This window comes from Danio aesculapii, chromosome 9, assembly GCF_903798145.1.
Source record: "Danio aesculapii chromosome 9, fDanAes4.1, whole genome shotgun sequence".
Classification (NCBI taxonomy): Eukaryota; Metazoa; Chordata; class Actinopteri; order Cypriniformes; family Danionidae; genus Danio; species Danio aesculapii.
In genome coordinates, this window is record NC_079443.1 from 19,243,795 (window position 1) to 19,315,883 (window position 72,089).

Sequence of the window (72,089 nt, forward strand, 5' to 3'; positions counted from 1 at the left end):
AATATTTCATTTAATTATAGTCATTTTAACAATTTAGGCATCGGAATCAGGATGTGAAAACACATATCCTAAATAATTAAATATTAATAATAAATGTAACAAAAAAGTGCAAGGTAAAAAGTAACAGATGCTTCAATATCTGCTACCAGATCTATTTTCAGTTGTCAGGTTTCCACATGAAAATATACCAAAGTAATTTATAGTAAATTCTATAATGTTTTCTTAACCATTGAAAACCAGATACTGATGCCTCCAATAGTGAAAGAGATGTTGCACAATCAGCTAAAATGTTGTCAAAGTTGGCCTTTACGTATGGGCTATATATATATATATATACATATATATATATAATATATATATATATATATATATATATATATATATATATATATATATATATATATATATATATATATATATATATATATACATACATACATACATACATACATACATACATACATACACACATACACACATACACACATACACACATACACACATACACACATACACACATACACACATACATACATACATATATATATATATATATATATATATATATATATATATATATATATATATATATATATATACATACGTACATACATGCATGCATACATACATACATACATATGTTGTGCGATAAGTTGATATGGATTTTTGTGACAGGTCTACTATAAAATTGAATCTTTGAGGAGATATCAAGACCAATCAATATGCAAAAAGGAATATGTTTTATAAGAACGTATTAAAGCAGAGTATGTTTTAATGTTTTCATTAGTTTACTCATCCTCCACTTGTCAAACCTGTTGGAGTTTCTTGAGAAGATATTTTAAAAATTGTTTGAAATAGTTTTGAGTTGCATTTGTTTTTCCTACTACAGATATCAATGGCTACCAGTTTGTAACATTCTTCAAAATATCTTCTTTTGTGATCGACAAATACACGTAGAAAGGTTTGAAACCATTTTATGGCCAGTGAATAGTTTTTTTTGCTTTTGTGTGAAATATTCCTTTAAGGCAGGACTGTAAATATATGTTAGAAAGGTTTCAATTATTATCAGAATGTACATTCTGATGGCATATTCACTTCAAGAGCGGTTCATATAGCTAGCATAAATACCAAATTCAGGATATTGTTGTTTGTTGTGTATGCACGTTCAGCGATTCTGTCGTCTGCTTCTTTAAATGCTCAGCTCCTTACAGCAGGTTGCATTCTGATTGGTTGTCAATGTTTTTATCGTTCTAAAACAGATTTCAACCATTTCCTCTGTGCCTCTATCATTAGAGTTGTGATGTGGACTTTGCTGTTCGTTTAAATGTACAACCATTTTTTCGAACTGCATCTTTATCGTTTATTTATTGCCCTTGGAGTGAAGCGAACGGGCCCCCAATAGGGTAAGATTAACCTCATACTGTTGCAGATTTTATATCCAATTATCCCTGAAGCTTTTTATAAATAATTAATTTATTAAACATGTAATTTGTCATTTAGTGTGATATATCTATATTTAAATGCAATAAAAAGCCAGTAGCCTAATAAAATCTCTTAAAGTAGGAAAAAGGGACTTGATATGTATTTTATTATATATAAGATGCAGACACGACGTTCACATTCACAACCCAAGAATGAATTTGTTGTGCTATATACATACATACATGCATACATACATACATACATACACACACACGAGCATTTTTTATAATAATAAGTCATGCTTGTAATTGGACAGTATTTCAAAACCCAGGTCTTTCATATAGGCTACTTCATTTCAGAAAATTACATTTCCATATAATGACTGCGAAGAAATAATCCTGAAAGAACCGATCGTAAATCACAAAAAACATCATCATTAACTCTGCACGCATTTCTTCTGATTCTTTAAATTGCAATTGAACATTTTCCCAGCGTCATGCACTGCACAAACATGCATTGTTCTCCAAGTGTTCTGAGGTCAGTTTACTGGAGTATTTAGGTGGGGAGTTCATTCGTTCAAGGCAATTAATAACCATTCGAACTAAATGATTGGTTTGTTTTATGCTCATTTTCTCGTTCTTTATAATGTAGACTGACTGAATTGCGAGGAACAGTCGCCTAAAGTCGCAAGTTACTCTTTGCTTTGAAGTGTCATTCATTTTTTGCCCTGTTCAAATGCACTATTTTTAGCTGAAGAGATTTGTGCCAGTGTTGTAAAGCTGGTATAGAGTCCATATGCGCGGCACAATTGAAATAATACTCAAAGTGCAAACATGCTTGCTTGACTTGCAGGAGTAAAATGACAACAAAACCTGTGCGACGTTTAGTAGGTGTTTTATAATAATCCACGGACAGTGTGCTAATCGAACACAGTTCTCTGATAAAGCGATGCGCGGTCAAGTGTGTGTTGAGTTAGTCGAGTAATGGCTCATTTGATGTCAATGCCGAGAGAGCTTTTTTTTAATGGCAAGGGTCAACCTTGTTCTTTAATTTTGGCAATAACAACCATGGATATATATTGCAATAAATTACAATTTAAATTTGCTGTCAAGTCTGACATTTTCTTTAAAACGAAAACCTCAAGTTTGGAATTTGTTTTAATCAATTGACAATAAAGCCGAGTACAAGCTAATGAAATATTTTAGGTTACATCGGGTTTTTCACACTTTTCAAAGTTGATGCTGATTATATTCTTTTAGCCTAATAATAATAGGCTAATGTCTATTTCACTTTTGCCGCGACATTCAATACAGGGCTATGCTAAACTATTAGCATAAACCCACAATTTAGTTAAATATAATTAAAACAGTAATTGAAACAAAAATTTAACATTCATTAAAATAATTAAGAACGTCTTTGATTTGTGGTAAAAAGCGCACAGAAAATTGTATATTATGCAATTACATATAACGTGTAAAATGTGCATTTAAATAAATAATATATATTTTTAATTAGAATAATTATAATTATAAAAAAATATTTTTATTGATAAAATGAAAACAGGTAAAACATTCGATTCGAAAATAAAATCGCAGTCAAACTTGGGTTAAATAAATTAAATCAAGCTAGTAAATCAAACAAATTAGCTAGTTATATTCATGCTTATTAAATTCGAAAATAAATGTAAATGTGCCAGTGAGGCTGATACACGTAAGAGAAATGTCTGCGTAATTAGCCTACTATATAATAATATGCAATAATGAAGGGAAGTTATTATGGACTTTTAATCATTTTGTTACCCCACATATAGAGGTTAGTCTATACTTTAAGCAATTTGGGTTTAAATAGTCCAGCATATTTTAGAGCGTGTAAAAGGTTATTTTATTCCCTGAACCAATTCCTTTAGTTTTTTATGTATAAATTATATTTTATGTATAAATTTTATGTTAAATGATTATACATTGGACTCGTTTCTAGTGTTTTTAATGTAATTTTATGTGATTTAGATTGTATTACATTATTTATATATTTTTTGTTATTCCAACTCATTGACTCATTAAATTGTCTTTTTATTTTATGTTGGCTACCTGTCAGCAATACAATAACCTATTCTTTATTTTGCAACACTAAAGATTATAAGCTGAACACTGATGCATGTATTCTTAATTAAAAAATTAACTTGTAATAAATTTGGAAACAGCACTGATAAAACGAAACACCACTGATTTTACCGTTTTAACTATCGCTAACGTGACATTTTCCCCTCGCTATTGCACTGCAAAAAGAAACCAAATATTTCCTGTTTCCAATTCATAGCAACCTCGATTTCGGGAGCCAGCAAGACTCGTGTTAACTGGCCTTGACACTTTTATATGAACCTTACAACCGTAACTGTAATTTTACTTATGTAAATTAAATCAACATAGCTACAGATTTTTTTTCTTCAAAAATCTAGATTGCACAGTAATACAATAGTAGTACAATGTAATCAGTGTTTAACTATGAAACTGGTGTAACATATGCGGTCTAGATGTTTGATTGTGGTGAGAAATTATGCATTAATAAAAACCAAGCAGTTTCGCGAAATCTAAGTAGCTAGCTACATTTAATGAATCAGTGGCCCAGTGGAAAAGTCTTAGATAATTTAGTCTACAAGTTGTGCTGTTTATCAAATAGGCCTATTGATTTTGAGCAAAAATAAACTAAATTAATATCAGCCGTGAAGAAAATGTAGGCTAAGATTAGACATTAAGGAAAGAAATATGCATTCGTATTTCTTAATCATAAACAACTGGACATGCTTAAAGGTCAAACTAATTTTACGATGACCTGTAGAAAAACTGTAGGAATAAATATTGCTAAATTAATTTGTCACGGATTTCGGTTTTAAAAAGGATTAGGCTATTATTTTTATTCATTGGTGAATTTAAGGAAAACAAACGTTTTAAGAAAAGGTAGCCCTTTATCTGCTTGTTAAATCGAATGAGGTTAATTCCCTGTAAGATGGCCATCTCCAAACTTCAGCTCAGAGTTCCTCCACCATGCTTATTTTCCTCCTCTTCCATTGGACATCATATTTTGGCTCTTTCTCTTCCCGCACTTCCCATTGGTCGCGCTGGGTTTGACAAACAGCAAAAGGGTTGCCCTTAACGCTTCGAAAAAAAGTTTTCCAGAAGTGAATATCAATCAGAGAGGACTCCACGACAGAAAAAGAGACGTAGAGAGGTTGGAAGGAGACGCAAAACATTGAGATATATTAGCAAACTGTCTTCTCGGACAATGTATTGAGCCGTAGTCCCTGCGTTGAGAATGGGTTCTTTTATTTTTAAGCCTTTACAAGGCATACATTAGACTTGGGCTTGGATTACCGTCGTCACCGGAGACCTAAATCCACCCGTTATAAACATTTTGCGCGTGCGGCATTCTTGCGCTGCCACCCGGACGGAGTTTCTATTCGCCCTTCGTTGGATTTGCAGTGGTAGAGATGAGTGACAGGAGACGGTCCGCTGCTGCGCTGAGTTCACGAGCGCACGCCTTCTCGGTTGAAGCCCTGATCGGGACAAACAAGAAGCGGAAGCTCCGTGGCTGGGAAGAAAAGGAGCTGGAGCTGTCTATGGAGAGCCTCGCGAGCAACGGACAATTGGGGGACGGAGAGGATCCTGCTAATTGTCTGGATATCGACCCTGGTTAGTGCGTGATGACATGGCAAGCTGAATTGTTTACACTCCGATCAAACTTTTAGACCGCATTTACAATCGTTTTCCTTGCACAAAATATGGTATTTCATAGTCGCAGGCCTATAGCCTAAACACTGAATTTCGCAACTTACAAATTCATAGAAAGTTTCCAGAAAAAGACTTAATAAAACATAATAGACATTTAATTCCTCTGTATAGCTAACCAGACTTCCTTTATTTCAAAATTGAGCAACCTGTAGAATAGGACATTTGTAGTTTTTGTTTGTTTGTTTGTTATTAGAAAGAAATATGTTGTGCTTTAATTCAGACTATGCACATGCAAGTGAAATATTGGTGCGTTAGTCTAAATACCGAGTATAATGCGCCAATGGCCTAACAAGTCTATTTATGTTTCATCAGGTTAACAGAATACCATATTATAGAAATTAATTGGAAACAAGAAAGAACAAATTGAAACTATTTCAGCATGCATCCAGATCTCAACAGATAAGTGCACTTGTAAATATACGCGAGCAGGCGCTTACGCACATTACTGTGTGTGCGTGCGCGTATGTGTGTTTCTTGGTTTCATCGCTGTAGTTCAACTGTTGCAACGTTAGTCATCACTTCATTAGTCTCGCTTCAGAAGCATTTGCCATTAGGCAGACCATTAAGTTCTGCACAACAGGCTGCTGACTGATCATTCTGTACATATTATGAAATAGTCCACTATTGAGGGCGGTTTTTAAATGTGATTTCACCTCATTTTTAAAAATAATAGTGAGCACAGATAGATGGTTATAGTTGGGCAATACTGTAACAAAAGAACAGCTTTATCAGAGGACGACGAAAAGCGCGACAGGTGAGTACACTGAATGCAATTGTTAATAACATTTTTATTTTTAAACAAAAACGGTCAAGAGGCTTTTGTGACATATTATGCATATTAAAACTGGATTTCTACGAGATTACACGGTCTGGGCCAACAGGTCAAATAGGCCTGCTTGTGTCAACATTGTTTTCATACTAAACCAGCAGTGTTATTCAATTACAAGAAAGAAAATGAATTGTGTTTGCTTATAAATAGCCTTGTTAATTTAACAATTTGACCCAACGGTTTTTAGGTTACAAGCTAAATGGTAAATCCGTTTTGATCCAAATATTGCTATTTAATATAGGCCATTTAAACCTATTTAAAGTCATTAATTTAACTGCTCAATACCCATGCTCAATGCCCATGCTCAAAACAGCCTACATCAATAATGAAATAGAGTAGTTGTGGCTCGACCGTTAAAAAAAATTGGTTTAGCCGTGACACAATAAGGGATTATAAGATAATATGATAAAAAAAAGATAAGATAAAGATGAAAAAAGGTTAACATATGTTCTTTTTTTGTAAAATTATTTCAATCATTCGATCGCTCTATTATCTTGTCCCACGCGCTTGCATATAGGCTACAGATGACTTTGTCATCTGTTCAAGGCTTAAACATGCAGGAGTTGACTTGATTCTGTTTTTCAGTCATTTCAGTAAACACGAATGAGAACGTTTCCACTTCTTTTAATAACAACAGTAATTACCAGAGTTCAAGAAAGATCATACCTTAAATAATTACTGCAGAGAAAAACATTTTTTACTATTTAATATTGCATCAAGAAATAGACTCATTGAATCACCAGCAGACTTTAATCTTTTAAAATACATCTTTATTTAAAATTAGAAATAACTTGCGAATTAAGCTATTTTCGACCCCAAAGTATTCTGGGGCATTGTTTTTTCCGTCTTGGACGTTTCAAAAATGTTGGATTTTATTTTTTACCCCTTTAATAATTTAATTACTACCAGCCTTCATTTTAATATCCGCAATTTAAGATATCCATTACATATTTTCACATCAGTTTAATGTAGCCTATGGATTTAACCTTTATCCTCTTGCGCATTGTGCTTTTCAAAGCATATACCTGTAACAAACCAAATTAATCAAACGAATGGAATATTTATACTACCAATTGTCTACTATTTATACTAATTGCTACTAATTTTCCATATTAAAATGGTGTTGGCGTGCCAAGTAATGAAAATGTTACAATTGGACCACTGAAAACGGATGCATTATGTATTTTTTTCCTCCCCAAATATTAATGTTAAAATTCTTCAATAATTTACTTTTCCACTTAGGCTTGCGTTGTGTTAGTTATTTTTTATTTACGTTTCCCACTTATTTTTTCAAATTTTACACTAATTTAATTTTTTGTTTTTTCCATATGATTTTCCTTCGATGTCATTCAACTCGTAGTGTTTTTGCCCTTTCTCTTGCATAATTCCCAGAGCGACAAAATCAAAATGAAAGACGACAGATGTGTACATTTAAAAGGAGTCTTAATCTTTATTTTTATTACCTCCCTCTTACATGAGACTGAGTGAAGTCCAGCGGAAACAGGTGGTTCTGGGCCTGCTGGATTGGGTTACCCTGCAATTTCATGCTTAGTTCGCCTCTATCCCCACCAAAAAATTAGGTCATTCACAACGAAGTCAAACACTGTGCATGAAGGCTAAAATATTCACGTGAAGATTCTTTGTTGCAATTTGTTTCAGCAACAGAAAAAAATGTAAAGTGTTAGCAGTTCTGCGATCGCCTATCAATTCGGTTTTCTGTTTGGTTCATTGCGCCAAATCGGTTACCTTAAAGTTTACGGGTTTAGAGTTATCGTTTCCAAGCTAAGCTTATGCTATGATAATGATACCTCTTGTCTTATTATGAGGATATCGTTTGTAGTGTTCGGTTGACGCTGGTAGGCAACAGTTTGTCGTGTTATGTTGTAAGTAATTCTGGCAGAGCTATTAGTCTTGTGGAATGGCTCACTGACAGCATCTCAGAAACGACAGCACATTGATGGCTTTGGATAGAGTTGAGGACATGCCTGAGAGATTGCATGAAAGAAGCGACGGGGTTCATTACTATAATTACACTGATTGAATCTCTCAAGAGGTTGATGAAAAGTCAGATTCGGGCTCTGGGGCTCCGAAAGCTTGCCCGCGGCTGCAGAGGGTGCTGTGCACGGGGTGCTGGTGGTTTGGCTCAGGCTGCTGCATGGCCAGTCTTTTCGAAGCTCATGGTTACACAGTCTAATTTGCTTGACATCTACAGCCAACAATCCAGCTGATTTGAATAGCTTATGGTTGAAGTCATCTGAATATTTTAAAATTATATAACGATATCTTGTGGTTTGTGTTTAACATAGGCCAATTTTGCCTATAGGTTACTAACAGTGCCAAGGCTTAAAATATATCTGCTGTTTTCTTTGCTTTAATCCCTGTCAAACAAGTTTATGATAATTAGTTTTTGTTATTATAATTATTTTTATCGTAACGTTCAAGGTATAAATCAAAATTTGCAGTTTCCTTCAAATCCTAATAAAAATCTTTAAAAACACACACTAAAAATGCAATTATCGTAAAAAAAATATTTTAATCAATTACCAGACATTCGTGTTGTGACTTACATTTATTAATGCAATTAATGTGCAGGTCGGTTTAACCCCGCGCACTTACCAAAATAATTAGACCAGAAGTAGGCTATTTTCTGGAAACAATATGAAATACCCACTGTTCGCACTGTTTTTTATTCAACAGTCCATCGTGAGTCAATCCAAGTCGTTTTTCTTTTACGTCTGCAGGTGATCTGGTTCTACCGTTCAGTATTGTCAACGGGCCTCTAGAGGCCCTCGTCCTGCTGCTGGCGTTTATGATTTTATTTATTCGTTGTAGATTCGGAGGCCAGCCCGGGCTCTGACGGCGAGGGTTTGGCGGAGAGGACGTCCTGCTCGTTCGGCTCCCCGGCGGACCTGACCTCCGCCGCCTGCGACCCTTCACCGTCAGCCTCTATGGAGGAGATCCAGGTGGAGCTGCAGTGCGCTGACCTGTGGAAACGCTTCCACGACATTGGCACAGAAATGATCATCACAAAAGCTGGAAGGTAAAACGAAATTATAATTGGCAACATAAAATATGTTTTGGTCCAATTAAAAGGAATTACTTTTATTTTTTTAAAATAGTTTGATGTTATCTCTCTTCTCTGACGTACTTAAAACTACATTCAAACACTGTATAAACTGAACTAGACCTGCTTTAGATGAACGTTCTCAACAGTTTCGATTCTAAACCAAGTTTTTAATGCAGAGTCAGAAAGTGTTGAATATTGCTATACTTTGCATAGGCTAGGTTTCTATTAAGTGAAAAGAAAACCCCTAAAGAGGACCCCTGTATTATTATGATAATAACAATAATAATATTAATAATACCCTAATTATTACCCTAACTATTATTACTTATTTATTTGTTTATTAATTGAATATGTTTTCTTTTAAATATTGATTGAAACTATGGACTCCCATGTGTAATAAATGTGCAAAGAAAAAAAAAAAGAAGAAAAACCCCCCCCCAGTATTTTCCCCTATTTTAACATGTAAAGCGTCTATATTTAGTTTTTGCTGAGAGTGAGGTGAAAGTTTTTGCCTATATAACAAACCAAAAACAAAATATTATTAACAAAAAAAAAAAAAAAAAAAAACGATAACAGAGCATACATTTAAATTCTGTTCATTTTATTTAGGTTATTTATTTCAAACAAATAGAAAATAAAATATTTTGAGCGTTTGTAATAGACCCATACAGACAGCTTTCATTTATGCTGAACACACGCATACGCAAAAAACATCTTAAGGTAGGCCTATTGTTCCAAGTGTTTGGCAAGAGGAGGTGGCTGCGCGCGGGGACTGAAAACATGAAAACAGTGTTTTGGGGCGCTAATGTGTTACATATGGGCAGAAGTACCTAATCACAAACCACAACCAATATATGGCGAGCTACGGTAGGGCTATTTCACTACTTACTCAACCCTGTAACGGTGGGCGAAACAGCACAACAACTGTTTCTGATTAATGTATTTAAAAATATGTTTTTCGTTTTCTTGCTCTTTTGAGCGTCAATTACAGCCCAAACCGAGCATATAACTTAACCTGCACAGTTCACGGTAAGACCTTTCGCCCCTTTTTTTCTCGACGGGATTGCTAGGTATTTCCGTGCCATTTTTACACTTTACGATCAAATCAACATGAAAACACGTCTCCGTTTATTGGTGTAAGTCCTTGTCTTAAAACAGAGGGTAAACCTGTGCTTAGGAACACTTCCTGATTGCACTGGATGGTTGTAAAGTAGTGATTATTAATAGAAGTCCATGTTATGGTGGTTTAAATGAACTTTTTTTTAACCGCCGTTAAAAATATAGAAATATTAAAAAGTTTTTTTACATAACTACGTAAAATAGCTTGTCTCCAATTCACGCAGAGTAGCCTAAAACTTTATTTTAAAACGTGTTTGGAAAAGACAGCTAACGAATAGTTAATAGATTAAGACAAACACAAAATGAATTAAAAGAAGTAGATGTAAATTCTAAAACTATTATTTTAGAAGACTTTTTTTCTCAGACCTTTCTCACTAACTTTAAATAATTTTTTAGGCCTACACCACATGTAGACTCTTTTTTTTCTGATTCTTCGCACTTGTGTAATAAATCACGCATGTAGCAATTTTTCATTGAAACAGTAAACAATTTTGTTTGTGCCAGAAGCCTTTATCAAACCACGCAACTTGTCTCCAAAATATATAACGTGTAATATAGACTGCTGGTGTACATATCCAGTCAGAAATTAAGCCTGAAACAATTGCTTTTTTAATGCAAGATTCATGAATAGCGGCGTGTATTTTATGCCCCTTCTAATAATAACCCTATAAATTTCGAAGTGTAGGGGGTGCGGCTGAGCGACCAGACACTTTCTCTCATTATGAACAAAGAGATTTATGACGCCTAAATGAAAAGACAAAGAAGTTGCTTTTGAAGTGTAAAATGAGGAATTAGCCAAAAATGTCTTTTTAGACGTGGCTAGCTCTTTAAACATCTAGCTCTTTGTTCAGTTTAGTTTATTTGAACTTTTTATATACATTTCTGAATACTTTGATTTGTCTGCTGTCCATTTCTTTTAATTTTGCAAAATAAATCCTGTTATTATTTGCAAATAGGCACCAAATAAAGACAAGAATGATTAAAATAATGCTTTTATTGTTCTTATACACAGTATGGTTTTGTTGGTGTCTGACAGTTGTATATTTTTCTTAACATCAATCACTCCAAATATGTGGCACACACTTTCATTTTTAATTTAATTAATTGAATGTAATGCTTACATTTCACATTTTCAGTCTAATTTTTCTCCTCCTTAAATTCTGCAAAATCATCTTATTAAATTCTTATTAAATTAAATTCTCAATTCTTTCACTTTAATAAAATAAGGTTTCAAATCAGAGTTTTCCCAGTGCTTCCATGGAAAAACAAAGCATGAATTCCCTTAAAGACATTTCAGTAAACAGCTTAAATTTGTTTCCTAGTGTGAAGAACATATTAATAATCATTATTGGGGGGGAAGTTACATAATAATATTACTTTTCTAAGTAAAAAGTAAAGTAACACATTACTTTTAAAATTTAAATAATAATATTTTAGTTACTTTTCTGAAAATGTAATGTGAGTTGCTTTTTAGTTTAATTAATTAGCTTTTAAAATAAATTGCTGAATTAAAATTAAAGTAGCCACAATGAATCACACAGTCAAGGAGAGAATGTGTTTGAGAATGTGTTGTACTTAAGACAAATAATACAAAAGCAGCAAACACATTGCTTTAAACTTTCAGTAATCTGTATATATATGGCATAGCTCTGGGCTCAGGAAGTTCTCAGAACATTATCTTAAAATATTATTTTTATGTGTTTTTTTGAATACATTATTCATAGGAATTTTTTATAAATTTGCACAAAACAGACAACACCAACAAAAACAAATATACAAACATCCCCAACACTAATTTCCCTTTTGTAGATTTAACAAAACAGACACATAGCTAACAGTTTGCAAACATTAAAGTCCTCAAGCATCATACAAATACACAGCAATAGGGTGCATACACAACTCAATACAGTTATGACAAACAAATAAGTAAAATAATAAAATGTAAAAAGGAAAATGCAAAAAGATATATGATACATATAAGCAAACCATTCAGTGTGTAATAGAAGGAAGGTTCTGTATGCCTTTATTTCAAGCAAGCCGATTGTGAGAGGCATTACAAGGTTATAGTGAGAGGAAAGAGGGATGATTAAAAAAAAACAAAAAAAACAGAGGGTACAGGGGGATCTTTTGAGATTGTATTGGATTAAATATCCTCCCGCTTTAAAAATTGTAAATTGTCAACGTATGTAAGTAAGGTAGACCATGTTTGTATTTTTTTAAAGGTAAATGAAGGTTATACAGTGTGTTGTTAATTGCAGAGTTCCTCTATTAAAAAAAGAGAAAAAAAAGTTCTGAAAGAGATCAAGCCACAGATAAGTAATAAAAAGTAATGCAAAAGTAACTTAAAAGTAATGAAACGCATTACTTGCCATAAAAAGTAACTACTGTAAGTAACACAGCTAGTTACTATTTGGGGGAGTAACTCAATATTATAATGCATTACTTTCAAAAGTAACTTTTCCCAACTCTGTTAATAATCCAAATCATATATATATTTCACTGTAAGGAACCTCTTGTAGAATGTAAGTTTCTTTGGATATTAAAAGTCTTTTAGGGAACAACCAATGCCAAAAGAACATTTATATTTAAGAGTGTAAAACTTGAGGAATCTAGAAGATTATACACAGCAAAATATTGATTCCAATAAAGAGCCTTTACTTGCAAGAATGCATTTTGTTCTCGACAGTGTTTAATTAATATAAATTTTACTCTGTCTTAGGAGAATGTTTCCTGCTATGAGGGTAAAAATAGTGGGATTGGATCCACATCAGCAGTATTACATTGCCATGGACATTGTACCAGTGGATAACAAGAGATACAGGTAAACACCACTCCAATAAGTGTGAAGCAATTTGACAGAGCATTTGTATACACTCTGGAAAAGCGATCCCTCTTGAAATGAGCTGGGAGATTTACATGAGTAAGCAACGGTGACTGTAACCCTGACAGAGTTGCCGTATCAGCACTGAAGCTGGTGTAATGTATCCCTATGATTTCGCTCTCACCATGACAACCTTCCATCACACACGCTTACAGACAAGGGTTACTTAAATGCAACTAAAGCCTGCATGTACAGCTTGCTGTTGTGCACTTGTCCGTTTCATTGCAAGTCATGTATGTCCAATTATGTTGGTTTAATTTAATAGTAATTAAAAGGACATAACGATCAGCATAGGCTAGCTCTCATTGCTTCTTCCTACACTCACTATAGATCAGTAAACGCATCTGATCTTTGTTTGTATTCTGTGAAAGTATTTGAGCCGTGTTTATCCTTTAGTTTCACATGCTGATGTATGAGAGCAGAGGTGGAAAGGGCTGAAATCTGAACTTTTAGGGAATAAGAGGCCGTGAATAAGGATATCATTTTCAATTGTCATACACGGGTGCATCAGATCTGTTTTTAAAGTTGTTCCAAGTCTGCTACAATTAATGCATAGATCTCAATGTTTTAAAGACAATGAATGCTTTAAACAAAACAAAAACAAAGCAAACAAAAAAAACAATGCACAACATTGTGGGTGTTATGATGTTAATGAATCAGTGTTTGTGACAGCACAATAATCTTCCAAGTCAATTACGCTCAGATTAATGTATGCATTTACTGAAAGCGAAACCACAACGGCTTGAGCACTGGCCTTGAAGAGAGCCATTTAGAACCCCCAAATATCATGGAGGATTTTAGAAGCCAGAAGATCTTGTAAAATTAAATAGGATTTTCTTCCTGGCTGGGGAATTTACCACAAGGCTTTGCAAACGGAGCAAAGAGCTGTCACTGGAATGCCTCATGTGTCTCGAGGGCTCGGGTCTGGAAACGCAGCCTTTATTGGAATTTACTCACTTTACTTAGGCCCGCTGCCCTTTTCAAGGGACACAGAGTTTGTAGTAGACTTGTTAAATCTTTCTTTACGTGTTACTTGAATTACTCTACGCTTTAATGTGGGCATTCGGTATGGCTTATATTTGAGAGAAGAAATAGGAAAGTGCAGAGTGGCCCCGATTTTGGGATCTGTTGCAAATCCTCGCCAGCTAATTTATTCACAAATATCCTGCATGCGCTGGCTGCCGTTTTTGTTTCTCCATTTACATGCTGGCCTGTTTGCCTCTCTTTTTTTTTCTTTGTCCAGCTGTCTGCTTCAGGCACGCCAGTCCTCTCTCTTATTTTATATATGCACTCTAATACACACAATAAACGCACATGGTGCAGAGCACATGCTCTAGTCCACACTTCAGGGTATCACTTACTCTGTCAGTAAAAGAAACCCAATATATGACTTGGTCTATTTGCTGCCTTGTATAAGAAAGCACAAGCATAACTGAACTATACTACACTGTGAAAAATGATTAGTTATTCCTTTACTTTAAACAAAAATCTGTGTAAAATCTTTGTAAATTTGAATTGTTAAGCTGACTTTCACAATCTTGCACATAGTTTATTTACTTAATTTTGAAGACAACAGGTTAAAATTGTAAAGTCAACTAATCATTTATTTTTACTTATTTAAATTTTTATTTAGAAGAAAAAAAGGACAAAAGAGGAGAAAAAAAACTAAAAACAAAGAACAAAGCTGTTGTCATATGTGTTACAAAATCAAGTCACAATACATTTGAAGCACATGATCACATATTGTCTACAATGACATACTCAGTCCATTTTTGCCATTACTTGTTGCACTTTTTCGAATCAAATCTTAGCTTAAAAGTCATTCTCTCCATACAGTGTATTTCCTTTACAATTTCTATCCATTAAGCCCTTGTTGGAGAATCAGCATGAAACCGTTTTTGAGTTATGGATTTTCTGATACTTACCAAAGGGATTTGAATTTGGTATTTGTCAAAAGTTGAAATAATTTCTGGTATTTTCCCAAGGTATAATGTAATAAATGAGTAGTCCACTTCTTCTCCAGTCAGCTAATCATTTTAAAAACAACAGTGTATAATAAAAGCAGTATATGAACTCAAAATTAAGCACATCCATCATTATCATGAATTAATGTCTTTTTTATTGCTTTGACTTAACATATGATAAAGATGTTGTTATTTTGTGCCATAATGATCTAAAAATGTGTTTGTGAGCTGATAATAAATAATTTATTCAGTTTTAACAATGTAAAAGGTAAAAAAAAAACATTCTAAATAAAACACTTGAACATTGAAGATTGACTCTCGTAATTGTTTATCTTAATTTCCTATGACCATTAAAAAGCCCAAATGCTTATTTGAATTATTGAAATATTAACTTATAATTTCAAAGTAAAAGTAGCTCAAAGGTGTTCAGCCAAACAAAAGTGTCTATACTAGTTAACATAAACATTAATTAAAAAAATTAATTACTTAATTAATTAAAAAAACTTCACAACCAAAGTTGGTTAAAACCTTCCAGGTTTTAAATTAGCTGTTCAGATTTTCAGATGTACAGAATCCATAATCAGTATTTCACAGATATAATATTTCACTGATTTGTTTTACTCATTTTTTTTGTTAAAGTCAACCAATTGCCATTTGCACTCTTACCTGTCATCTAAATCTATGTAAATACATCTGCATGTGTACAATGTTCTGCATGTGTTAAATATCGCTGGACTCTAATGGGCAGTCGCTCCGCCATCTGTCCAAAAAGGTGTCACATAAAGTTGGATCTTTATTGATTGTGCTAGAGCCAGATGGCAGATTTATGAAAGATGAAAGAGGCCTAATCAAATTTCCAGTCCTATTTGGTCTTAGGTTTCCCTTTTCTTTAACACTTTCCCTGCTACATGGAGCATAACCCTAAACAGGACTCCAAACAGGAAATTGCGAAAACGCCTGGTACTGTATGCGTATGTGTGCGAGAGACAGACAGAGCACGAGTGTTTGTGTTAAAGCGCACATGTTTTAGAGCAGATATATAACTTTAGATCCAGCAGATTAATGCCTATGAATGTGCGTGGCACACACGTGTGTTCATGTCCGCAGTGGCCGGGTGATCTGGGAGAGAATAAGACAGACACAGAGGATGTTTAATGCTGCCAAGCAATAACAAAAAGGGGCCAAATGAGAGTTTTGTCCATGTTTGAGAGTCGGGTGATGACTTTGGCAGAGGCGTTGCAGTTAAGCGCTTTCAACTGTGCGCATGGCCAGAACTAAAGGCATCCAGCTGTGCCTCAAGCTGTCAGCTGAGGAAATGCCCTGCAAACAATACACCAGAAGTGCCCAAAGAGGGTCTTTTTAATGCTTTCTATCTACTATGTTAATGTATACATACTTTCTAGTATCTTCTGATGGGTTTAAAAGGATATTTTGTTTGTATTAAATTTGTTTGTTTAATATGTAGGGATGCATGAGTAATTTTTTGGCATTATAAACAGTGACCTGCTGGAACCGAGAATATCATTGAAATTATGTGCTTATTGTTTTTGCAGGTATGTGTATCACAGCTCGAAGTGGATGGTGGCAGGAAATGCGGATTCACCAGTGCCGCCCCGAGTTTACATTCACCCAGATTCACTGGCTTCAGGAGACACCTGGATGAGACAAGTGGTCAGCTTTGACAAACTCAAACTCACCAACAATGAGCTGGATGATCAAGGCCATGTGAGTTTACATTTAATTGCTATTAATGTCATAGCAATGTTATTAAAAGTTTGGGGTCAGTCAGAATTTTTAAAATGAATACTATTTATTAATGAGACACACATAAATTAATCAATTTTCATAGTAAGTTTAATACTTATTAATACTATTTCTGCTACTATGGATAATAATACTAACAATAATTTTCAATAACAGAAAATCCTCAAAACATGTAGTGTTTTAGATATTGCCCTTTATGGACTTTTTCTGTCCTCTTCAGCAGGCTAAAACACCTGGAAACAAGCATAAATCTTTTATTCCATCAGCCTAAGTAATTAAAGTCTCTTAAGGGGAAGAATGATTCAAATCAATAATTAATAACAATGTCTCAATCCAAAATTATGTATATTCAACATCATCATGAATTGATGTCTTTGTGATAACCTTTTACATAAATTATTACATAAGTTTGATTATTTTATGCCAGGTTAATAGTTAATAGTTTGTGCGATGATGAAAAGATTTATTTTTACATTTTAAATTAATTGATTGTTTCTAGTGCTGGGCAAACATGATCATGACTAATCACATCCAAAATAAAATCATGATTAATCACATCCAAAATAAAATCATGATTAATCACATCCAAAATAAAATCATGATTAATCACATCCAAAATAAAATCATGATTAATCACATCCAAAATAAAATCATGATTAATCACATCCAAAATAAAATCATGATTAATCACATCCAAAATAAAATCATGATTAATCACATCCAAAATAAAATCATGATTAATCACATCCAAAATAAAAGTTTGTTTTGACATGATATAACTGTTTGCGATGCGCTGGCTCAGTAGGTAGTGCTGTTGCCTCACAGCAAGAAGGTCTCTGGTTCGAGCCTCGGCTGAGTCAGTTGGCGTTTCTGTGTGGAGTTTGCATGTTCCCTGTCCCCGCATTCACGTGGGTTTCCTCTGGGTGCTCCGGTTTCCCCCACAGTCCAAAGACATGTAGGTGCAGGTGAATTGTGTAAGCCAAATTGTCCGTAGTGTATGAGTGTGAATGAGAGTGTATGGATGTTTCCCAGAGATGGGTTGCGGCTGGAAGGGCATCCGCTGCGTATAACATGTGCTGGATAAGTTGGCAGTTTATTCCGCTGTGGTGACCCTGGATTAATAAAGGGACTAAGCCGAAAAGAAAATGAATGAATGAATAATATAACTGTGTGTACTGTGCATATTTATTATGTATATATAGGCACACACATGCATGCAGATATTTGAGAAAATACTGATTTATATTTAGATGTAAAATATGTGTATATATATTAAAATGTAAATATATATTAAACAAAACCGTTTTGTATAATTTTGTTTTATGTGTGTGTATCACAAATACATAATAATTATATGGTAAAAGGTAAAGTAAAAATAGATGGATTTTTAGCCCATCATTGAGTCTATTTATTCACTTGTGTAAATTTATTTTTATTCAGTTTAAATTTATTTATTTTACTTTTTCAAGACAGTTAAGAACAAAACAAACAAAACAACAACAAAAACAACAACAAAAAAAACTTTTTCAAAGGAACGTGGAAACAAAAAAGACAATTCAACTACAATACAACTGTCAAAGGTCACCCAATACAATCTTATTTACATTCGTATTTATGGTTGATAAAATATTGCTATACACATTTTTGTTAAGGATTACATATCAAAAATCATCAGGCTCCACATATATATATATATATATATATATATATATATATATATATATATATATATATATATATATATATATATATATATATATATATATAAAATATAAAAGCACCACAATAAAATTAAAACATTACATTTCCTCTCAACCATTTACCCCAATATGCAGAAATTTTATAGGCTTGTTGAAGGAAAATATCAGTACTTCCATGTCAAATACAATATCATGTCATTCACCTTCAGATGGAGGATTTTCCTTGAGCCATTTCTTTGTAATTGCCTTTTTGCTAGTTGTTAGTAGTGTATTAAGAAGATATGCATCATTTTTTGGTATTTTTAAAGAGTAAATGCCCGTGTACATAGTTTTAAAATTACATTCCAAATTCAATCCCATTATTGCATTTATCTCTTTATTTAAATCTTTCCAATAGGTGTGTATAATATTACTATTCCAAAATATGTGGAAATGATCAGCCAATACATTTCCACATTTCTCCAGCATTCACCATTTTTTTGATCTCTAGTTTGAAAGTATTTTATTTTAGTTGTCATAAAAAACCTGATTACATTTTTCCAAATAAATTCCCTCCATGAATCTAAATTAATAGTGCTCATTATGCAGTTAACCACTCCTCATTTGTTCTAATTATATTTTATTCAGTTTTTAAATTAACATGAAAATGTTCATATGATTTATTTACAATACAGTTTGTAAAGTAATATTTTCTGTCTTTTAGTGGATATATGATGTATTGCTTTGTTTACCAAATGAGTGGATCTAATTGGATTGGCATTGTAAACATTAAATAAAAGTTAAAAGTGTATTCATATATTAAGTTTTTAATAACAATACTCCCAAAATCATTCCGCAGAAATACGTCAATTCCCCCCCCAACCCCCCCCAACACACACAAAATTCTGCACAGAAATAGCAAAAAATGTCCGCAGATTCTGTCTGGCCCTGGTTATAAGTAGAATCTGTGGACATTTTTTGCCATTTCTGTGGAGAATTTTGTAAACAATCTGTGGATTTATGTGGAATGATTTTGGGATTATCATAACTAAAAGCTTAATATATAAAATAAAAAACAATCCATTTTTAACTTTTATTTAATGTTGACAATCCAAATCCAACTAGATCCACTTATTTGGTAAACAAAGCAAGTCTCTCATATAATATCTCTACTAAAGACAAAAAATATTACTTTACAATCTGTATTATAAATGAATCATATGAACATTTTAATATTACTATTATTATATCACAATAATATTACTTAAACTAATTTAAAACTAGATAAATATAAATTTACACACATTTACATAAGTACTTAGACTAAATGATAGCCTAAATATCCAACACAATCTCACGGCAATTCGTAACTTTTTGATTTAGTGGCTAATTCCTATGAATTCGTACGATCTAATTCGTACAATTTAGTACGATTTGCTCATCCACCAATGACGGTTGGGTTTAGGGGTGGGGTTAGGTGCCACGCCTCTTTTTTAAAATCGTACAATTTCGTACAAATGAACTCGTACGAATTAGCCACTAAACTGTCAAAACGTAAATACTTACGTTTTCTCGTGAGATCAGGCTGAAATATCTGCGGAGATCTGCGGATTTCTGTGCGTGCAGCATCCGCGTGGGCCTAGTTATAAGTCATAACGTGATCATGTACAGTAATCAACAATAAAAAGCAACTGTGATCTGATTATGTGCACTGAAGATGACAGTAATGATGGTGGAAAACCAACATTATCATCATAAGATTAAATTCAGTTTGAATATTATGTTAGAATCAGTTAAAATAAAAATATGTAAAACTGTTATCTTTAAATGATAATAATATTTCACAACATTTGATCAAATAAAAACAGCATTGCTAAACTCTTTCGGACTCTTCCTGCTTTCTAAAATTAAAGCCACCACAAAACATGAAAAACCTACACATTAATTATTTGTATTTGAGCAAAGAGACAAAGCATACACCTGACTATCCACCATCGCTGTTTTCGTTATGCACGCTAGTTGATGGATAGCAAACCTCGTCTCCCCTGAAGACATCTGTATATCCTCTTGAGCAAGAAAACCATTATTCACTGTATTCTCTGAAGAACTGGCAAAACTGGACAAAGAATGATTTTAATGTACTCGACTGTGATATTCCCCATGTGGTGTCTGTGCTTAACAACAGCTGAATACAACTGGAATGTAAGCACATGTTATTGTGTGGAAATGTATTCACCCCCCCACTACCAACATATATTTCTTTTTTATTTTTCATTTGTATGTCTTGTGCCCAGTTGCTCTGGTGTTTGGCATTGTGCTGAAGGATGATTTTATTATCAGACCGTCTGATGACACTCTCATCCGCAGCACGCTTTGTTATCTTGTCTTGGTTATGTATCGTGGCCGTGACAGTGACTTGAGGAATGGGGTTATACGTCCAGCTCTATCCAGAATAATGGGAGCCACAAGAAGAATGGGCTTAATTTACTCAGTATGGTTTTAAAGGCTTATAGACCTCATGTTTCGTTTTAGGAGTGAACAGACGCTTTTTATGTTTTAGGGCCTAGAGAATCCAGTTTAAACAGTGTTTGTAATTTTAGGGAGCTTTTGTTGTGCGGTCGATATATATTAATACATTTCTTTAAATGTTTAAGTTGGCAGATATGAATATTTCAAGCACCTAAATGGGGGATTGTTTAAGAGTGATTATGTTGAGATATTGTAAAAATATCTGTTAAATGACAGCTTGTGATTGACTAGTATTTTCTTAATTTTGCTCTGACAGCTTTTGTTGAGGAAAATATAACTACACTTTGACAAACTGAATTTTAAAGACATTTTTTAAAAACGATGTCTTGTGTAAGAAATAAAATCTGTATATAATAATTTTAGTACCGGGAAAATACTAGTAGCTCATTATTAGGTTGCAATAATAACGAGCTATTTATATTTATATAATTAATATTTTTATCAATTTTCGAACTAAATTACTAAAGTAATTAAAAGTTACTTTGTTAAATTTTACAGCATTAATATTTGTTGGATAATGCAAATAAATAAATAAGAAGAAGTTCTTAATTAACAGTTGTTTTTACAGTGATAAAAAGTGACATGAATAATTCAGATTAATAGCTAATTTAATGTTAATTGAATTAGTGTTGTTGTGTTTACATTTTCTTTCACAATTTTTTGGAGAAAAAACTGTTTAATTGCTTGTTTGCTTGCATAATTTTATTTTATTTTATTTAAATTCTGTTTTAATTTAATTTAATTTAATTTAATTTTAATTTATTTTATTTTTTATTTTATTTTATTTTATTTTATTTTATTTTATTTTATTTTATTTTATTTTATTTTATTTTATTTTATTTTATTTTAAATATATCCTATTTTAATTTAATTTAATTCTATTTTATTTTAATTTAATTTTATTCAATTCTATTATAATCTGTTTTAATTCAATTATATTCTAATTTAATTTAATTTAATTTAATTTAATTTAATTTAATTTTATTTTATTTTATTTTATTTTATTTTATTTTATTTTATTTTATTTTATTTTATTTTATTTTATTTTATTTTATTTTATTTTATTTTATTTGCTTCCTAAAAGCTGAAATAGCCTTTTGTGTTTTCAAGTACATAATTTTAACAGTGTCAACATTATGTATTGTGTATGTGTTCTCCTGAAAAGTTTTCACTACACAGTCAACGGTAATGTAAAAACAATTAAATAAATACACAAGAATACATATATACAGTTGAAGTCAGAATTATTAGTCCCTCCTCCTCATTTCCCAAAAATTATGTTTAATAGCGCAAGGAATTTTTCACAGTATGTCTCATTATATTTTTTCTTCTGGAGAAAGTCATATATGTTTTATTTCGGCTAGAATAAAAGCAGTTTTTAATTTTTTAAGAACCTTTTTAAGGTCAAAATTATTAAAAATATTTGTAATATATATATATATATATATATATATATATATATATTAATTACAAATATTACAAATATTTTTTACATAAATGGATGATATCTAGAAGTGGCTAAATGGTTTTACATTTGTACAACAAGAGTATGTAAAATACTTTTCATTACATTTTATTTTGTAGTAAAGCAATACAATTTATTTATTTTTTGGTCATTGTGACTCTAAATTTTAAATTGATGTCGATTATCCGGCAAATGCATTTGCTCATAACCAGTGTAATGGCGCAATAAAGTCAGAGAGGAAGTCGAGAATAATTGCAGATGACAGGCTGCGTTTTCTTGACCCAGTGCTGCAGTGTATCAGTGTTTTAGATGCAGGATTGATGTGGGTGAAGTAGTTTGCCTCAGGCCACGTCTGTGAACTTCACTGCTCTCTATTGGCATCTCGTCTGCATATGGGGCTGTTTTGACTCGAGTCGCTGATGCTATCACTTCACTGTTCTGACAAATGTAATAACATATGGGTGTTACAACTGCAGCAGGCTGGTGTTTTCTCAGGAAGAGGAGAGGGGACTTTTCTTATACCACAACCTCGTAAAAAGAGACTTTATTTTTTGTTCGCCTGGAGGGCAAGAAAGGGCCGGAATTGAAGTTAACCCTGGAACGTCCTGTGTGGGACCTCGCCGCCATGAAATATATGTTCCTTACGGTTGTTTCGCACTTCCATAGCAATATTTCAAAAGAACGGCATTTATTGGTATTATTACTATTAAAAGTCTTGAATGCTTTATTAGATAGATATATTTAATAGTCTTTCTTTTATTCTTTTACTGGTAATGTATAATGTAACTTTTTTTATGTTGCTTTTTGCTAATAAATGCTGTGCTGTTGAACTTTTTATTCATCCAAGATCTAAAATGTTCTCAATAGAAACATTTATAGAAATAGAGTATTTTAAAGCAGAAAATCAGCATATTAAAATGATTTCCGAAGACTTTCAATCACGAGAATTATTTGCAGTTTAAAAAATAAAACAGAAAATAGCCTTGCTGAACAGAAGATAGAAATATACACATCTTATTATTCTGAAACCTTTGAATATGTACAGTTATGGAAAAGATTAAGCGACGCCTGAAAATTTCTCTTCAAGAGTTTCTCTGGATTTAACATAGATTTTTCTGTAGTATTGAAAACTTTTCTTCTATATTTAAATGTAAAATGTAACCATGATTTACAGAAGACACCCTAGTTTATATACAGTAAATGCATATTTTATCAAGCGTACTTGCAAAAATACTTTATATCATGGGTCACAGTGCAGCCCCAAAGTACTTATAATTGCCACTTGTCAAATACTTTGATTTATTCTTCAAACCACTTAGTTTTACCCATTTGACAGCAAGTGGTTTTAACAATTTAAAATATAATAATATTTGGTATGAGCACTAAATGTTTTAAATATTTGAATAACATACAGGTCCTATAAGTGCACTGTAAAACATTTTATGATAAAAAGTCATGACTGCAAATGTTTTTATGTTACTTTAACTTATTTTAATAGGTTAATTAGGTTTTAACTACATTTTTATTTTTATATTTTAGTCAATTTTATTGATATAAGTTGAGATGACAGGGAAAGTTAATTTGATTCAACTAAAAAAAATGAAAGCAGCAAGAATTATTTTACAGTGTGATTATTTTTCACGTTAAGTATGTCTCATACGCTAAGTATGATAAAATATTATTAAACTAATATTTAAGTATTTTCCCCCCATAATTATTTGAAGCATTAAAGTAGACATATAAAATGATTTTGCTAATTTAAGTTGATGCAGAAACTATTATAATATATAATATTATAAAATATAATAATTCTGTCAATTCATAAATACAGTATTTACAGTTTCTTTCATTATTAGTCTACTTTGAATTCTTTTCATATAAGTTTTTTAACAATAGTTTTAAAAACTAATTTTGGTATACTTATATTTTATGATGAATTATAACTTTGTTTATAGTTATTTTAAAATAACCTTATACTGTATTATAATGACATGTTATAGCTACATTTACAATAGTTTTATTAATACTTATTAGTGATGGATTCATTGTCAATATACATGTTCATATCACATTATACAGTGATTTATAAATATTACTTAGTCAGTCAGGATTGTATTTATTGATAAAGATACAGTTTTCAATTTTAAAATGTTGTTGTGCTATAGTGCAGTGTTTCCCAACCCTGTTCCTGAAGGCACACCAACTGTACACATTTTCAATGTCTCCCTAATCAAACACGCCTGAATCACCTATTTAGAACATAAGAAGAGACTCCTAAACCTGAAGTTAATTAGTCAGGTAAGGAAGACATCCAAAATATGTACTGTTGGTCTGCCTCTAGGAAAAGGGTTGGGAAACACTGCTATAGTGTACACTCTTTTTCTGCTTGTTTAAACTACTTATTTAAAATGAGGTGAAACAACACAATTTCTGCAAGAGTTTAATTGTTTTATTTCAATCCACTTAAATTTGTAAAAACTAATAAGTTAACTTAAAGACATCAGTCGATTTATGTTAAGACAACATGAAAGAACTGTGTGCAACCTACTATTTTTTACAGTGTAGATTTATAGAATGATTACCCTAATTTCTTATAACTAATTTCTTTTTTCTTGCTACGATGACAGTACAGATTTAGTTATTCAGTTATTTTGTAAGATACTAGTGTTCAATTTAAAGTACAATTTAAAGTTTTAAACACTGTCACTGGGGTGGTAACTTTTCAAAAAGTACACATTTGTACTTGAAGGGTCCATATTGGTACCTCGAAAGTATATATTAGTACCTACAAATTTTAAGAGGAACGCTTTTGTACTTTTTAGCTACTAATATGTACACTTGAGGTATTAATATGGACCTTTTAGATACAAATTTGTACCTTTCGAAAAGGTACCACCCTAGTGACAGATCACGTAACTTTATTTCTGAGAGTGTAAATTAGGTTAACTTGCCAAGTTAGGTTAATTAGACAAGTCTTTAAACCACAGTGGTTTGTTCTGTAGCCAATCGGTAAAAAATTTTTTGAGGGTGCTAAGAAGATTGACCTTAGCAGTTTTCATTAATTTGTTTTATTCCTGCAAAACTAAAAGAAATAAGAAAAATATAATAGGAAATACTGTGAAAATGAGCCTTGCTGTTAAATATAACGTGGGAAATACACCTTAAAAAATACTGGGTTCCACACTATTCCTTTATGCTGTCCCAACACAAATCGATTAAACTAATTTAATTGTTTTCACAAATTTAAGTGGATTAAACATAAAACAATTAAGTTTTGTGTCGATTTGGCTCATTTTAATAAGTAGTTCAAACAAGCATCAGATATCTTTTTTGTGTGTGTATTTCTAAAATAATTTAAGTTACACAGAAGGGCTAATCATTTTGTCTCCGACTGTACATATAATTATAGTAACTCTTGGCAACTCAAAATACAGTATTGCACTTCCAGTAATATCACCTGCGAATTCCACAGACGCTGCTCTGGGTCTCCATAATGTGTGGCTTTAAACATTTCATGGATCTGCTGTTGTCTGGCCTCGGGCAGCACTGGCCAATTGGATTGGATAGGAAGGGGCAAGCAGGAATATTAAATTTACTGTCATCAAGCTGTTTGGTGAAGGCCTCTCTTCTCTCTTCTCTGACCTCCTCGGTTGCGCTGGACCCAGGAGACACACATACACACACACACACACACACGGACACTGCAGTAATGAGAAGCAGACCGAGGGCCTGAGGGAAAGTTTCAGCCTCCTCGCTCTGACGCCAGCAGATCCTCGTCTGATTCATATCTCATCAACACTCTCATACAACATCTTCTCATATTGGTCCAAGCAGCTTTGATATCTGCAGCCTCATTAGATCAGAGATTTAAGGCAAGACACTGCAGGCAAAAACTTTTTTTAATGTACCTGTCAATTTTGAGATTTCATGAAGTTTTTAAAGGCTATAATGTGAAACATAAAATACTGTGAAATGTTTGTTTTGTCACACTTTATCATTTTGTATCTGCAAAATTCACTTACTGTATTTTTACAGTTAAGTCTTTCAATATGAGTTTTGTCTTCAGCACTGAACCATAAATCTAAACTTTAGCATCTCTTACATAAACCAAACTTTATAGTTTTATTTATATCCATATTCTGACGAGTTTTTCATGTTGTTTTTACATAATTTGACAACATTTTATTCTATAAACACATAATTTTCTGAATTATGTAGTGATTAAAAGAAATTCCTAAAATTCATTCATTAATTTTCCTTCAAGTCCCTTATTTATGAAGGCTTTTCACAGCAGAATGAACCATCAACTATTCCAGCATATGTTTTACACAACGAATGCCCTTCCAGCTGCAACCCAGTACTAGGAAACACCCATACACACTCATATACACACACTCATACACTACAGCCAATTTTGCTTATTCAGTTCACCTATACCGCATGTCTTTGGACTGTAAGAGAAACTGGAGAACCCGGAGGAAATCCATGTGAACACAGGGAAAACATGCAAACTCCACATAGAAATGCCAACTGACCCAGATGGGACTCCAACCAGCGACCTTCTTGCTGTGAGGCGACAGTGCTAACCACTGAGCCACCGTGCCATTCCTAAAATTCTCACTTTCAGTACATTTGACTTTAATTTGTCTAAAACAAAGGAATAATATCTTTGAACCTGACTTCATCCAAGGTTTAGAGTTTTTTTGTGTAAGAACTGTGCACAAATGAGCATGTATTTAATGAAATAGCGGCTCATTTGCATATATAAATGTAACATTTTTGAAAACACAGGATATTTGAAACTCTTAATGTTATCTGTCAATTGGGGAAGTATATTAATAACTACACTGTAAAACGTTTCACATTGATTAAACTTACAAACTCAAGTTCACCGGCTGTCTTGAAAATCAACTCGCCTTGTTTCAACTTAAGATGTTGAGTTTGACAATATATTTAACTAAAACTCAACATCTGAAGCTAAAACAAAGAGTCTCTCTCTAAGTTGATAAATCTCTCTAAATCTCTCACATTTTCAAGGCAGCTGATGAACTTGAGTTTGTAAGTGTAACCAATGTGAACCGTTTTACAGTGTATAAGTACATATGCTTATATCTATACAGCTGCAGAAATGTGCTCTTTGGTTGCAGTAGAGTAGTTGATTTATAATCACTTTCTTTAATTCTAGATCATCCTGCACTCGATGCACAAATATCAGCCCCGTGTCCATGTGATCCGGAAAGACTTCAGCAGCGAGCTCTCGCCAACCAAACCTGTTCCTACTGGAGAAGGAGTCAAGACATTCAGCTTCCCAGAGACCGTCTTCACCACAGTCACTGCCTACCAGAACCAACAGGTCCATTACTGACTGTCAGTGTGCAGAAAGAGAAACGTGTGATTCAGCTAGGGATGCACTACAATTAAAATCCAAGCTGATAAGACAAGTTATATTATATTATATTATATTATATTATATTATATTATATTATATTATATTATATTATATTATATCATATCATATCATATCATATTATATTATATTATATTATATTATATTATATTATATCATATCATATCATATCATATCATATCATATCATATCATATCATATCATACTAATACTATACTATACTATACCATACTATACTATATCATATCATATTATATTATATTATATTATATTATATTATATTATATTATATTATATTATATTATATTATATTATATTATACTAATACTATATTATATTATATTATATTATATTATATCATATCATATCATATCAGATTATATTATATTATATTATACTAATACTATACTATACTATATTATATCATATCATATCATATCATATCATATCATATCATATCATACTATACTATACTATACTATACTATACTATACTATACTATACTATACTATATTAAATTATATCATATCATATCATATCATATTATACTAATACTATACTATATTATATTATATTATATTATATTATATTATATTATATTATATTATATTATATTATATTATATTATATTATATTATATTATATCATATCATATCATATATCATACTAATACTATACTATACTATACTATATTATATTATATTATATTATATTATATTATATTATATTATATTATATTATATTATATTATATTATATTACATTATATTACATTATATTATATTATATCATATCATATTATACTAATACTATATTATATCATATTATACTAATACTATATTATATCATATCATATCATATCATATCATATCATATCATATCATATATCATACTAATACTATACTATACTATACTATATTATATTATATTATATTATATTATATTATATTATATTATATTATATTATATTATATTATATTATATTATATTATATTATATTGTTTAGGCATCACCATGGGCGTTGCTATGCCTATTTTAGGGGGGCTGTAGCTCCCCTATATTTCTACTCAGCCCCACTAAAACTTTTACGATTAGCTCATAAACTGTTAACTAAATTATTGCCTCAGTCCCCTTTAAATTTGATATGAAAACGGCGGCAGAATTCAGTTCCCTCCTGTCTTTTGTTTTTCATTTGATCAGCAAACCACAGCCGTGGACAGCGAGAGAACAAGGTGTGTGTTTGATAAATTGTTATAATATCTGCTTATTTGCAGTTCTTTGCTATAGATAACCTTGTATCACTTGTATCCCAACGTCACGGAGGAGCAGTCAGGGTTTCTCCAATAGTATCTGGATACAGCCGTTATGATGTAAGCTGAGATTGCATCACTCAGCGATGTAATGTCAGACACAATGCACTCAAATGGAGCTAGTGACGTCACTGTGAGGGGTAGTGTTAGGGGTGGGGTTAGGTGAGCCCATTAAAAATCATTGGATGCAGCCCAGATTGCACTGCACCAGGTCTGCATCCAGACCTCTCTCAGTTTTCTCGGCGTTCACCTCATCAGCACAGTTGTTTCCTCCAGGGAAAAATGTAACTCTTAACGTACATTTCGCTATTTTTATTTCAAAATGAACTACCAATATAAAACACTTTACAGTTCGTGTGGCATTAACTATACTTTACAGTCTTGCACAGAAAGGATTAAACACAGTGACAGAAGCACTTAGAGAATGTACTCCTTTTAACTGTCACTGACGGAGATAGAAACATCAAGCGTTGTCTGGTATTAAAAAAAATCCTAAAAACGCCCCTGGGCATCACGATATAATGTTCAGTATATGCAAAATTATTTTTGTGATTTGATAAATATCAAAATAAGTTTAGAATATCGATAAATGACAAAAATAAGGAATATAAGACATAAAAATGTTAATATGCAGTAATACTTGACATATATGTCAGTATTGGTCAATTACAGACATATATGTCAAGTGTTACTGCATATTCAATAGACAAAAAAATCAATGGACAAAAAACTAACATTTTGACCAGAAAATTATTAGAAATTGTATATACATAAAATACATTTAAAAAAGCTAATTGTAGCATTTATTCTGACATTTCTGAGATATTAACTAGCTGAGATTTAGTAGCTTTTGCCAATTTAATTGTGTAAAAAGGTCAGAGAAACGTTTATAAATTCTGAAAGCAATTAGCAAGGTGTAAAATCCAATTATTTTTACATTTTGAGTTTACATTTTGAAATGTAATGCTTATATCTCGCAATTTCAGCTTATTCCCTCAGAGTTTGTCTTACAGTTTAGAAATTTTTTCTCAGAACTGCAACTTTATCTCTTACAAATGTGAATTAATAGCTGCCAACTCATAAAGTGATAGTTAAAAAAGAGAAAAAAGGTCAAATTGCAAGAAGTCAACTCAAAATTCCATAATATAAGATTTTTTATGATTTCTAAGAAAAAAAAAACATCTAAACTTTTATTAATAATTTAAACTAAGTCTTTTGTATATTCCTGTGGCACAAACAAACATCCATAATAACCCATTTGTTATCAATACATTGTGCATCCTGCAATAAAACCATATCATGGATCAGTTTAAAAAGGAAAAAAATACTTTTGTTCTGTTTATTGCTAAACTGACATGTGAACAGTATCAGAATATGTCAAAACATTATTAAACAAGGCTGTTTTGGACTTGTTCTCTCCTAACAGATTACCCGTCTAAAGATTGACCGCAACCCATTTGCCAAAGGATTCCGGGACTCAGGGAGAAACAGGTAGATTTCAGGAAATTTTATCCTCACTCCATATTGTCCATGCTGTGTGCGCAAATACACACAAATCTCGGCAGTGGCCTTTCATATGGATATGAACCCCAGGAGATCCCTCCTAATCCCACGTCCCGCTACATTAAAATCACTCCCTCGTTCATTCGGCTGCCAAGAAAACCTAGTCGATCTGTGATAAAACGATCTGATTGAGGGCAGCGGAAAGAAAAAAGACCCCTCTTTCCTTTTCTTTCTCCCTTCCTCCAGTCTCTGCATTTGCCTGCGTTTCACTTCTCCGTCTCTATAAGATGCGAGTCAGAAATGGTCATATACTGTGAAAAACTCTGAGACAGACCCTCAGCACATGAAAGCACACTTCCATCTGGAGAGTATTATCGCCACAGATATTTGAGACATCTTTTTTCATTTTTCAAACAATAGACCGCCTGATTTATGAACTAGCGTTAGATTTTCATTGCAGAAAGATAGAGATGAAAAGATTATCCAGGAATAAGATGTATATATCTAAAAATTCTAGCTCTCTCACACATATATCCCTATAATGCTAATAAAAAATACATTTTTTCCTTCAATAAAATCATTCAAATAGTAATGCACTGGATCCTTTTCATCTCGGATTGCAAACCACAAATTAAGTTGTAATGCTTGTTAGCTTTTGATGATCTTTGTATGGCAGGCTGTTTTAACATTTAATCTTTAAATCCTTAAAAGTTCCTATTTTCATGCCTATGTCTTTTTAGATACTAGCATCTTTTCCATTAAGTGCTAGAACTTATTCGTTAGCTGATATTACTGGTTATTCTTTACGTATTAGTGCTTATTCTTTAGTAATATATTTTAAATTGTACTAGTATTTATTTTTATAGATAATAAACACTAGTATCTGTTCATTTTGTTATTGTAATACTTATTCATTAGATCAGTGTTTCCCAACCCTGTTCCTGAAGGCACACCAACAGTACACATTTTCAACCTCTCCCTAATCAAACACACCTGAATCAACTTATCATAACATCAGAAGAGACTCCAACACCTAAGTTAATGGGTCAGAAAAGGGAGACATCCAAAATATGTACTGTTGGTGTGCCTACAGGAACAGGGTTGGAAAACACTGCATTAGATAACAGTACTTATTGAAAACTACACTGTAAAAAAAATCTGTTAATATTTTTTTTTTCTGGCAGTTGGGGTGCCGGAACCCCCCCCCCAATAACGCATGTAAAATTTCACACATTTGCCATAAAATAACAGACGTTAAAATACAGAAATGTCCTTAAATTTAAATTTTCGGTAAATTTCTGTAATTTAATGCCCGTTATTTTACATTTTTTGAAAAAAAAAAAAGTAAAATAACAGATTTTTTTTTAGAATGTAGTATTTATTAATTAATATTAACCCCACCTATTATTAGACACTAATACTTTTTTTCAACAGTTAGTGGTAATGATGTTATTAATAGTGACAAATTTCACATTATTCAGTGTCTTCTTTTGGTATCTGTCATTGAAATATCACGTTTTCGGTTTTGATTGGCAAGCATTCCAATTGTGACGATACATAATTTTTTATGTAAGAAATTCATTACATAATTATCATTAAAATTTTACTAGTAATTTTTTGGTAAAATTTCTCATTGAACTCTACTGTGGCCTTTTAGACTCATCATATAAAATGAGTAAAAAAGCAAATTAGACTACATAGACAAATAATTACTACTAATAAATTACTAGTATATTTTAAATTCTTACAGTAACTGCTTAGGTACCCGTATCTAATAAATAAGTATTATAATTGGATGGCTTATTATTAATATTTAGAAAAAAAGTTGTTTCTATTGGAATCATTGCTAATCAGAAATTAGTATATTATATCGAAGTCAGAATAACTACTACATATTATAACTAACACTTGTTGTTACCCTGACTTTGATATGATGTATTCATTTCTGATTAGTAATGATATCAGTGGAAACCATTCTAAACTAGATATTACTAGACATTATAAAAATTACTAGCTAGCAGGGTGACTTGTGAATGCTTGATTCTGATTGGTTGATTAACATTCCAACGTGTGAACGGCTAAAGTAGTTCCAGGCAGGTTCCATATCACTACACTGAATGATTTCAGTTACTTCACATCCTATAACAGTTAAAAAGAAACAAAACAGAGGGATCTGTATGGGATTTGTAACACCGTGTCCTGACAACGTGCAACACAAGATTCCAGTGACAAGCTATTTGTCTCTCTGCACCACATGTGACATGACAGAAAAAATTAAGTTCAGAAGTCATTCAGAAGTGCAGAACAGAACTCCCAAATGACATGGACAGGTTTATTATCTAATTAATGAATGTTAAACCTCATTAATATTCTTCAATGTAAATGTGTATTGAGTTCACAGTTCTAACGTTTCTGTTTAAACTATGTTTGCTAGTTTTTTAATTAAAAAAATTTGAGGTAAACTATCTGTTCTTTCTTTCAATATTGCTATAAATGTGACATTTAACACTGATTAAAGCATGTAATCAGGTCAATTATAGTAGTTTATGCTGTTGTTCAGCTGCATGTTGCAGAAATACATACTTTGCATGTTGCTGTCACGGATGGTTAGGACAAAATCTTTCTTTAACATGGAAACAATGCCTTTTATTGCATATTGTAGCATCGTGCATGTAGTTAGGACACAGTGTTAGAAACTAGTCCGGTACTGAGGAGCTGTTTGAAAGCAAAAACCTGACAAATGTCTTGAAATTCAAAATCTGAACAGTGTCTTTATGTGTAGTAACTGTAGGTAGAATAGTTGACTTTGATTCATTGAATTGAAAGACAATAATGCACACCTGAGATATACAGTAATGCATTATTATAATAATAATGGCCTAGTCATTAATTATAACTAGTTTCTATTTAATAGGAATTAGAATCAAATGAATAAGTAGATGTATCTAATGACACTAAATGTGGGTGTCTATTTAATAGCTACCAGTATCTAAAGAATGAGGAAGGAGTATCTAATAAATAAATATTAGTACACTGCAAAAAATATTCCGTATTTTATGATTCATGTTTTTATTATTTTTATTTTCCCCAATTTATTTATGATTTTAAATTACATTATGGGATTTTGATCTTTCTTCCCACAACTTTAACCTTGAAAAGTTTGAAAAAGTGACTTTTATTAATATTTTTAATAGTTCAAAATGATATATTGTCTGGGTTGGTGTTTTATTTTTCAGTACAGAAAACTTGTAATAAACTGCCAGTACATTTTCTGTTATTTTACAGACTTCTCTAAATATTATTTTGTATACATTATATTATTTCAAACTACTAAAATGTCAAAAAAAGTCACTTTGTTAAACTATAGAGTTGAAATTTTAACATCAAAAGTCCACATAGCAGAGATTAATAAAACATAATGCACTTCACAACTGTAAATAAACAGAAAACACCTGTCAATCACAAAATAAGGAAACTGTTAATTAACATACACAGCTGAAGTCAGAATTATTAGCCCCCCTTTGAATTTTTTCTTATTTTTTAAATATTTTTCAAATTACGTTTAACAGAGCCAAGAAATTTTCACAGTATGTCTGATAATATTTTTTCTTTTGGAGAAAGTCTTATTAGTTTTATTTCAGCAAGAATAAAAGCAGTTTTAAATTTTTTAAAAGCCATTTTAAAGTCAAAATTATTAGCCCCTTTAAGCAATTTTTTTTCTTCGACAGTTAGAACAAACCATCGTTAAACAATAACTTGCCTAATAACCCTAACCTGCCTAGTTAACCTAATTAACCTAGTTAAGCCTTTAAATGTCACTTTAAGCTGTATAGAAGTGTCTCTAAAAATATCTAGTAAAATATTATGAACTGTCATCATGGCAAAGATAAAATAAATCAGTTATTAGAAATGAGTTATTAAAACTATTATGTTTAGAAATGTGTTGAAAAGAATCTTCTCTCCATTAAAAAGAAATTGGGGGAAAAAATAAACAGGGAAGCTAATAATTCAGGGGGCTAACAATTCTGACTTAAACTGTGTGTTTGTATATATATATATATATATATATATATATATATTACAGTGTACCTATGGAATAACTACTGGTAATACATGGAACACCTACATTTTCTTTTACATTGCATATTATATATGAAATATTAAAATGGCTTGCCATAATTAATGGCATCAGTTGTGCTTAACCAAGCCACAAATCAACGTTTTAATGTACATCACAATCACTCTTATTTATGATACATTACATCTTTCTTTTGGTGAGCAGTGTTTGGATTCAGTCTGAGCCAGTGCTGGAGTCATTAGAGCGGTTCACTAACAAGCAGAAAAGAGGAGAGAATTACAGCCGCTTAAGCTGCACGGCGAGGGCCGGTTCAGGCAGCGCTGCAGAGAGGAGTAAATCACACAGGAAGGGGAGCCTTGTACACAGCACAGATGAAACATCAGCCAGATTTATGTGCATAGTAAAAACCTGCTCCTTTTTACGGGCTCCAGTTTCCTCCAACTCCCCCTCTGACTTTTCTCCCTTTTTCGCCGCTGTCTCATGTGCATAATCGGACTGTCTCACCTGTTTCCCTTTGCCATCTCACGTCTCCTTTTCCGGCTTTTTTCTGCCACTGTCCCCCATGCAGGACCGGGCTGGAGGCGATAATGGAGACGTATGCTTTTTGGAGACCTCCGGTGAGGACGCTGACATTCGAGGACTTCACAAACATGCAGAAGCAGCAAGGTATGCGAGTTTGTAGATGTTTTTAACATGCCTACTTGAATAACAGTGGCTTCGGATTGCGAACGCTTGCTTCATAAATCATTTTTAATGTTACTGTGGCCACAATAATCACATACCATGGTGGATTTATGAATGAGCTGTACGATGGGTGGGACGGGTTGGACGATCTTGGGTTTTTGTGTCCAAGAGTGAGGTTGTCAATGTGCCTGTTTGAAAGATCATGTGTTATTTCACTTCCTTTTAAATCTGACCCTGAAATGTGAAGCCATATGCTTAAAAAATAGACAACACACTCAAAACCATTTTTTTTGCTTGTTCGAACTACTTATTTAAAATAAGCTGAATCAACACAATTCTTGAGATTTCATTGAGACAACTTAAAAAAAATTTTTTAAGTGTTAAACTAACTTAATTGAATGAATTGTGTGGAACCCTGCATTTTTTTGTGTAATTCGTTTTAATTCAATTCAATTCAATTCAATTCAGTTCAGTTCAGTTCAATTCAATTCAATTCATGTTTATTTCTATAGCACTTTTACAATGTAGATTGTATTAAAGCATCTTAACATAGACGTTCTATTAAATTGAAACTGTGTCAGTCCAGATTTCAGAGTTTAAGTTCAGTTTAGTTCAGTTCAGTGTGGTTTAAATTTCAAAAGTCCAAACACTAAAGAGCAAATCCATCGATGCGCAGCTAATATTCATTATAAAATGTCATTATATATAATATATCATCAGAGTAATTGTAAATAAACTATTTATTTTTCTTCAGTCTGCTCTTGAACTGATTGAATTGGTCTACAATGAATGATTATTTCTGTAAATGGAATGATTCCATTCTCATGTATTGAATCACTTATCTGGTAATGATTATGAGGGAACACCAGCAGCATTTTTTGTCCGACTTTGAAAGACAGACTTAGAATATAATTACAAAGCTTTCGTTTTGAGTCTTGAAATGCAATAATGAAATGCAAAATTATTACAGATTTAAAAGGACAGTTTGCCCTAAAAAAAAGTTTGCCCTTTAAAGCCATATAGTTTATGTAGAAGTTGGAAGAAGAACATAGCAGAACATAGAAATAATATTTAAAATTTGTATTATTTTTTAAATGAATGAATGCATATTATTACAAGACATGCTTTTCTGTTTAGTATAACAATCAGATTTTCTTAACCCTTTGACTGCCCCACTAAGAAAAAAATGTTTGGATTGCAACTCCTAATGTCGCTAGTTAATACACTAAATGCATTTTTTCAACACATCCCATAATTTCTAAAATATTAACCTCTACCAAATGGTAGATATGTCGGTTTGTGGTAAAAGTAACGGAATTATAACAATTTATGATTTGTGTTGAAACAACATGAATAAATTAAGTTAACTTGTTAGTTTTACAAATTTAAGTGGATTTAACATAAAACAATTAAGTTGTCACCAAAAAAGGTTAATAATTGTGTTGTTTCAGCTCATTTTAAATAAGTAGTTTGAATAAGCAGCAAACATATGAAAATAGGAAGTGTACGACCAATTTATTAAAAAAATAATCAAAATAAAACATTTCTGAATACGAAATCATCTTTATTTTTTGAAGTATGCCATAAAATATTGCAGATTTTCTTTTTTTTTTTACAATAAAACCAAAATCAAGTGTGCAACAGGATTATGTTTGATTCTTTTGTAAACCAACAATGCTGTGTGTGAACCATTATTTAAAACAGTCATTCTTTAAATGACTATAACAGTCATTATATAAAACAGTCAAAATATGGTCAACCATTTAGTAGCGCATGCAGATATGTTATGTGAATGATCATATGTTAATCCAGCTGATTAATCAACTCATACATTTCAGTCCGTTTCTCACACAAATCTCTTGTATGCCTTTAGAAGTCTCGGAGTAATGTGCTCATATTGATTTTATGATCATTTTGAAGCTTGAAACGTCATGAGAGCAAATAAACTGTGTCAAATTGAATCATTCAAAAGTAATCGTCTTCCTATAAATTTGGCTCTTGCACATGTCTGATCGATGTCTCTTACTCAAAGCTAGCATTATAGCCCAGATGATCAAATGTTGATCTAACTATTTTTTTCCCCTTGTCGTAAGGTCAGAGTAATGTGAGCAGAGTATTTTGTCTGAGTAGACATCTGTTTGTCATCACAAAGTTCTCGAAACGGATTAAATGTTAATTAAAGTTCTCGCACGGCTGACAAAATGTCGCACCCCCCCCCCCCCCCCCCCCCCCCTCTCCACCACCATCACACCCCCGCAGCTCCAAAACTGATCGCCCTCCCTCTTCCATTAGTTGTTCTCCAAGCACCGCCGAAGCCTCTCTCACTAAAGCCTGACAACAGGGGAAAAACATGACATCACCGCGAGCTCTCCTTTCTTTTCGCCAGCAGAACAGAACCAGAACTCAGCTCAGTCATATTATCGAACGCATATGGAGCTGGCCCGAGCCTCAGCCAAGAGAGTTCTGAATATTATAGTTCCTATCCCATTCTGAGCCGTAGATCAGACTACATTTTCAAAACAACAAACTGAGTGCCGGCCAATTTCTCATTAATAAAGAAATATGTGGTAGATATCCCACCGCTATCACTCAGTTCCATGTGTTTGACTTATTCACTGCGCGTATGTGCCAGTGTTTTTTTTTCTCCTTTCTATGAACGTATGCCCAAATGCTGTCTGTAATACTGAGAGAGAAAGGCCTCTGTTGACCAGACATGCATATTATCAAACTCAAGCCACATTTGCATTGTACATTTGTCACAATGTTTCTGAAATGGTTGCTGCTGACAAGACATGTAATTAGCTTTTTACACTAAGCTTATCCTCTGGTTATTGTCTCTTTTTAAAGCCAACATTTTTACTTCAGGTTAAGCAGAATCTTACACAGGGGTTAAAGGGATAGTTCAGCCAAAAATGAAAATTTGTTATTAATTTGCTTGCCGTTAGGCTAGTTGGGAAGATGAAGGTTTTTGCTTTAGTTGTACATTAAAACATTAAGCTGAAACCATGTTCCTAGTGATTCTTAAAGTGCAAGTCAATTGCTGACATTTAGAGAGCCAATAAACTAAACAGATCGGGCAAAAAATTAATACCTGTGGTTTCTGTCGATACATTAAGGTCTTTTTAAATGACCAGTCAGTGTAAAGAAACGTAAAGAACTTAAATAATTTAAAATAATTAAATCACTTTGAATCGTTTAATAGTTGTTGTTGTTTTTGTGGTGAACTTTAACCCCACATTTTGATGCCAATTTTATGTAGTTTGAAAGAGTTTTGCATTTAAATATAAAGGCCAATTGTTAAGCAACAAACAACCAATCAACCAATCATTAATTGAGCCTTTGCATCATTAAATACTTTTGCGATTCATAAAACTTTATGCACAATTTGAGTGAAATTATGATGGAAGATATGGTTTACATATGGTTTAAAAAGGTTCTACTGAGGACAAACTGAATGGTTCAGTCTAGAAGATATAAGCCCAACTGATGTGCATGAGTGAGACAAGCCGTTATTTGAACAGGCTGCATGCTGTGCTCATCCAATCAATCATTCTGACACTGCAGATCTGCAAAGAGCTTTAACCAGGGGTTTGCGAATGTACACTAACGTTCTAAAGTTTTAGATTTTGGGAAAGATTTTATTCTTTTTTTTAAAAAGCCCCTTACACTACAGTAATACAGTAATGTTTGGAATTATTGTTATTCCAATTAAAAGATTGGTTTTATATTTTGTATTATTTAAAAAAATATAATTAAGTGCCTTATTACTATTAAAAAATGTTCTATTAAACCATACAGGTTCTCTCTTGAAAACAGAGGTTCTTTATTGACATTGATTGTTCAGTGAAGAATGTTTTACACCAATAGAAACCTTCCTTTTGGAAAGGTAAAACGTTTTTTTAGATTATTAAAATAATAATCCTACTAAGATTCTTTGGAAACCAAGGGGTGCAGTTAAGGTTTTGGAACCCCAAATTGTTCTTCTATAACATCTATGCATAAAAAAACCCTTTTGGAATTTTTTGAGAGTGTTTAGATTGATGTGAGGGTGTAAATAATGAGAGGATTTTCATTTTTAGGGTGCACTGTCCCTTTAACAACTTTTAAAGAACAATCATTTAGTTACATAGAACATGACTGAGATGAGTGCTCTGTTATGGGTTAATACGTGGCACTTGTTGCCAGGTTTGAACAAGCCTCTCTTGTACCCAGATGAAATGCTCTCCCTAAGGAGCCACAGTGACTGCTCGCGGTCCATGGGATGAAATAAGAGATACGCTCTCAGTGTGATTGTTGGACAGTGCATGTGTTTTCAGAGCTGGCTCTGTCTCTTCTCCTCTAGTCTTTATGCGTAGGAACATACGTCTCCACACTGTGTCTTTGGGTTTTGGATGTTTCTGAATGTTTGCTGACTCTGTTTTTCAGGAGGGAGCACTGGCACCTCTCCCACTACCTCCAGCACTGGTACTCCATCCCCCTCCGGCGCGACACACCTCCTCTCTCCTTCCTGCTCTCCTCCTACCTTCCATCTGGCACCCAACACCTTCAATGTGGGCTGCAGGGAGAGCCAGCTGTGTAACCTGGGCTTGTCTGAGTACCCCGCATGTGCCAGAAGCAACATGGCCGCACTGCAAGGCTACGGAGGATTGGCCGATGGATCCTACGGCCGCCTCCAGACCACAGGAGGCGCTGTAGCCTCCGCTCAGGCCTCAGAATCCTTCTTGCCTCAGAGGACTTCCTCTCTCATCGCGGCAGGAATGCAGGGAGGAGCTCATGCCTCATTGGCCACTGGTAACAGTGGTAGCGGTAGCGGTGGAGGCAAGATGGATGCGTATGGAAGTCAGCTGGCCTCTTTTCCTGCGTCCCAACTGCAGTACGTCATGCAGGCAGGGGCCAGTTCTGCCTCTGGGTCATCGGCTTCATCCGGCTCTTCCCCATCCTCTGCTCATATGTTCTCTGGGAGCCATCATCACGTGCAGCAGAGCACATATAACGCCTTTTCCCTTCACAATCCCTATAACCTGTATGGATACAACTTCCCGGCCTCACCACGCCTGGCTGCCAGCCCGGAGAAGCCTCAGGGTGGCTTACTGTGCTCCTCGTCCTCCGCCGGAGCTTTTGCTGAACGCCAGTACCTGTCTAACGGTGGCATGGACAGTATGCATATGATAGGCAACCCTACTGGCAGCCAACAGGGGGCCGGCAGCTGTGACGGCCGCCAGTATGGCTCTTCTTCGCAGATGTCCATGCACATGGTTTAAAGCAATTGAAAAAGCACAATAAACCCAAAACAGATCAAAATACCAAACACGAACAGCTGCTGCAGTTTTTATGCTCGCCTTTTTTGGGTGTTCAGAGTTTTATTATTCAAAATGTCAACCTTCAGTGTGGACTTTTTATCATCTCACCGCTTCATCAGACTAAAATGGAGTAAAATGTTCATCTCTCACATGAAATGGCTTCAAAGCAAATGGATACACTAAATAAAAATGACCCATTCAACCTGACTGTTGTTGTTGCTGACCTGCCGATCTCAACGGTGTACAAACTGAACTGAAATAAAAAGAGGAGATTTAGAAGATGGATTCCGTTGAGGATTCATATTTGGTGCAATAATGACAGCCATAACTGTCCCACATGTACGAAAAACATCAGCTAGAACAAAACATATCCTCAAAACTGTGAGTGAATAAGTGTTGTCAGACGTGTTGTGTTGATAATATACAATGCTTGTCATAAAGTTTGTGATGCAATGTTGGAAGCTGACTGACTCTTTCAGAGTCTCAGGACAGCGAAGTAATAACAGGGTTTCTGTATGTTTCTGACAATCTGTTACTAAGTTGCCTATTGGTTTGGAAATGGCTTAACCATATCCCGAGTGGAACATAAACATATAAGCAATAGTGAATGCACGCAAAGCACATAGGTTTTAAATTGTTGTGTGGATAAAAACCATAGGAAGACAAGGTAATTATGCTTTGGAGTGTTTGTAAATGAATATATTTAAATGCTAAGCAATTATATGGCCAGTGTATGATGTTGAATTAAATCAGTGTGGGAGGAATGAACAAATGTTGTTTTAGGCTGTAAATACAAGTGCCAAGCACATAAAGCTTATAAAATAAACACTATAAGTTCTCTGTATGTTTTTTGAAAGTAAAAAAATAAGAAAAACTGCATGTTTTGTTGATTTTGGTTGTGGTTTTGGTGTTATATCATGCAGTGGATCTTAAAGGGCACCTATTTTACTGCTTTTACAAGGTGTAAGATAAGACTTTGGTGTCTACAGAATGTGTTTGTAAAGTTTCAGCTCAAAATACCCATCAGATTATTAATTATATAATGTAGAACAGTGTTTCTCAACCACATTCCTGGAGCACCACCAGCTCTGCACATTTTCCATGTCTCCTTAACCAAACACACCTGATTCAGATCATCCGCTCATTAGCAGAGACTGAAAGGCCTGTAATGGGTGTGACAAATGAGACATCCAAAACATGCAGTGCTGGTGGTCCTCCAGAAACATGTAACCCCGCCGGTCCTATGTCACCCCACCCGCTCAAAGCAAGTATCAAATCGGTGACTTTCCGCATGGGAGTCGGTTGCTCTACCAAGGACGCTAAAGACCATGGCCTCTAGCGTTTGTCGCTAGAGCACCATTAGAGGTTAGAGGAGTGAGGTTTACCTGCACAGCACTTCACTAGTTGGCCTCTGCTACACGTGGTTGAGAATTTTTGTGTCTGATCATAATGTAGCTGTTTTTGTAGTCTGTGACTTTAAATCCAAATGTCTGCTTCTCCTGCGTTATGATAAACAGCAGTCAGTGATAGAAACAGACATGAATGAAGCTGAAATAATGTCAGGAGACAAAAATACCTAGTACGTTTATTTGATGTATTTGAGCTGGAGTCTATTCAAGCCTGTCTGAAATGATGAGTCTCACACAAATGCCATTTGTAGTACACACACACACACACACGCACACACACACATGCACATTTACTGACACCATGCGGCCGTGGTGGTTATAGTGGTTAAGAATTAGCAATTTTACTCTCTTTGTTACAAATATTCTCTGTTTTAAAAACGTTTTAAACTTATAAAATTAATTATTGAGGTGCAGCTGATCACATGTTTTAATCCCAGTTTTTTGCAACAAAAAGTTGTGTGGACATGTTAGTTCTTGTTTCCATGTTATTATAGAAACATGGTGCATGTCGATCAATTCGGTGGGTGGGGAAAACTGCACTCTTATGTAACATTGCGGTGGGCTTCAAAATCACTGGCATTTAGGTATTTTAATGTCAGTAAATAATAAAAAAAGAGACTTGTGTTTGTAAATTGTGTTTATATCACTCTAATTTGACAGTGGACACAATATACATACAAACAGTTCTGTCCAAACAGCTTACAAAATTTTCATCATAGGTGCCCTTTAAGTCTCTTGTTTGATCATGGCAAAATCTGGACATATTGGGAGAATATTTAGGACTATTTGAATAGGTTAATCAAATTTTTTTAATTTACATGGATCATTTCACACAGAAAGGAGAATTTATCAAGTCCTCATCCTCATAATCTGAAAAATGTAAAAAGGTTTTACTAATGAAATGCAAATATATGTTATACCCTGTTATTTTCCCTCTATTATAATCATGGGCTTGAGATAAAGAGAACCAGAAAACGATTATTTGAAAGTCAATATGTGTAAAAATAAATGTATAAAAACAAGTGGATTGATCCTGCTGTTCACTTTGATATAAAGAAGAAAGAGAAAACCATGTGGATCAAATTCATCTTTTCACTGTGGTGATGCATATAAATGCCACCTGTTTAAAGAGAGCGAATGGGGGCAAGAGGGAATGGAAGAGAGCAATCTGTTAGACACTGGATGGGGGTAATTTCTACATTTCTGGTTTTAATATGCCTGCTTTTAATACTTTTACAGTATGTATTTATGATCACTTCTCTCATGTCTGGGCTTTGGTCCTCATTATCCAAGCACAGGCTTCATTGATTTAAAAGCACAATCAGCATCCATTACATGGATGTCTTCAGAAGTGAGTAACTTTTTTTTTCTTTTTCTCTCTGTTCTTCTTTTATTTTTCTTCATTCTCAGATCACTTCCCATCATGTGCTCGGTCCAGCCATGAAATATCATATCTGAATCGTCATCAGAAAGTAAACGGTGTGGAAGACCGTGGAGACATCTCTCTGTATTAGAAACACCTGTTTTCCAAGTGCAGCTCTAGTAATGACTGGATATTCAATCAAAGAGTGCATGATTTCATAATTTGGCACATCCCCATCTCTCTGGACATTATTTCCAATAATTATGCGCATTTATTTGTCTTGTACTTTGAAACAAACCTCTGCTACAATTTCAAATCAGCCTGTGAAAATAAGAAAATGAAGTAGAATGGACAGGTAAAGTAGATGTAAAAAAGTACATTTATTAAAAAAAGAAGATTTTGAAAGGATACTTGACCTTTCAGAAAAGCAGTGCCATCCCATCAGCCTGAACAAAACCTGATCTATGCTGACACTCAAGTTCCGAAAGGGTGATTAAAAAAAGATGTTTATTTCAGAAAATCACAAGTGTTTCTTTTGACAATCTGGACAGCTGGTTTGAAGTATGGCCTTGTAAAATTAGATTTCTGGTAAACTATTGCCCTCTTGTGTTTCTATTCCACATGATTCAACAAGCACAGATCTTGTTGTTTGAGTAAATAAGTGAAGATTCTCCGTGGACCACATTATAGGCCTATAACATAACAGTGTGCCAGATTAGATCATCCTATTTAAACATGAAATTTGCCGTTTAGCCTATTATGTATTATAGAAACTCAATACACATGGCTAAAGATTAAATTAACAATTAACTATTTGTTATCTTTCTTTTTGACAGTCTTGCAAATAAATACTCTTAACAACTAGTAAACGACTGAAATTATTTAAGCAAACAAGGGAGAAACTCCCTTGTTTGCTTAAATATTTTCAGTCGTTTACTAATTCGATTCCGTCGTTCATAGGCCTACATGCAAACTTATTTAAGAACATGTTATTATAATAAAATTGACCCAATCAGAAACAATTTTCCACATTTAAAATTTCCAATTTCCACATTTCCACGCCCCTTCAGGATCTCCAGCGAATCATTACACCAGTACGAATAATCGATGTCTGATAGTCCGATTCAATTTGCGAGTGTAGTCCTGATGTAAATAAAGGTAAATAAAGGAGTTTGGCGGAGTTTGAGTTACGGCAGGCACACATTTATTTAGGTAAGAAATTAAAGTTAACAGCGCTTTGTCTATTGATGTTTTATGCCACTGTGCACATTTAAAGGTCAATTAAGTTTGTTAAGTGTTACTTTGTTGCCTCGTGGTTTTAATGGAGGGTAAATAGAGGTAAAGTTGGTTTTATATTCGCACATTCGTTCATTTAGCAGTCTCTATATTGTTTACCATGTTACTTTGAATATTCGATAGGAATTAGCATGCAAGTATGACTTCTAAACAACATTAACACTATCTAATTCACTGAACAATGTTGTACTTTGTCATTTGCTGCTTATATGATTTCCCTATTTAGAATTTGCAAAGAATACTTTACTGAAATTATATTATTAAAGGGAATGTCTGAATATCCAAATATAAAACCAACTATGGTAAATAAGGCCATCATCAGTGTTCATCGTCATGTTTAAGTTTGTTTGAAATCTTGTCAAAGTGTCAAAGTTACCTGTTACTATATCGAATCCATCTTTCTCCGAACTTGTCAACTGTGTTAAATTATGGGTTGTTTTTTTTTTTTTTTAGTTTGAGAAACTTTCGTTTAAAAGAACTGAAAGAAATTATAAAAATAAAATAAGGGTGTCGTACCAATAATCCATATATGTGATGTAAACTGAATGAGAGGTAGGTAGCCCTTAATTTAATTTGTGCTTTATTTGTATGTCAGAAAAATTATTAGTACCACAAGAATATCATATATGTGGCAAGAGCTCTCTTGTATTCACTTCATAATGTTCCACCTTCTTGCACCCTGTACAACAACACATCTGCAATATTCCACTGGACAGACTCAAGTTTTGGTGGTTTTTCATGGACTGCAGAATGCAATTTCTAAATTTCGTCAGTTTTTAGTATTCAGTGTTTTAATTGTGAGGGGAATAAATGGCACCTCGTTTTAGCTATTAAAAACACAAAATACATTTATTTTATTGCAATTTTAATGGAAGTTATTTCCATATAACATACAAAGCTTCATGGGGCATAGGAAAACATGTGGATATGTTGTTTATTCAAAACCAAACTGCGCCATGTGTAAATTGAATGTCTGGTTTCTGGTGACATTTGCTTCAGTTTAGCTATACAAAACATCTCCTTATGCTACTCTATTGCAAACTGGTTTGTCTTACCATTTTATTTTAATATATTGCCTTAATTATAAACCATTTTAAAGCCATTCGTTGTTTTAAGTCATTTACTACACTTTGATACTCTTTATTTATTCTCAATCTTCTCAGTTTTGCACATTCTCAGAAAGCATTTAATTTCTGCGTAGAAAAATAAGGTGATCCCAAGTAAAGCCTTTAAAACCGATAAATAGTTTCTTCAGTTAAAAAAAGATGTTGAGGTCAGAAGGAAGTGTTTGAACCTTTTTTCTCACGAGGGAGCAAAAGAGATGTTTGAGATACCAACACCTTCTTAAAGCAAGTAGTTCTGATGAAACGATAAGTCCAGATGGAAACAGCTGAGTCCAGGGCCAGGCCTCTTTTTCCTGTGGTTCAGAACCTGTGGAGTACAGAGACGCCCCACTGAGGCACTTCCTTCTCTAATGAGAGAAGTCCGGCCGGGCCTGGTCCCATAGATCCCAAAAGTAGCTGAAGCAGACACTGAATCAGGCATCCCCAAAACCAGACGTCAAGTTCAGAGAGAGGGGCAGAAAACTCAAACGCTGTCAAAATACATCACTTGAAAAACCTGCTCTGGAAAAGGGGGCTTTTAATGGGGTAATGGTGCACAGATTAAGAGATAAAGAGAAAGACAGGAAGTATTTTTCAGGGGCAGCACCCTGATGTAGAAAAACAGGTGTGCACTGCGGCACTACTTTGCTTCTTCTGGACTTGACTAACTGGATATTTACCTAAATCTCTATGAAAACAAACATTATTTCTAAATGGGATATAGCTGAATGTATTCTTACTATTTAATTTAATGAATGTGCTCACATAATCTTTAATCAAAATAATTTTTCAATAATTTTTTTAACTTCCAACAGCATCTCTTTGTTGAAGTGTTTATTGGCTTGAGGGTGGAACAATTTCCTGTCACTCATATGAGATCAACCGATAACAAAAGGCAACCATCCAATCAATTCCTCATCGACCAAATCAAGTCCTGTCCTACATTTGTTCTTGCTAGAGAAGCTCTATTTCACTACGATAGGCAGTAAGTACATCTGAGTAAGAAATACAGATTGAATAATGTCAATTTAATAGCTGGGGATTTTGGAAATTTTGTTGGTAAATCAAGTCTACATGCCAGATATATAACATTCAGCATCCCTTTGAAAGATCTACATTTTGTCTGGTATCTGATCATCCAGTCTGCAGAATTTTATACTCAAAACCTGTTAAGTGACTAAGAAAACTGGAAAAGTATAGAAGTAGCTGAGCAGAGTTTTTCAATTAAACGTAGTTATTTTTAAAGGACACCTGTTTTACTTCTTTTCCAAGATTTAAGATTTTGTCTTTAAGTCTTTTGTGTCTCCAAAATGTTTCTGTAAAGTTTCAGCTTAAAACACTGATCAAATTATTTATTATACCTTTCAGAAAATTGGGATTTTCTGCTTTGAACGATATGTAGCTGTTTTTATTACCTGTGCCTTTAATTCTAGTTCTCCCCACCCACCTTTCCCACGTGCCTGTCAGAGTGTGGCTCAATCTCCGCCTCGGCTGCATCAGATAAACAGCACTGTGACAGACATGAATGAAGCAGATCTCACTTAACGTTTGTGAGAAATACTACAGTAAGAACTTTACCAATGATTATTTGATGTATTTGTTGTGGAGTTTATTCAAGCCTTTCTGCAACAATGAGTCACACACAATTAGGCATGGGCCGGTATAAGATTCTAACGGTATGCTAACCTTGGATAAAAATAGCACGGTTTCATGGTTTTACGTTATTGTGATTACTGCTCTAAAATATATTCTTTTTAAATGTCTGGGTAAAAAGCCAAACCTTTTCCCCCTTTGAACACAATATATTTTGTTTTGAGAAACTTTTAAAATATTTTCTAGCAGTAAAAATGTCAGGTTAAATAATTCAAATGAATCCTTGACTTTGTTGGGTCTAAAACCTACAGTGGCTGAGAGAGCTTAACATGCTGCAATTTAAGAAAACACAAGCAATTACAAAAAACACCCGCAAATCAAGAAAGGGAACCCAAAAACATGACGGACCCTGCTGAGATATGGATATGTTATTATGCCGTAACTGTTGCTCAGTGAAGTTGTTGGTGGTCTTTTAAAGGTGAGCTTGTTTATATTAATATCCTGATTACACAATTCCATTGTCTTTTGTAAATTATTAGCCTAAATAAACTGATGATTAAATGTGAAACATTGTTTTAATGGTATGCAGCGTGTTTAATAAATGCAGCACGTTTCTCCAGTTGTTTGTGTTGTGAGAAATTGCAACAGGTGTGCTGTCAAAATGATGAAGATCGTTTCTTTATTTGCAGGTGTTTTTTGTAATGCAATGTGTTTTCCTAAATTGCAGCGCATTAAGCTTTCTCGGCCACCGTAAAAAACACAGATTTCATTACAATTTAAAACGGCATCTTGGATATCGTTTTTGTTGAAGATACTGTTGATACCAAAAAGCTTAAAACAAAACATAAAAAACAGCTTGTAAATATCATGGAAATGGTATAGCAGAACATTTTTTCGGTTTTAATACCTTGACTTTTTTAAACTGTGGTATACCTAGAAAACGGTTATCGTCCCGTGCCTACACACAATATCATTACAAAGTTCGCGCACACACACACAGAGCGCATGTTTAACTTTGCACTGGTTTTGCTCGACAAATGTGACAGGATACATGTTAAAATCCACTGCTGTATGGATATCCATTATGTTAATGTACAAATAAACCTGATTTAAGGTCCACAAACCGGGACTGAAGTATCCTCTTTTATAATTGTACTGACATGCGGCTGTGATAATAAAGTAAAGACGGTAAAATCAAGTAATGTAAATTCATTACAAACATGCACTAATTTGAACACATTTTAAACTTTTTAAACTCATTCTTGATCACATTTGATGATGATTGATGATCACAGAAAGCTGAACAGATCTTTTAATCCCAGTAATTTTGTGCACATCCTGTCTTGTTGATATGATTGACGCTGCTGTCAATCAGTTTGGTAGGCAGGGAAACTGCACTCCTACGTCACGTTGCGGCGGACCTCAAAATAGGAGGGATTTGGATCGTATTTTAATGTCAGGAAATAAAAAAAAAAGAGATTTAATGTATTTATGTAACTCCAATATGACTGTGGACACACTATACCTGCACACAGTTCTGTCCGAACAGCTTACAAAAGATGATTTTCATCATAGGTGCCCTTTAATTATAGTACATTTGAAAGATTTCAGATGATCAGTGCAAATCCAACAAGTGTTACCACAAGCAGTACTAATGGAAAATTAATCTTAACATTATTCTGTAAGGTTAAAAACTTTGAAGTGGAGACATGTAATACTTCTGAAAACAACTCTTGAAATCACACAACTATTAAAAAGATTAAATAATTATTGCACAATAATACTCTTAAAATATAAAAATAACATGATTAAATTATATGAATAATCAAATGATAAAGGATATCCTTACATTTTCTTTTGTGAAATATCAAAGAACAACATTAATTTAGAACACTGTCTCATTATGAATTTGGTTCCTATACTTAAGTCATTGGGTTCAGAGTTGTTTTCTCAATAAAATAAACCCCAAATCAAACAGTTTTGTGCGCACACAGTATACCTAAAGAGGAAAGCCCTACAGCAAGCGTTGCTAGCAAATGTCGGTTGTTCTTATTTCTAATGATCGTGTTAGTGGAGCAATATGTTGAAGTCGTGTTTACTATAATTATGATTGACAATACCTTGCCTTTGCGAAATGATCTAACAAGGCTAAAGTATTTATAGTGTAAAAGTATTGACCTGTAGAAATCGTTTCGGTTGTATGATCAGTGCAGCGACGATTGAGTAAATCCCAAAGCCATAAATAATATAGGCCTGTAAAAACACCACGCAGCCTTAGGCACGCTTTTCCTCCTCTCTATAAACCAGTGCACCTCCTCGGTCCTCTACTAGGCCTCTGCGCCCACATTCTGCAGTTCGATTCGTTCCGCTCATTATTTTCACAGGAAGTTTGTTTAACGGTCAATAGATGCACAGCGCGAACAGCCATCGTTCAGACTGCTTGAAAATGCAGAGCTAATCCAGAACCCCCCCTCCTTCAGTTAAATATTCTGGGAAATATTCTGCCAACACACATGCGTACAATAAATCACCTTTATAATGCTTGTCACATAAAATGTTACTATGATGGCTGGCTTAAAGTTTGTGTTTGTAGAGTTTGGGCCTGACGGAGGCCATGCCAGTGCCTCGCCATCTATGCTAGCCGCTCATCAATCTATGTGTCGAGGAATGCAGATATGTGTTGGGTGCGTGTCTGAATGCAGGTTTGACGGAACAGCCGCTGCATTCTTCTCCACCCCTCACCTGGGCCATCGCTTTCATGGAAATTTCAGCCTGGCCTTTCCAGAGAGCTCCACGTTAATCGCCGTTACTTGGGTAAAAATGGCGTTCGATCATGTTTGCGAAATGTTATTGTCACACAACTAATCCATCGTAGCGGTCCTGTTGAAAACTCTCTGGCAGATTGCTTTGCCTTGTCCTTTGTATTTAGCATCAACACACCCTTTCAGTGCTTAAACATGGGGTGTTTTTGTACATAATGGTCTCTTCTTGATTGCAAGGTAAAGCTCTTGTAAGTGTGTGAAATGCAGGCAGTTGCTGGGTGCGTGATTGCCATATGAAAATATCTCTTTGTGTGTGTTCCCTTATATGCTAGGCAACCCGTGCCTTTTGTAGCTCAGGATAGTTTGAGTTTAACCCTTTAACACTTTGTTCGACACAGCAGCGAGCAGGAGGATGGCCGGGAATTAGTGAACAGCTTTTGTTTCACGTTCTCAGAGGCTTTTAAAGGAAACAATAAACGTTATGGCTAGCTTAGCATCCTTATGTTACACTCTTGTTCTGTTGGCACGGAAAGCAGGTGGTGAAAGAGTGAAGGGGGTCTGTTGTAAGTGTACGATCAGAGATGTTTTCTGTCGTGGAATGAGTTTCAAATTGAAAGGGCACTTTTATAGTCAATTCATTGGTCTAGACCAAGAAGAAAATAAACGTTTTGTTTAGTCATGGTTCACTTATCATTGTCAGTAACCTGGTTTTCACAACAGATTTCTGCAAAACTTTTGAGATTATTTTTTAATGTTGCTTAAAAAACTATTACTGATGTTTTATGATTAAATTTTATTTTTTTTTGTAATAAATCATTCTGAAAATCATGATGATGGATGTTTACTGGTTTACACACTAGCCTTTGTTTTTAATTAGGCATGTTATCTAAGCATTATTACACATTTCTCTGGACTACTTGATTCACAATATGCCAAGGTATGTTTTTCTCATATAACAAATACTGAAATTAGTAACACAGACTCATTTGGGTGCTTTAAATCTGTAAGAAAATACATTTATCTGCATATTTATATGTTTATTAATATTTTTTACTGCTGTTCTTGGCTGTTTGGTGCTATGTTGAGACCGAATAAGTAAGTTAGCATAGGCCTAATTTTTGTTTCTGTTAGCTTTACGTTTAATTACTTATTTTTAATTACATTTATTTCATGTTGGGCTACTGATAAGCTTGTCAGGCTTTATACTGTGAGAGTAACAACTGCCTAGATTGTACATTATACGCTTCTTAAAAGTTTTTTCTTTTTACAAATATACATGTACTCAATATTGGTCACATTTTATTTTGATGGTCCGTTTGTTAAATTTAAGTTACATTGCATCTACATGCCAACTAATTCTCATTAGATTATAAGTAGACTGTTAGGTTGGAGTTAGGGTTAGTGTAAGTTTACATGTACTTGCAAAGTTTCTTATAGTCAGTTAAATGTCTGTTGAAGGAGCAGTATCAGCGGATATTAAGCAGACAGTCTACTAATACTCAAATGGACCATCAAAATAAAGTGTTACCCAAATATTTAAAGATAGATGATGCAGAGTGCAAAATTATCTGCAGGACTTCCACAAAATCTATTTAGGCCTATATCAAAAAATATTTCATAAAAGCAAATTAGTTGATAATATATTGAAAATATAATAATATTTATCTACCAAACAGAAACAACAAGGATTTAGTATTAAGGCCCTTTCATATAGGAAGTGGTAAGCGGTGGAATTGCCATCCTGGTGCCTGTTTCTCCCATGGTGGAAGCATTTTGTCCAGTCAAGCACATTGCTGTACATTGTATAAATGTAAACACGTATTTACTTTCACTGTACCCTAAAGCCCCAATGTCACCATTCATTGCGATGTTTCTCATTAGACTTTGTATTATGCCTTATTGGTCAACATAAACCTTTTAATGTATGCCAGCTGACATGTAAATACAAAACAAACTTTTTTTTTTGCAGTTTTGCTATTAATTTATTGGATTGGCTAAAAAGTCACTGACAATGAGTGTAAAAACTTTTTACTATATGTGACCCTGGACCACTAAACCAGTCATAAATGGAAAATTGAAATTTGATAAATAAAATTGAGAATTATACATTACTGAATAGATAAACTCGAATAGGAAAATATTTGGCTGAGATGCGTCTAGTTGAATATCTTGAATCTAAAGGTTCAACAAAATCAAAACATTATATACTTAGAATTGCACATTACTAATCAGCAATTACGTTTTTTATATATGTTTATTATATTTTATATTTATATATATATATATATTTTTTATTTATAAATATTTTTTAAAAGTAGGAAATTTACCAAAATATTCTCAGAACATAATCTTTGCTTGATATTCTAATGATTTTTGGCATAAAGAAAATCTATTATTTTGATCCATACCAAATTTCCCTACATGTAGTTTTGGCTATTGCCAAAGACTGGTATTAAGACTGTTAAGGTCAAATATACAGTATAAGAGTTTTTCAGAAATACATGTGTACATTAGACATATTTTCAATTCACGATATCAGTTTGGAAACATAGCTGCTGTCACCAAACATAAGATACACCGAAAAAAGTGTACGTCTACTAATATGGATCTCTATCTTACACCGATTATTCCTGAATGAAGTGTGAGAGAGAAACCAATCTTAATATAGGAACAGCATGAAGTTTAAGTTCATATATCCCAGAACAACTGCACCCTGGACCTTTTTTTTCCATCTCTGTGACCACACTCCCTCCTCCCAGGCCTTCTTCAGACACAGGGTTTGCTCAGTAATCCCAAACACCTGCTCCATACAAAGGAATGCCAAGTTAAATTTACTGCAGTAAGGAGAGCCCCAGTGAGAGATGGTCTTTTAATTGACAGGACTTCTCTCTTCCACTAAGACGAACACTCACTTTTACTCTGCTTGTTCATGTTAAAAAAATGTCTGAAGTTCTGTTGAGAATGCTGTATACACAACCCTGAATTTAAAGGAGATTTAAATAAGCAAGGGATTTGTTGTAACGTATTTTTCTACAACCTTTAATTAAAACCTGACTATTTATTATTACATTAGCATACAGTATGTTAGCTCAGGTTTATTAAAGGTGTGCATACACATATAATATTATGTTATATTGGATTTTATATGATAAAAGTCACAACTAATTATGACAATAACAACTAACAAAAATCTGACAGTTTATGGCTGTTCATTTGGTAAATCAACCAAATATGTGCAGCATTTGGGCTCCAAAAATAACACAATATATTAATTTTTAATATTTTATATGTGTTTAACCCGTCTGCTTGCATTAACTGCTTTTTTGAACAGTAAAGTGTAATAATTTGTGCAAAAAAAACAACAAAACAAAAAAGGAACAACAACATAAAAATCCACCAATCAGTTGGAGCTAGCAAAAAATGCTAAAAAGCAGGGCTTATTGCATTTTGAGAGAAATTATTGGGATTTTTTAAATACATTTATTCTAGATCCTTTTAATTTGCATTTTGCATACAATTAATTTTAATTGTATTTTGAGATAATTAGAGTTAAAAGAATATAAATGAATACATTTGCTAATAAGATCAGGCTGGTCCACCGCAGACCTCTTTACACTGTTGTGCAAATGTATGTGGTAGTGGTAAATGGGTTTCTTCTTGTATTAAATACAATTAAAATGGTGTGGCACTTTTTATGTGGTACTAGTCACACTACGTTTTACCCCACAAATAAAGGATTAACGGAAATTTTCCAACGTTTCCTTTACAAACCGTCTGAACCGCCACTAAATTGAGTTTTCCTGTGGAGACTGTTTGTGTCCAGCTCTGCCTATGTGGTGTGTCGCTGCATGCGGTCCAGATTTTCACTGCCGTGCTTCAGTCCTAATCCACTTAAAGCCAATTACAAGGCTATTACAGCAATCACCCTCCCAAAAATGACAATGGAGTTGCTGTGGTAGAGAATGAGAACAATGGCAGCCATTTGTTCTAGTGCTGGTCTGTCCAGCTTTGGCAAAACTGGCTTTGTGTTGGCGGGACATCTCGATCAGCGCAGGTGATGATGGATACAATTAGCATTGAGCTTAGACAAGAGTATTTAGGTGTTGACTGATATCTTCTGAGCCTGGTGTTTGTGTGTGTGTTTAAAGCTTAGTGTTTTGGGATATTTATCGGGTCTAGTGACTTCCTGACAGAGTTGAATATTTAACTGGATTGTTTAGGATTTGGGCATCACAGTGGCGCAGTGAGTAGCATGATTGCCTCATAGGAAGAAGGTCGCTGGTTTGAGCCCCGGATGGGTCAGTTGGCATTTCTGTGTGGAGTTTGATTGTTCTCTCCTTGTTCGCTTGGGTTGCTCCGGTTTCCTCCACAAGTCCAAAGACATGTGGTATAGGTGAATTGAATAAACTAAATTGGCCATATTGTATGTGTGAGAATGCAAGAGTGTATGGGTGTTATAGTGTTCAGTTGCGGCTGGAAGGGCATCCGCTGAGTAAAACATATGCTGCATAAGTTGGCAGTTCATTCCATTGTGGTGACCCCTGATGAATAAAGAGACTAAGCCAAAAAGAATGGATGAATGCATGAATCTTTAGAATTTGAGAAGGTTATGAGGTTGAGGATAATAAGTTTGCCTCACTGAGTGTACGCATACTGTATGAATAAGGGCTGTTATTTGATTAAATGTTTTAATCAAATAAGTTACACAATGTCGCAATTAATCTGATTTATTTCAAGTACAATTTGACAAAAATACCAACAATGGCAATAATGACAATACAAGTCATTATTATGAAAAATGCATCAAGTAGATATTTACAAAACATACTTTTAGAAGGAGATATTCGGATTGAACAGAATTTATAAACCGTAAACTTTTTTTGCAAAACTTGCATTTAATGCAGCACAAAACGGTTCAAAATATTTTTTGTTCTGCTATAAAAATAAAAATATATACATTTTTAAAAATTTAAATGTAAATGGAAATATTTTGTTTAATAAAGTACTGCTCTGAATACAAGCTTAAACTGTCAGAAGGTGTTGCTAAATGTCTATTAAAAAATAATTTATTCAGTTGTTTCATTCAAATGGCTGGTTAAGTAAACGCTCCTTTATGTGAATGGATCATTGAATCACTGTAAAAATTGTTGAGTCCCACACAATTCCTTCACATTGTCCCAACAGAAATCGATTAAGTTAACCTGATCGTTCTTATAAATGTAAGTGAATTGAACATAAACAAATTAAGCTGATGTTTTCAGTTAAAAATAAGTTGAAAAAACATAAGAATTGTGTTAGTTCGACTCATTTTTAGTGAGTAGTTTGAACAAACAGCAAAAGACATTTTTTTGAGTGAATCACTGCTTCATCACATTCATTCATAAGGGAAACTTTGCTGTTGTTTGGAGTCGAGTGACAGGTCTAGATCAGGGATTCCCAAACTTTTCATCCCTTGACTCCCAAAATAACAAGGCCAGTGACTCATGGCCCCCAACAACATCCTCGGAGGTGGTTATAAATATACAAACGTTGCTCACACAACAATAGGCTAATATAAACATAAGCATATTGACAACACACAAAATCTCAACAGCCTAACAACCATATGTATATTTTTTTGTAATTTATTAATTTAATTTAATATTAACCTCATCTAGTAAGACTATTGGTCACAGTGTTTTCAGCACAAGTCTATTCTTGGTTTAATTTTGGACTTTTGGAGATCATTCTCAATGTTCAGTTGTGGCCTGTATTCATTTTTAATGTATTTGATTGCCATAAATGTGTCAGAAAGTTTAAACTGGTGCTATAAAACCAACCTGCTGCATCTGACACTATTGCTGTGTTGTTAATCTATCGTAAACACACAATCCTATGGGAAAAAATTGAAAGGCAGATGGTTTTACATTTGCATGTTGTTGTTTTTTATGTAACTACTAATTGCTATTTTATCCTCTGTAATATGGATTAAATATTGGTTATTCCAAAAGTTTCATCAAATATTTTTGACTTTAGGAAATCACCAAGTGACCCAGTCATTGTCCGGCAACCCCCTAGGTGATACCGACCCCCACTTTGAGAATCACTGGTCTAGATGACTTTAGAGGTTATATTTTTGTTGGCAAAATTAACTGAACCGTTATATAAACCCATAACATTTGCGCGCATGCTGTTAATGATTAAAATAGCCTTTATGTGATACTGAAATCTTGTGTGTATGATCTTACTTAACTCTTTAATTTTTACAGAAATGAAACAAAAACTCAAATGGGGCCTTTTGCCCCAATTTCTTAAATTTTAAGGCTATATAACTTCATTCTGTAGGATTTATCACATCACGAGTTTCCATGTGTCATGTTCCTCACTAATAATCTGAATGAAATGTAATAAAACTTGCACAGGTCTGGAAGCAGGACGTGTGCTTTAATACCATAAAAATTAAGACTGTTTAAGACTTATTAGCGTGTTTAATCGACATCCTTGATATAAATACAAATAAATCACACATTCAGGTTTTCTATTGTTTTGATAATGTTAGATTTTTATTTATTACATGCAAAAAGTGCCTGAAGTAGCACTGGCTTCTGTTTTAAATCCTCTTTTGTGCTGAATGAAATGTCAAGGCCTGTCTTGCGATGAGAAATGGGCTGAAGTATAGTTGCTTATTAAGAGATCAGGAACTGGTTTATTCTTGTATGTTTGTCAGGGTGTGATTGAGAAAGATGCAGGCAGGAAGTTTGTGCGCGTGTGTGACCTTTGTGCTTGTGTTGTGGCAAGATGTGTGTGCATTTGTCGTACATATGGTACACACACAACAGCAGGCATTCACAGCATCACACAGCACACGTTGATTTAATTAGGCAGGAAGCAGCGACTGTGACATTCGCCTGCTTATTTATGACGTGTCGCGTCCAATGCAGAGGCCAAAGAGCTGATGAGGTGGAAGCCCCCATTTTGGAGTTTGTTACAAATTTATTCCAAGCCATAATTCTTCGTAGCATTTATGTCCCACTTTAAGTTGAAGGAAGCAGCAATTAGCTGGGTCTCTAGACTCCCTCTGCATGAGAGGAAATAGAGTTTCTCTGTAGAGTCTGTCCACAGAAACAAAATGGCTCTGTTGGATTCTCATTTCTTTTTGATTGTATGTATACATAGACAGTGGGGGCTTTTTTGATTGTTTTGTTTTCCAAGCCTGTGCTTGCTCAATCTTTTGGCATCTACATTGAGTGTGACAAATCAAATATAAGGATTTAGCTGGGCCTGTTGCCTGACTTAAATTAATATTGATATTTTTATTAATAATGAATTAACCGTTGTGCGTCAGTTTCATTCATTCATTCATTCATTCATTCATTCATTCATTTACCTTCACCCTAACTATTTCAGAGGTTGGCACAGTGGATTGAATTGCCAACTATTCTAGCATATGTTTTACGCATCAGATGCCCTTCCAGCCACAACCCAGTCTTGGGATGTGTGTCAGTTTGAAGGAAAAAAGTTAAGGGACAAAAGTGTCACACAATCTATTTAGCCTCCCCCCTCATTTGTTGCTGACATATATTTTTTTACTAGCATCAAAACTGAAGATAACTACCAAAAATATATATAATTGTTCATTTTAATCTATATTTATTATCATGTTCCTCACTAATTCTTCACTTCATTACATGGTCATTTAGCAGACGCTTTTGCCCAATGTCCAATTATATTTTGTTTCCTAAGTGTCATCATTCATCTTTTAGAAAAAAAAAACTTTCCATATACTAAATGCTATCGAGTAACTCTACATTATGCATAAAACCTTTGGATAAATAATGATTAGAACCAACATTACTTCTGATGCGTTTTGGTGGGGTGATCAGCTCATGTGAATTTACAGGCACAGGTGCAAAACAACAAAAAGTTGCCGAACTCTTAAATTTCAGACACATTCTAGAGCAGCAATTCTCAATTCCAGTCCTCGGGGACCACAACCCGTCCCCCCCCCCCTGCACATTTTGTTTGTCTTTCTTAATTGACACACAAGGATTAGTTAATGGATCTCTCTGTTTATGTGCTGATGATCTGAATCAGGTGTCTTAAGTAAGGAAGACATACAAAATGTGCAGGGTGGGGGGCTCGACGACTGGAATTGAGAACCACTGTTCTAGAGACACCAAGTCTTATTTTACATATTGTAAAAGGGGGCGAAATAGGGGGCCATTTAATGATATTATTATTACTATTGTTACTACTATGACTACTAAAAATAATAATTATAATGAGATGAGTGTCTACTTTTTGTGAAAATAAAATAGGGGTTAAAACATTTTCATTATATTACAAGAGAGTTGAATGCTTGATTGTGATTAGCCAGTTAGATTATAGCCCCTTTCACACAGTGATACTGGTAAATATCCGGAAATTCGGAAGAACTTTACTAGTAAATTCATAAAAAGCGCTGTTCACACAGACAAGGACGTTCCAAATTTTTTTTCTGAAAAGACCTTTCACACATCCATTCCAAAATACGGGTAACTTCTGACATCATTAACCAGAAATAAGCTTAAATGGCTGCGATTGTATTTGTAAACATAATAGAAAACTGGCTGGATGGTTTCACTTTTATTTAAAGTTTTAGCATTTATGCAGATTAGAGACATCCAAAGGCTGAAGCGCGAACCACAGCTAAATGTTTACACTTTTGACTACATTACAAATTCTGTGGATGAATAAGTATTGTGAACAACTTCAACGAAAACATATGGAGGAACACTTTCGCATGTCGAGATACATAGTGTGTGTGCGGGTGCTCACCGGAGCACTCCTGCACTTCATGTACACACGTGTGAAGCAGAGCTGGAAGGTAAACAAACAGCGGTCTATCATAAGCATTTTATCAATATTTTTTTTTAGAGTTGGCATTAACAAGGAACATAGAAACGCTATATGACTAACGTCTAGCAGATAATGTGTCTGGATAAGTATCCAAAGGCTTTTATTTTCGTAAACAGCGCTGTGAATGAGTCTGAATGTTCTGATTGGCTGGAGTAGACGTCTCACGTCAGCGCGTTCTAAGCATGAACGCACTCTTTCCGGCAATTTTCCTTTAATTACCGGTAATGTTTCAACTTCTCTTTCCGAAAAATTGCCCGAACGAATTTACCTGTATTTTCAAAAAGGGTCTGTTCACACATACAGACCTTTCCGGAAATTTGCCGGTAATTTTCAGGAAAGGTCTGTATGTGTGAATGAGGCTTATGATTACCTCAGATTAAGGATCTAAGACAGGGGTCCCCAACCACAGGGTTTACTACCATGTCTGCCTGCACTCAGAGGAGTGTCCAGTATATCAGACCCTACTTCCACCACCCCCCTGTTTTGTTATTTCTCTTGGGAAAAAAAAATGTAATTAGCAGCCACCCGAAGCTATAGTGCATAGTACAGTTACTAACCCGGTTCTCAACTGTGTTACCACCGACCAAACCCAACCCAACACTACCCCCCTATTCTCCGATGCGATGTGCGTTTGAGGATGGACTGTACCTCGCTCGTTTCATACAGATTACAAAACCAGACAACCTTTTGTTTTCAAGTGCACTTGGTTCATTTAAAAGTACAAATTTTAAAGCTTTATGTGGACATATGCCTTATGTCTGTAAAGCAAGTATTCGCTGAGATTCCAGTGCATTTGTTGACCACCAAACTGTCGTAAAAGCAGATATCTGGTCTCCTGGAGAAACGTCAGTCTATAGCGAACGATGATTGACTCCTGTACTAGTAGGCGGGGTTTCATCCGCCATATTGAACGTTAGACTTTTCCCTGTTCAAAACTTTACGAGTGACATATCTTGTGTATTCTTTAGTCTTTGTATTATATAGCATGAGTGGAAAAAACATCTCCCACTCTATTATGGTGAGTTGTTTTAGTTTGTTGTTGCATGCATTTTTGATATACATGTAATTTCATTTACGTAAAAAAAAGATCAATATGAACACGGTTCAATTATTTGACCACATGACAGTTCTATATTACCTAATAATGAAAAACAAATTCACAGCCTACACCAGTTAAATAAATGAAAACAAAACAAAATAATAGGCTTTGGTTGAGATGTGTAAAATACTTGTCCTATACAAAGAAGCAGTTTGAGAATAAAAACATGACAGATATCTTGAAATACAACATCTGAACAATGTGTTTGTGAGGTACAGTGATCATAGTGAAAGCAGAACAATTGACTCTCGTCTGTTGAATTATTACAATATTATACACACCCACTTCACGCTGTGGCCGAATCACCAGCTCGGGTGTGCATTAAATTCCAATAATTCAGCGTCTCCTTGTCAGTTATTCCCTACTTCCCTTACATTCTGTGCTTATTAAAATCTGTGAAAAGTAAGTGATCAAACTAACTTTTGTTATATTTAATATTAAAATCTACATCTTGGATGGACTGGGGGAGAGTATTAACAGCTAATTAAAATTCTTGGGTGAACTAATGTTTAGCAAGAACTGTAAAGTGTAAAAACTGTACAAATCGGACTTATTTTTGATGTGTTTCTGTTCTAACACAACATGTATGCATCTATATCTCATTACTGCGATCAGAGTTGTGTGTGTGTTTGGCAGCAGCAGGGCACATTTGTTGAGTGGAAAATGGCCTCTTAAGCTCCTCTACTCACCTTTCGCAGTGGTAACATTTAGCACCGCATGTTCACCCCCCACCCCCCCTTTCCTCCTCTCAGCATCCAACCATCACCCGTGTTTCCATATTAAGTTTTCACAACCTGTTTTAGAAGCAATAGGAGGATGAAGTGATTTTAAAGAAGTAATGCCCTTCAGCAGATGGTGATGGTGAAGCGCTGGATCGGGTTTGTCAGGGTGGAGTTTTGTAGGGTCGAATGTGACAAAATGTAAACTGGAATCCACCAGCACCTCCATTCCCGAATTGGCCCAAGCGGAGAGCATGCGAGAGGTACAATGGCATGTCCTTCGCGGGCCTGGCGAGTTTAGCTGACAGCTGCGATGTTTATAGGCCGGCTTCGATGACAGTCAGGAGGGGATGGCTCGGCGCTTTTCAGACAGGAATTAGGTTTGTCATCAGATTCTAAAATCCAGCTGATTTATGACATTTCCACTCTTGGTTTCCCTTTAGTCTGTAACCCCCCACAACTCTCCCCCACTTTGGGTTGACATTTGGGGTGGGTCGTTGTTTGTTTACTACTTGTTTATATCAGAAAGGTCAGTTTGTGCCTTTTTTGTAAGCATTTTATGTTTCATTGGAAAAATATCCAGTCAGTTTTAGTGTCTGTTAATTAAACAAAAAAAATGGTTGACTTAAAATTATGTCCTGACACAATTAAATATATTTTTTAAGTTGTTGTAAATATATTTTTACTAAATACATTATAATTAAAATAAAAAAAAAAAAAATATGATATTATAATGTTTTTCTTTATATTTTCAAATTATAATTTATTATTATTTGTATTATAGCTTCATTAGTGAGTTCTGAACAGTTTATTGATAAAAACAATGTTAAAAATAATATACTATTACAAATCATAATTGTTTATTAACTTGTCCAAAATTCTATGTCATATTGATAGTAATCTGTGTTGTATTCCGTGATGGTAATCTGTGATGTAATCAGTGTAACTCAAATTCTTGTAAATATTGCTTAACATAATAATAATAATAATAATAATAATAATAATAATAATAATAATAATAAACAATATAAACATTTTTGTAAATATAGTTTTACATAATAATAATAATAATAATAATAATAATAATAATAATAATAATAATAATAATAATAATAATAATAATAATATAATAATAAACAATATAAACATTTTTGTAAATATAGCTTTACATAATAATAATAATAATAATAATAATAATAATAATAAACAATATAAACATTTTTGTAAATAAAGCTTTACATAAAAATAATAATAATAATAATAATAATAATAATAATAATAATAATAATATAATAATAAACAATATAAACATTTTTGTAAATATAGCTTTACATAATAATAATAATAATAATAATAATAATAATAATAATAATTATTATTATTATTATTATTCTATTGTTGTTGTTGTTGTTACTATTATTATTATTATTATGTAAAGCTATATTTACAAAAATGTTTATATTGATTATTATTATTATTATTATTATTATTATTATTATTATCAATATTATTAAGAAAAACAATATTTTTATCATTATATATTTTTATAGGTGTCCTAATGAATTATGTCTTTTAATCTTGATGTTCTTGTATCAAAAATAACATTTTTAGAGTGAGAAAATGTCACTGTCTACTAAGAAAATAGGTTAACTTAAATTGTATATTGTTACGAGGACTCAATCCATTATTGAACATTATATGTTATTATTAGATGTTTAATATAAATGTCTTGTAAATACAATTTAAAAAATTACATAATATTGCAAATACAAATGACATGTAATGGCAACTCATTAAAGTTACAAACACCGACAACTGAGGAGAATGGCTGTAGATTGTAGTCCCTGTTTCACATCAGTTGAATCTTTTTATGGCAGCAGATCAGGGGTATGTATGTTGTAACACAGTGAACATTGTGATTTTAAACGCTACGCCCCCAGGTCCCCCGACAGCTATTCAGTTCTCCACCAGCATCGTTCTTCAGCCAAACTGCGTAGAAAGACTAATATTTAACAGTGGAAGCCACTACATTAAAATATATGCATAGAGTCAGACGTTCCCCCCGCCACACTGAGATCGTGACCTGCAGACACAGAGCAGACATTTATGAGGCAAAAGTCTTTATGACCTTTGGCCCACACAGTGTCCAGACCACAACCAGCAGCACAAACATTCACCTCATGAGCCTAGTTCACAACAACACTGAGTCAGAGGACCGTGGTTTGTTACATGGCTCCTCTATGCACTCGCTGACCCATCAAATATAAATAAATAAAATAAAATCCATTCACCATTTATGAAATAATTATATAGCGAATATGCTTAAAGGGGATACATATTAATAATAACAAGTTATTATTTAGTTATGAATATCTAGACTAGCTTTAATCTTAACGGTAGCAGAATTAATATAATAAGTAGAATAACACATTCAGTTGATTTGCTCATCCGTCAAGCTGACAATGTAATGGTCTATAATTTTTTGTAATGGTCTGTAATTTTTCTATAAATCAGCGTCTTTAGTGGGGTCAAACGTATGACATCTCATAACATCTAAAACTTAAAATACTCATTTTTGGTTGTACAGGCAAGAATAATAACAAAAAAAAACTTGTGCTTTTGAGAGATAATGAAAACTGAGTGCGCAATCTCCAAAATTATCCATCTTTTTCTTTGTGAGCAACATTCTGAAACAGATCTTTATGATTTTTGTGTTCTCCAGTATCTTTGCTAGCACCTTTTCAGAAAGGTTTGAGCCCACCAATGGTAATTTGCTAACTGTATCATTATAATACTGTATGTAATGTTTACTATAATACGTCAGATTACCTGTCAGTCAAACTCCCTGCGAATGTTCATGAAGGGTATAAACGGAGGTCGGAGCCAGCTCCAAGTGGGTGGGACTTGAGCTCCAAGTGGGCTGTGCAAACCTGGAGTTTTTATTTTATTAATGTCTTTTATATGACACAGAGTCTAACCTATAGTGTTTTATTTACATCTACACCCACCCCAACACTAAACCCAACCTCACAGTAACCTGATGTGTTTTATTAATGTCTGCTACACCTACAGCAACCCAGCCCATATGCGGCGTAAGTCCCTCCCACTTGGAGGTCACCCAGCCTACTTGCAGTAAAATCCCTCCCACTTGGAGCTCTCCGGGCTGCAGCGATACCTACAGTCACAATCTCTAACGACATGCAGGCTGATAAGTCCTGTTCAGTCTGCTTCCACAGTGCAGGCTTTCTCCTCAACATTTAAATACCTCAGTACCATTTTCACAATCTGCAGTGGATTTTCAGATACCCTCCTCTACCCCAGCTCCACCTGTGTATAAATCTATCAATTGGTTTCATGTATGCTTGTGAATATACTGGCAGTAGCAAGTTTCGGTACTCTAAGTCAATAATCCAAGCAGCAGCAGCGTAGCAGATCTATTCCGCCAAGACCAAACACATAAATATTGCCTTATACATACTCATTACTAAATCTGTCCAAGAGTTGTCATGACAGATATCCAGATTTAAGTTTACATAACTTAAAAATCTCTGTTTTGGCCAGAGCTGAAGTGTTGTAGGGGTCAGAGGCACTAGCAGACCCCAGTGTGCTCATATCTATAAATATTTGTACAAGCTTTCATGGTATTGCTGTATTTCAAAAAAGAAATCAAGCCGAGTGAGGTTTCCTCACGTCTTAAAAAAACGTCAACCAGTTATGTGACACGTCCCCTCCTCCTTACTGCCTGGATTTATACTCTCCTCCTTAAGTGAGGTGCGTCAGACATGAGGAACGCATACGCCAGCTGTAAACGCTGGTACGCACAGGTCGGTCTTGCACCTCCAGTGAAGTGGCCTCTATTGTTCCACCTGCCCCGCGGCACTGCTTTGCGGCACATCCCACTCTGTGCTGTTAACTGAGACTATTTCACAAGCTGTAAATTCTGAGCAGATAAATAAATCTTATGGCCGGACGGCTGAAGGGGGGGGGGGGGGGGGGGTCGTAACGGGATCTGCAGACTTTCACTCCAGGGGTCATCACTGCTGTTCCAAACCTGGCTCAGTCCTGGAGAACACTGTCGACCTGCTGCGGCAGCTGTGTTGGAGGAGGCCCGGACACACTCACAGCCTTTGGAATCAGTATTAAATCAGAGATTGTAAGAGGAAGCCATGCTTTGATCTGTGAAACATATTGCTTCTCTGTGTGTAAACACACAGGGCATGTCCTCTTGTGCATTTGTCTTTCATGGATGACCAGCTGTTTTGAAGGACTTGCCACTGAGGGTTAGTGACAGTTGTAAAGATGCAAAAGTCTAGAAACCACAGTTTTGGAAAGACCAACTTCCACTGCTGTGGTCATCCTTTTGGTTTTCACCTGGTCAACCTGCTGTTGGACGGAATCACAGCTCACCGTCTTGCAGAGTCAATGAAAGTTAGGGAGCTAGGGTTTGTCAGGTAATTAAGGAAATTATGAGTAGGTGGCAGATTAACACCAATAAATCTTAAGAATCTGAATGTGTTTTCTAATTTTGATCAGTGTTTATTTGAAAATACATAATTATATATATATATATATATATATATATATATATATATATATATATATATATATATATATATATATATATATATATATATATATATATATATATATATATATATATATATATATATATTTACAGGGTGTAAAATAAATCAATTTAGAGAATTTTAAGGCCCTTAAAAAATATTAAAAGTCTATTTTAGACTTATTAGTATATATTAGGCTATTTTACAAGGTATTAAATTTTGATTATACAATGTACAGTTGTTTAGTAAAGTTTGCCAGAATTTGATCTGCAAATATTGGGATGCTGTGTAGTTTATGAAATTGATCAAACATATTTTAACAGCTTGTCACCCTGTTTATCACAGTTAAGATAAGCACAGTTATTCTGCAAAATTAATGTTAAAGTGAGCGGCGTTTGTCTGACAGGTCCATTTGTGGTAGCACCCTCCCAATGGATATTGGATAAGATGAAATGGCCAAGCATCCAGCCCCAAATATACAACTATCTCATTAAAACTCCAAGTGATTTTACAAGAGAGAAGTTAAAGGCCTACAAGTCTTTGGATGCCCACAATTTGTTCTGTGTGGTCATGTGCAAGAAATAATGTTCCATGATTACCAGATTTAAAACTTTGTAGTGCTAAAAACCGAGGTTCTGCCTAGCCAAAGACAAGGAAAAAAGACGGAGCTATACAAGGCCTGGGTAATCATCAACAAGCAAAACAACTGCATTCTGTGAACTTTTTTTTTTCCAATTTTTACATTTCATTGTAAGCATTCAGTGTCTGCAGTTTAATTAACCATATTTAACTGTTTTTGCTGAAATCATTGCTGCAATCAAAAATTAATAATGTGTATGATTCAGCATAGCGTGAACTTACCTGATATAAAATGAGAACTGCAGAGTCAAGCATTTTTAATTAGATCCTCACTCCATTCAGCTCTTCTGATAGCTGTTAGCCAAAGACGTCTGCGGTTAGCATTAAAAGCAGTGTGGTGTACAGTAAAAGTTTTCTATTTTTGGACTTTTAATTTTGGCATCCTACCGCACAACACAACATGTTTGCTATTGCAACCGCTCTTTTTTTTTTGTGCGGTTGATTTGACACCATGTGTGACGTAAGTTGGTAATTCCCCTATAGGCGCCACCTGCTGAATAAGCATTTGTATTCAGTATATGAATAATGTTTTAGTTTAGGATTAGTTTCCTTCAACCAATATTTAGTCACTTTACAGTACTATAAGTTAAAAGGTCGCCAATGTTACCAGTCGAAACCTAAAGTGGCAATGGCTTTAAAATGTATGGAAAGATTCTTAAAAAAGGTCTTAAAATGTATTGAATTTCACACTCTGATTCCTGTATATACCATGTTTTTAATACTGTGCTTTTGGAAAATGCCTAATTCATCACTTTACATGCTTTACTCCTGTTAGGATAACTTCGTACAGACATAAAAGGTGACCTTTATATTTTGAAATAGACACACACACACACACACACACACACACACACACACACACACACACACACACACACACACTTGTATAGCTGTCTTTATGGACGTCGACGTCATTACATAGACGTAATGAGTTTTATACTGTACAAACTGTATATTCTATACACCATGAGGTCTAAATTTACTGGTTTTGTTATACTTGGGGAGACATTTGGTCCCCAAAATGTATGGAATACAAGGTACATGCAGAGACACACACATACACACATTTTGTATTATCACTTGTGTTTTGGTGTCCATATAAAATTTTTGGAAAATAAATAAATAAATAAGTGTGAAGTAATGTTTTGTTGTGATTCAGTGTAACAGATTAGCAACAGATGAGTAGTTTGTCTTAATTTTGCAGAAATACAGTCAAGCTCAAAATCATTCATACCCCTGGGGTATGAATAATTTCATGCTTGACTGCATGCATCTGTAAATGTAAAACAACCTGTTCATTCTGATCTTAATTTCTGAAAATGGATGAAAAAAAATTTATCATGCTAAATTATTACTTTCAATTATTAAAAATGCATTCCTGACAATTGGGTAAAACCTACCAATTTGAAGGATAGTAGCAAAATATAAATGTTTAAAGTGACAAGTAATTCGTATTTTGGTGCTGCACCTTGATCTGACAAATTTTAATCTTTTAATAAATAATTAAATGATTCTTGGTCTAAATATGCCTGCCAATAATTTTTGGTATGTAAATGTTGGATCGCCTTTATAATTAGCTTAGAACAAATGTGTACAAACAACTTTCCAACCCCAATAAAATATCAAATGTATAACTTTTATCGGTAACACTTTGCAAGCACGTCAACTTACCCTAACCCAACCTAACAGTCTACTTATAATCTAATGAGAATTAGTTAGCATGTAGTTGCAATGTAACTTAAACTCAACAAACGGACCATTAAAATAAAGTGTGACCCTTTTATTAATAGCTGTTAAAATAATGTTTAGCTTGCTAGATTGAGCAAGAAGTCTAAAACACACAATTGTTATGTAATTATTTTACCTGTTTATAAATTTTAAAGTGTTGTTCTGTGAATGAGTTTTGTAACATCTGATATTGCTAATTTTACAGAGGTTGCTGACATGATCGCACGCTTTCAGTAAAGCTATAAAAGCGCAGATAGTGTATCAAATGATCAGGATCTCAGTCGGGCCCCTGAATGGGGCCTGTGCATGCTTGGTGAAATGTTGTCCCTAAAACCCCAGTGCTGCAATAATATAACCCTGCTGGCCACCCATCGCAGGCCTCCACTCCCTGATCCATCATGAGCTGACAGTGCGTGTCCATGGCTGAATTTCTGCTCCAGAAATAGAGCTGCGGGCCTCTCTTTTTTGGTCCTCCAGCATGGCCTGCCATCCCTGTCATGTGGCCTATGTGATGGCCTGCAAACACATCTTCGCCATTGACCTGTGAGCAGTCCAAAACCCATGACTGGCTTATTTTAGGCCCCTACGTCCCTTATCTCTCTCTCTCTCTCTCTCTCTCTCTCTCTTTCTCTCTTTCTCACTCACTCTCTCTCTGTTCTTTTCCGTCTCATCAATCATCAGCCTGTTGGAGGTGAAAAAAATAAACAATACCCCCCTAGGACGCGAGGGGCGATTTTCGAGTGGTGGCAACAACTTTGCAACTTTTCAAAAATATTCTTTCCTCAGCAGGGGTTCATCCCATGAATCTGCCAGCCGCTAAAAGCTCACACTCAGTGGAGACTGTCAGTAACCCGCACCAGACTAGAGCAGAGACATTCACACCAACAATTAGTACTTAATAAATCAAGACCTCATTTTAACACCTCCGTTTCAACACCGCAGGGTGGCAGAGGAACAGGAGACTTCTTAATGAGACAAACCACCTTCTTGTGTCTAAGCAGGATCGACATATCATTACTAAAACCAGTTCTTTCTGCTTAAACCGTTTGTTTTCACCTAGCCCAGCTTCAACGGTGCAATCCGAGATAGCATTGAATTGAAAATGCTCAGAATGAACGCAGCATGTAAGTCGAAGGTAAATTGTGGTAATTACAATGCAAGGTCTTCAAACTCACCAGCTGATGTTGGAACAAACTGGCATGGGATGTGGGGATTATCATAGCTGGGCTTGAGTGAACTGCCACCTGTGTTCTCTGTCACAAGAGAATGCGACTGACCCTCACTGCGTATGCGGCTACTTACAGTGTGTGAGTGGGGTTGTGTACAGCATTGTACTGAGAAGCAGGTGCTACTCATTATGTTTAGCTTGACAAATCGCTATATTTTCATCTGATGTATGATACACAGGGCGCTACGGTAAAGCTATATGATCTAACATTACACCTACACGAATTTGGATATATTTGAACGTTACATTTTTTTAAAATCTAAAAACATTCTCTGTCCATAGTTACATTTCCAAAAGTACAAAGCGAAGTTTTATGAACTCATTTCCATAGGAGGACATGATATGATTGATTGCGGCTGGTCTCTCATCTGTAATCATTTACAATCCAAGCCTACAATAAAAAGCCCATTTTCACCTTACTTGGAATCCCCCATCCACCCCATCTTCCCCTTGTCCTCCTTTACCAGGGGAGCTCTCGAGACCTACCTGATCTCAGACCCCCCTTTCCATGCTAAATGACCAGGCGAGAGCCCTGGGCTCAATATCTCAGAGTTCAGGGTTCTGTCCCAGGACAGCATGACAGACCTGCAATTAGTATCAAGCAATATCTAAGTGTGAACTCTTGAAATTGCTTGTTAACATTGAAATGTGTAAAGAAAAAGGCAAGACATTTCAATTTTTTGTAATTTTCATTAGGCATTTATTTGTTTTTCTCTTCTTTCTAACTTCACAAAGCAGTTTTTTAATAGATAGACAATGTGGTGGAGCTGTTGCTACTTGTGACACAGTTGCAACATAAAGTTTAGAGTATAAAGTTAATAATGAAAATAAGAAACAGGCCAATTGATGAAATGTATGCACTTATGGAAAAAAAGTATTACTTTAAAGATGGACAATTGTTAAATCTTACAAAATTTATAATAACAGCCTTATATACAGTAATATATAATAATCAGCCTTAAGTACAGACAGGCAAATCTCATAAAAAAGTTACTATTTTATGTATTGAAAAGTGGCTACACTGTAAAAAATGCTGAGTTCCAAACAATTGCTTAATTTTGACCCAACACAAATCGAATAAGTTTCTTAATTGTTTTTGTCAAATTCAAGTAGATTAATTATAAAAACAGTTGTCCTTTCAAAAAAACTCAAGAATTGTGTTGATTCAGCTCATTTAAATAAGTAGATTAAACAACCAGCAAAAATAACTTGAGCGTAATTCATACAATTCAAACACAAGTGTACGATTTTTAAAAGATGTGCCCATAACCCCCTGCCCTAAACCTCATCATTAAGGTATGAGCAAATCATACTAAAAAGTATGAATGAGATTGTACAAATTCATATGAATCGACAAAATCGAAGCTAAATCAAAAAGTTACGAATTGCCATAAAATTTCACTGATCCCCAACTGCATTGCAAGACTAAAAATGAGTCATCGTTTTCATCAGTTGTCATTTTAAGTCAACACTACATTGTATAATTATCATTTTAGCAAAAATGACCACATTTTTTCACAAAAAAATATTGTGGATAGAAGGCTAAACCAAAAGAAAGAGATGCATTTTCAAAAAACAAACAAACAAAAAATGTGTTGGCATTAGGGATGTCCAGGAACGATATCACGTGATTGAAAATTGGGCCCAATCACGTGGTTTCAGACTCGATCGGAATTGGACGTTACCTCCTGATCAGGACTCGAATATACAGTTGAAGTCAGAATTATTAGCCCCCCTTAGAATTTTTTTCTTTTTTAAATATTTAAAGAAAGTCTTATTTGTTTTATTTCGGCTAGAATAAAAGCAGTTTTTAAGGTTTTAAAATCATTTTAAGGTTTTCGATAGTCTACAGAACAAACCATTGTTATACAATAACTTGCCTAATTACCCTAACCAGCCTAGTTAACCTAATTAACCAAGTTGAGCCTTTAAATGTCACTTTAAGCTGTATAGAAGTGTCTTGAAAAAAGTCTAGTAAAATATAATTAACTGTCATCATGGCAAAGATATTAGAAGTGAGTTAATAAAACTATTATGTTTAGAAAAGTGTTGAAGAAATCTACTCTCCTTTAAACAGAAAACGGGGAAAAAATTAAACAGAGGGGCTTATAATCTGACTTCAACTATATGTGCATCTCTGTGGTCTGGAGGCATTATAAAGGCCCTTGAAGAGACTATCCGTGCAGTTCCTAAAAGCACATTACTGGCTTTGCAAACACTGTGCCACTTTTATGAAATTTTTTTGTTTACATGCCTGCTGGGTTTTTTAATTTGAGGTTCTATTTGTTTTTATATTAGATTTTATTTATATTTACTGTTGCACTAAAGTCTAAATGTGAAGAATTTGTGTTATTTATTACTTGATTGTTCAAGCTACCTCACAGAAGTGCTCTGTTTGTTAATAGAGTTGTTGAATGTTAAAATAAGGTGAATTAATAAACAAGGATCTGTTTCTTCGCTCTTCTTTATTCTTTTTTTAAATTTTATTATAGAAGAATCGGATCGGATTTCGGTAGATACTCAAAATCAAATGACTCGGACTCGAGGGCAAAAAAACCCTATCGGTACATCCCTACCTGGCATTACTTATTTTCTGTATCATTGTCCTCATTCTGGCTTGCAGTTTTCTTTTAATCACTTTAGTAATGCATAGACTGTAAAGATAGCATTATGGGTATGCAGAGTTTCAGTGTTCCATAAAGTAAAGCAGAGCGAAATTAAATCCAAACAGCATAATTAAAACTCCACTGGAGAAAGAAGGCCATGGCGCGACGTGACCATTGCCTGTGCTTGAGAGCAGGCTAATGTAATCTAATATCAGCGGATATGTTTCTCTCTGTCCCGGTGCCACATTTCTGATAGTTTACACCACACATGTGTCACCAGGTCGTTACATTTATTTCAGACAGCACCATTCTGATGA

At 34.1% G+C, this 72,089-nt stretch overlaps 1 protein-coding gene across 2 annotated transcripts; it reads left to right on the forward strand.

Annotated features, from left to right (window-relative positions):
• The first annotated feature begins 4,578 nt into the window (after nt 1–4,578).
• tbx15 (T-box transcription factor 15) lies at nt 4,579–41,629 on the forward strand. 2 transcript variants are annotated; one of them, XM_056465153.1, is made up of 8 exons: nt 4,579–5,108; nt 8,869–9,076; nt 12,942–13,043; nt 16,621–16,792; nt 27,690–27,857; nt 30,647–30,711; nt 35,370–35,467; nt 39,911–41,629. In XM_056465153.1, exons 1-8 carry the CDS (start codon nt 4,907–4,909, stop codon nt 40,744–40,746), a joined length of 1,851 nt encoding a protein of 616 aa, XP_056321128.1. In that variant the 5' UTR covers nt 4,579–4,906; the 3' UTR covers nt 40,747–41,629. The 2 variants fall into 2 exon arrangements, with proteins under 2 accessions (XP_056321128.1, XP_056321129.1); XM_056465154.1 differs by lacking the exon at nt 4,579–5,108 and adding an exon at nt 5,750–5,961.
• Nucleotides 41,630–72,089: the final 30,460 nt, after the last annotated feature.

Bases quoted from the DNA above. Each gene is read 5' to 3' on its own strand.
- tbx15 (XM_056465153.1), top strand. From the start codon at position 4,907: ATGAGTGACAGGAGACGGTCCGCTGCTGCGCTGAGTTCACGAGCGCAC. The intron at 5,109-8,868 runs GTTAGTGCGTGA...TATTCGTTGTAG, and splicing joins TTGTCTGGATATCGACCCTG to ATTCGGAGGCCAGCCCGGGC. The intron at 30,712-35,369 runs GTAGATTTCAGG...TCCCCCATGCAG, and splicing joins CGGGACTCAGGGAGAAACAG to GACCGGGCTGGAGGCGATAA.